The 70,951-nt window shown below is 50.4% G+C and overlaps 1 protein-coding gene across 2 annotated transcripts; it reads right to left on the reverse strand.

The window, feature by feature from the left end:
- Positions 1–389: 389 nt before the first annotated feature.
- On the reverse strand, positions 390–18,843 carry CIPC (CLOCK interacting pacemaker). Of its 2 annotated transcripts, none has more exons than XM_081098226.1 (4): positions 18,710–18,843; positions 11,949–12,134; positions 8,034–8,203; positions 390–4,066 (listed from the first exon to the last, which is right to left on the reverse strand). In XM_081098226.1, exons 2-4 carry the CDS (start codon positions 12,082–12,084, stop codon positions 3,176–3,178), a joined length of 1,197 nt encoding a protein of 398 aa, XP_080954352.1. In that variant the 5' UTR covers positions 12,085–12,134; positions 18,710–18,843; the 3' UTR covers positions 390–3,175. The 2 variants fall into 2 exon arrangements, with proteins under 2 accessions (XP_080954352.1, XP_080954353.1); XM_081098227.1 differs by lacking the exon at positions 18,710–18,843 and adding an exon at positions 16,567–16,646.
- Between the last annotated feature and the right edge of the window lie 52,108 nt (positions 18,844–70,951).

Below are 70,951 nucleotides of genomic sequence, written 5' to 3' on the forward strand. Positions count from 1 at the left end.
ACGTCTGTTGTAGAAAGAACGTCACTTAACGTGGCTTTAGTTTATCCCGTAGTGGACAACTGAAGTTTTGTCACTTAAAAATTCTCTATGTGAAAGTGTCACATCAGATGGAAGAAATAATTGGACTCCATTCTCCTCTCCTCCCAACCTACCCAAAATAAACGTCCAAGACTCTAGGGAACACTGGGCCATTCATTTGCCTCAAGATTGTTTGCACACTGGTCAAAGTCCAAACAATAAATTTCTGCAAGTTCAGTATCTAATCCCAAACTGCCCAAATGACATGAGTACATATGTTCAAAACTTAAATCAATTCAAATATTTACTCTAGGTTTCACTTAGTATTTTTAAGCAGTTATAAAGCAAAAAGGCCAAATAATTTTCAAGTATGTGTCTTTTATTTTAATCTGACATTTCACAGTCAATTTCTACAAAACTTCATACTTCTTCAAAAGAATTCACATTTGGTAAAGAAATCTCTACCCTAAAGAACTCATAACTGGAAAAACACTTCGATATATGCATGAGTTACCGTCTGCTGAAGGAATCAATAAAGTCAGACAATACTATAATCAATAAATGGTAATGAGAGCAATAAATTACAATGTCATTAAACTCCATTCCCATAACCAATTCAATCAGCAGCTTTTTCTAGTTTTTTTTTTTTTTAAATATTGCCAACAAAATCTGCCAGAAGGACTGATTTGAGCTAAGAATGGCTTCACACGTTCAGAAAACAGTAGCTCTGCCACGGGACATCATACCAGATCAAATCAGCCTTGTGCAACCAACGGAGGTCTTTCTGGTCAACTCCAAGGTTCCTCCATTTGCTGAAATGGCCCCTGGCCCCAATGTCTGCTAGCTTCAATGGACTCTCCTTCTCTACGTGGCTTCACCTACCCCAAGCTCCACAAGACAACAAGCACCCAAGCTAAGAGCTTAGAGACTTCCAGCACTAAGTCATAAGGCCAGACAAGAGCTGTGAGGATCAACGATGGCTTTCATCATCTTTTACTGTGACAGAAGGGAATGCAAACCTTAATCTGGGAAGAAGATTCCAAGAGGCTTAGAGCTCCAGAAGGTTTTCGGATGGAATAAATTTGGTTCTCAGCAATTGTGTTCAGATTTTGACACTCAGTAAGACTCATGGCTAGCGCCAGGCTGTTCCGAACGCACCTGTCTCTGTAGCTCTGCCGCCAAATGCATTCTGCCAAAAAGGAAGCTTCCTGGCATGGTGCGCAGAGCAGAGTTGCTGTGGTACCGCAGACTTGGGGAGGCAGAAGGGGGAGGCCCAGACAAAATACTCAAAGGAGCTGGGTCTGCTTAAAGACACACTGGCTCTAATCTCTGACACTCTTTCAGAAAGCAAATGGCAGATAATAGTTCTGCGTTAATCAGGTGTCTAGAGATTTTACCAAGTTATTTATTTCTACTAGTAAATCGGCCTTACCTAACTCATGCACGTTTGAGAATAAAGTGGAGGCGATCCAAAGCCTTGTAATTTTTAAACTACGTTAGAGTTACCACTACCTAGCAGATACCAGCTTTAGCTGCTTTCTGGCCTTGGTAAAACTTCAAGAACATTTTCCTGTGTAAAAGCTGGTCATCCAGAAGTTGTTAGTTAGATTTTCAAGAGGATGACATTTTTAAATGAGAGGAGGAAACGTTTAAAGCTTTACTATTAGAATCCAGCTTACCTTGACAATGAAGCTGAAAGCATGTGTGTCTGTAAATTCCCATCACAGCCTCCATTCCCAGGTGAACCTCACATACGCAACACCACACCTCTGGGCTTGCTGCCAATACCCAACACATGGCAGAAACACAGAAGACGCTGCTCCTGCTCGCTCCAGGTCGCTGTGCGTCACATGAAAGCTTTGGAGGCGAAACTGGTGAGAAGCCAACTTTGTGGGCTTATATTTCATATAATTTTATGAAATTAAAATTATTAGGATGATTTTAATCTCAAATCTATCGAGCTTAATAATCACATCCTCTTTTAGGAAAACAAAAGAAGAAAAAGTGGCAGCAGAGGGTTAATTTACACCACTCACTCACTCTCAGGCACCATGAAGCTATCTTTAAGATTTTCACACATAGCCCTAACCGGTTTGGCTCAGTGGATAGAGCGTCAGTCAGCCTGCGGACTCAAGGGTCCCAGATTCGATTCCGGTCAAGGGCATGTACCTTGGTTGCGGGCACATCCCTGGTGGGGAGTGTGCAGGAGGCAGCTGATCGATGTTTCTCTCTCATCGATGTTTCTGGCTCTCTATCCCTCTCCCTTCCTCTCTGTATACAAAAAAAAAAAAAAAAAAAAGATTTTCACACATAAAACAGGTTGCATTGTTTCAAAAGTAGAAAGAAAAAAAGCACAAATTACTGGAATCTTCCAGCTCCTGACCAAGGGATACTGACCATGTGTTTCTTCAGACTCTAACTCAGAAAAGCAATTCATCAACTGTAACTCCAGATGGTACTGCATCCGTTCCATACTTTAAAAAGCTGAAGTTATTTTGCCTACCAGTTAAAGTGAAGAGAAACCTGGTTTGTGATGAAAGTGTCAGAGTTAAATGGTACCACCCTTTTCCCTTGACTTTCAAGTTTAAAAAAAACAAAGCTTTAAGTCATTAAGTGTTTGCACCTTAGGCCCAGCCTGTGCCCAAAGCATTTTAGGTTTTGGCCAAATGGCATGATGCCTTAAGGAATGCAACCACACCTCCTCTTACTTTTCTCTAAGATATTCAAGGGAAGATCTGGAAAGGGATCCTTGTCACCTACTCCCTGGCTTGACAGGTGTCATTCAGTACGCTCATCCATGTCACTGCACCTCTGATCAGTTAGTGAGTGGGACGGTGGGAGGTGACAGCTAGAGCTCCACACACTCCTCTCTTCTGCTTTGCCCCGTGACCCACCTAAGCACCTGCAGGCTAAGGAAAGGGACTCATGGACACCCCGAATCTGAGGTCCTCAGTGGAACAGAGGCATATGTAAACTGGGCACAGATCACAGGTTAAGACAGCAGCCAGGGACTGGCATGAGGCTTCATAAGTGAACTGTTGAACAGTTTAAGAGTAGAAGGAAAAGACCTTACATAAGCTTTGGGAAACAGGAGTAAGATAACAGCAAGAGAGTTAAAAAAGAACCATTCAAGTAACAGGAAAGTCTGCCTTCTGTGCTATATGTCTGGGTGATCAGAGAATGCTTCTAGGTCACCGCCAGCATGACTAGCCCCCAGGGTTAGCGATGCCTGCAGCCTGGCCCACGCCTGAGGAGCCCTGCTCTTGGCGGCCTCTATAAACAGCTGGGTCTGCTCCTTTAGCTGGTCTAGCTCCACCTGTGTTGCCTGGTTCTGACGAATCAGCTCCTTGGTTTTCAAAGTGATCTCCAGCAAGCCGGACTTGTGCAGGACTACCAGGGTGTTCTGAAAGCGCCTGTGTTTGCTGGGCAGCTGCTCTGAGAAGAGATCCGGGCTGCGGCAGAGGTGCTCTGCGGCCCACAGAGGTGAGCTATAATTAGCTGACAGTGGTGACAGGGGGGAGGTGCTCTCTACCCCATGCAGAGTGCTGTCTGATGCGCAGACAGGACTGGCAGGGGAAGCAAAGGTCAAGCTGGGAGCTTTAGCCACATGGCTGCTGGACACGGGCTGAAGAGTCTGTGGACTTCCGCCTGCCACGAGGGAGGGCACACCCTGCAGAGCTGAGTCCTCCACCAGCTTGGCACTGGGGGGTGCTGCAGTCGGGGGACTGGATGACACAGCACCTGTCTTGGTGGGCTCACTGGCGGGCAGGCTCAGCCCAGGTCTCTCAGTACAGATTTTCTTCTGCGTTCCACGATCTTTCTCTTTTGGGCTGAGGGAGAGGCCCCTTTTGCCTGGGTGTGGGGCTATTTTGGTGTAAGAATTCAGAATGGGCAAGTAGTTCTTGGAGTCGGACCTTTTCTCGCCAGCGTGACATGGGCTGACAGGCGATGGCACAGGCGGGTGAAGGAACAGGAGCTGTGGCTGTGCCGAGATCACTTCGAAGGAGGGCTGGACGGTCCATGACTGGAGCTGGGATGAGCTGCTGCCCTGAAAGCAGATGAAAACAGCACACTCCTTGTTACCTGCTTCTGCTAAGGCGCAAAGCAGAGATTTACAACAATTTCACGTACAGAGCTTCCCTCACAAAACAGGTAGCCCTTTCTGAAGAGCGTGATTGGAAAAGTGGCTTAAAAATCCATTTGGGCCTGCCATTATAATTTTTTTTTTTCAATCCTCACCTGAGGATATTTTTCCATGGATTTTAGAGAGAGTGGAAGAAAGAGGGAAAGACAGAGGGAAATATCAATGTGAGAGAAACACATCAATTGGTTGCCTCCTGCACACGCTCTGACCAGGGCCCGGGCTGGAGAGGAGCCTGCAACCGAGGTACATGCCCTTGACCCGAATCAAACCTGGGATCCTCCGGTCCACAGGATGACACACTATCCAATGAGCCAAACCGGGTAGGGCTATAATTTCTTCCTTTCTTTCTTTTTTTACACTTTTCCTAAGGCAAAACTGAAGGAAATACCTATTTTTATTCAAGTGCTACCACTCAGGAAGAGAAACTGTAGGTAGATGAAGTAATGACATAGTTAAGGTCACAATTGAGGCAATAAAAATATGGGCAATACAATTGCTTGGCATGGTTAAAATGTGCTCATTTCAAGACTATAAATGTGACTTTACACAAGAGTCTGTCTTCATTTAGTTACATCTGGACCCTCTTTCACCTGAACACAACTTTTGATTAAAGTCACATATTGTCAGGAGTCCATGGGCCCCCTTTTTAAGGCAGTGACACCCAACAATCACAAAACCACTCAAGATAATAACAGTTATCAGGTATTGGTGCTTACTACAAGCTAGCACTGTGTGTGATGTTTTACATGGATTGTTTCCATAACAACCCTGTGAGGTAGTGATCATTTCCCTTCACAAATAGAAACTGAGGTGTAGAAAGTTGAAATAACGTGCTTTAAGTCAACAAGACACTAAGTGACAGAGCTGGCTCTAAAACCCACCCTAACCATTCTACTACATTGCCTTTGTTATAGTACTCCTCAGTTATGCATTTTCATTTTTAATTAAGTACTGATTCAGATGGAAAGCTAATAAAGAAGGGTATGGCTATCTTTTCCAATATGTAAAAGCCAGTCCAGTTCCAACCTGGTCCCAAAGATATGAGCTGGTGGGGTGGTCATTGCTGAGGAGAGCTATCTCCTACACATGCCCACCATTTTGCACACCTTTGAGCTTCCTCGATGTGTGGCTAGAACATTAGGCCAGCTATAGTTCATCTCCTATGCAAAAGTTGGGATCATCTGGGGAGTCCATTCTGAAGCCCTCTTGGTATTCAGATATATGCTGGATGTACTATGTAAGCAAGCAATGCTAGGCCTAGCACCACACTTCCCTGTCAGAGCAGATCCAAAAGCAGGGGTCTTTCGAAGCAGACATCAGCCTAGTCCAGCTCAGTCAGAAGGAAAACATCAGGCTATTCCCCCAGTCACTCATGCCCTAAGGGTGGACCTACTATGAGGCAAATGGATGCAGAAAATTTCTACTTCACTGCTTTCCTAAGCTGATTTCACTGGATTCTTCCTAATGCTGCTATGCCCATTGCTGTAGTAGATACTTAGCTTACTGGTTCTAATTATTAGATTTTACAATATATTATTTATGTTGAAAAAATCTGAGGGAATACGGGACAAGATTTTAGTCTTGGCTACAATCTCAGGGTCATTTTCCACGAAGCCTTCACACTGAAGATGAGGAAACTGAAGCCCAGGTTATTAAGTAATTGTGTGCAAGATCACACAGTCGAGTGGCAGAACTGGAATCAGACCTTCAAAAGCAAAGTATCTAAAACCAAGACATTAGCCCAGCTGGTGTGGCCCAGTGGTTGAGCATCGACCCATGAACCAGAAGGTTATGGTTTGATTCCCAGTCAAGGCACATGCCTGGGTTGTGGGCTCGATCCCCAGTGGGGGGTGTGCAGGAGGCAGCTGATCAATGATTCTCTCTCATCATTGATGTTTCTATCCTCTCTCCCTCTCTCTGAAATAATAAAAAATATCTATATATATAAAAGCCTAAGCAACCGGCCGACCAGCTGGTATCTATGACATGCACTGACCACCAGGGGGCAGACACTCAACACAGGAGAGGAAAACACCGGCAAGGAAACATGGAACAGACTGATGAATCTCAGAGGGAAGGGGGGTGGGGGGAGGGCAGGAAGAGATTAACCAAAGATCTTATATGCATACTAGAGGCCCAGTGCATGGATTCGTGCACCTGTGGGGCCCCTCGGCCTGGCCTATGTCTTCTCGCAATCTGGGACTTTTCAGGGGATGTCAGAGAGCTGGTTCCGGCCCGATCCCCACAGGCCAGGCCGAGGGGCCCCACCGGTGCATGAATCAGGCCACTAATACAGCGGTCGCCAACCTTTCGGACCTCACGGACCACCAGTGGTCTTTGGACCACGGGTTGGTGACTGCTGCTCCAAAGGTTTCCTGAAACCAGTGGTCACCAACCTTTCGGACCTCACAGACCACAGGTTGGCGACCACTGCTGTAGTATATATATAAAAAATAAAATAAAACCAAGACATTACACAAAATACACATATTTTTAAAAGTATATCACTATTTTAATGTTGGAATGTGCTGGATTCTAACGTGTGAGAAAACAAGACGAAACTCCTAGACGACTCCATCAGGTCCGCCCGCCCCAAGCTTCCCATCTGCTGATGGAGCCAGCAGCCTCCCGGCAGGCCTTTGTCCTGGAGAATGCAGCTCTGCTGGAAAAGCCTACCCACTCCTCAACTGTGGGCTGTTCTCCGCCCTGGGGAGCTGCCAGCCTGCCTACAACAAAGAAGGCATATAAACACAGACACACAGGAAGGACTGACAAACAGGGAGCCAGAGAGGAAGGCGGGGACAGAAAGAACCGGGAGAAAGGAAGCCCTGAGAAGCATCACAGCACTGATGGGGTCTGGACAAGCTCATCTGGGCTCCATTACGTGTCTTTATTCTCTCTCTTCGTTTCAATAAGCAGAGCTGTTTTTCCTGCTGAGGTGATTTGTCACGCAAAAATTTCCAAATTCTTTGTCCAAACTCACCAGGTTGGCTTGTTGAAAATCCGTTTGTGTTCCTCGGAAATAACTAGGTAATAGTTAAGACATAAGGTTTCATGTCAGGCTACAGCCGTGTATGTTCTTCTACCTGAGCTGGAAGGTCAGCAGCATAAAGCCAGTTTCAAATGTCCTAGCTTCCTGCAGCCTCATCAATGGCCCCATGGGAGAGCTGATATATTTTAGAGCAAAGCAGGGTAAGGTTAAGTGTTCTTGAACTCAGTTCATCTGATTAAGTTCTCGGTTTCAAACATGGGGGCTTAGATTTTCATCTAAATCTGTTCTTGCATATCTGGACAATAATCACATATTATGCATAGTTATGTAACCAAGCCCCCAACAGGATGTGTTTCAGCTCCACAGCAATGCCGTGCAGACTCTGCTGGGGCAGCCACACCTTAACCAAAGAGCTGCTTTTCCACTAACGGCACGTCCTTGGCTGATTACTAAGAAAAGGCTCAGAATGTGACAGGAGAAACATGGAAATTGCCTCCACTTCTCAAACAAATAAATGCATCCTACATTTCTAAATTCCCAGGGCATTTCAAGTTAAAAAGAGATTCTTTTGTTTATACCCTGAATTCTGTCATCTATTAACTGTACTATGAAAGTTATGACATTTCTGCCTGGTTCTTTTATACATGACTAAAGAATTCCGGTGCTCCTCTGGATAAACTAGGGATACAGAAATAAAATAGTCTTGCTGTCCTGGAGTCCTTTTTAAACACTGTCAGTAGTTGAAAGGAAACATCCTTTCCCCAGGACAGAGTGCTCGGCAGCTGCGTGGTTCTAGTGCTCTGTGTCTAAATCCCTCCTGGGCGGAGGGGAGCCTCTGCACACAGGAAGCCCAGGCACTTGAACTTGCACCCCCCTCACCTGTTTGACCAGCACGTTCTTCATGACGACCATGGGGGAGAGAGTGGGGAAGGCACCGCTCGCAGCCTTGGAGTTCAGTCTTGGCCGGTCTTCCCGGCTCCAGCCTAAGGCGCTCAGCATGTCCTCGGACTCCATTTGCTCCACCGAGCTCAGACACTCCGAACTCCCATCTGGTGGGCAGGAAAACGGACAGTTCACCGGGGCTCTAGGCTAGAGGCTGCTAACCAGGCCTCCTGGGGAGTGGCAGGACTCCTTGAAACTGAATGGAACATTTGTGAGATGGGTTTTTGTGCATTTTTCTGAGGAGAGGGTCTTTAGCTTTCATTGGACTCTCAAAAGGCATCCATAATTATCACCTCTGCCCCCAAAGACTAGGAATGACTGCCCGAGGACTCCTTCTAACTCTTACAGACAAAAGCCTGCATCAATTCAGGTTCCTGTGAAAGAAATCATCACCAGCCTACAGAGCTGGGTGGAAGGCTTCAAAGTTATTTCATTTCATTACTTTCACATTGACATTTCTATCTCTCTCTCCCTCTTCCTTCCTCTTGGAAATAAAAATATATTGTAAAAAATAATAATAAACACAAAACCTTAAAACTTACATCCATGCGGAAACTGAAAGAGCTTCTTCCTAATTGTAAATTCTGGGTAAGTTCATCAAAGCTGAGGTTTAAAACGTGTCTGTCGTTGTTGTTCCCTCTACCCGGTTAGACATCTCCTTTGTTGCTGTGTCTACTGGGACCCTGCACATCGGTGATAGATACTCTCCAAGGCAAAGAAAATAAGAATGCCCTCCGTGAATCCATCACAAAGGACTTATTTAGCTATCTACTGGAGCATCCCCAGAGATTGCTGAAACCCTGTTAGGAGTCTGGGGATACCCTAAACGCTCATCAGGAATCACAGAGTCAACTAGATGAGGCAGGCCCGGAATGAAACTTTAAATGAGGACAACTGTCAACACTTGCAGTTAAGTCAGAACCACACATGTAGTGCTTGATTTGGGCAAAGATCATCAATGGATGTCAAAGCCACAGGTCAAGAGTTTGTTGGGGAGCAGAATAGTCATACAATCTCAAAATACCATCTCATAAATTGCTTATAATTACAAAGAAAAAAAGGGTACTTTTACATTAAAAAAATCTGGTATATGCTACCTTAAGCAAGCGTAAACACCACCTTAACCAAGTGATCAACCAGAGCACCAGCAAGAATAAGGCAAACATAAGAGTCTCCTTACGTGTGCAATGAGGGGATATAACAGAAAAAGTGCAGTAGGCTGTAAAAAAATGTTATCCTGATTCGAGTAATGGGGAAGCTATCAGAAAAATCCAGAGTGTGGGACATTCTACAGAACAACAGGCCTAACTCATTCAAAGATGTCGATGTCATTAAAGAATAAAAAAGGAAAGGATAGGAAAGATGAGGGAGCTGCTCTAGATTAAATAAAACTAAAAAGACAGGACAACTAAATGAAATGTACAATCGTCAGTGGACCCAGGATCTAAAACGAATGGACCAAAGGACACTACTGGGGCAATGGGCAAACTCTGACTATGGACTGCAGCTAATTAAAAATCACAGATTAGCCCTAACCGGTTTGGCTCAGTGGATAGAGCATCGGCCTGCGGACTCAAGGGTCCCAGGTTCGATTCCAGTCAAGGGCATGTACCTTGCTTGCGGGCACATCCCCCGTGGGGAGTGTGCAGAAGGCAGCTGATCGATGTTTCTCTCTCATCGATGTTTCTAACTCTCTATTCCTCTCCCTTCCTCTCTGTAAAAAATCAATAAAATATATTTTTTTTAAAAAATCGCAGATTAGCTCCAGCCAGTTTGGCTCAGTGGATAGAGAGCCAGCCTGTGGACTGAAGGGTCCCGGGTTCAGTTCCAATCAAGGGCACCTGCCCATGTTTCGGGCTCAATCCCCAATAGGGGGTATGCAGGAGGCAGCCAATCGATGCTTCTGTCTCATCATTGATGTTTCTCTCTCTCTCCCCCCACCTCTCCCTTCCTCTCTGAAATCAATAAAAACGTATTTTTTTAAAAATCGCAGATTACATCATTCACCAAGTGACTGAAATAATAACTCAGGCAGTGACAAAATCACTGGCACCTGGCCCAGGTGTGGCTGAGGCATTCCCTGGGGTCACTTTCTGGAGCACAACCAGTTTGGTTGGTTTTAACACTGCCTGTGTCTGACCAGCACAACACTTCTTAAAGTGCTTCTACAGAATAAAGAAACGATCAGAAACACCATCCAGACTTTGGGACATACTACATAACAACTGCCTGAAGTTGTGGGAACGAGAAGTACCAAAATGTCCACAGTATTGAGAAAAAATAGGTAGTGGGATGATAGATAATGCTTATATTGTTCTTTCCAAGTTTCTACATTTCTAAGCTTCTACAATGAGCATGTATCACCTTTGTGATATGAAAAACAGATGAAAACAAACATGACCTTAAAAAAAGAGAGACAGTAAGCCTGCAGTGTTTCCCAAACCTGTCTGATTACACAACTCACCAGACACAAAAAATAACCCCCACATCCCAGGCCCTCCCCGAAGGCCCTCAACATCACAGCATCCAGGAGCAGGGTCTGGCAAGCAGTGTTTTTAACAAATGCCTCAGATGAGCTTATGATGAGGCAAGTTGAGGAAACAGTGCTAAGCGACAGAGAAGAAAAACCAAGGGGCTACACGTTGGCCCTCGCTTCCCGACTGTCCCTATTCTAATCCCTCCGTCAGTAGGTGCTCTGTTCTTCTCCGAGCAACAGTCTATTTATAATTTGGCTTCTCACACAGCCTCCCTACGGGGAGGAAATATAATATACCAATCTAAGGATGAGGCAGATCTAGCATTCCTAACAGCTGTATTGCTCAGTGTAAGTTAATAAATCAGGAGCACGGACTGATTAGTCTCTGTGAGGCTAGATAACATTAAGTCTTCATCTAGGAGAGGGCTCCATCCCAGGGTGCTAACCCAGCCAGAATCCCCTAGCATCACCTTTCTGCATCCCGGGCCAAAATGTTGACACTAGAGCTATGGTATGTCAAGCCACTACTCTCAGACCTGGAAATAAAGGCGCCTCAGCACAAAATTGAAAGGTTCATCGGGTATGCAGCTAGCCCTTTCAGGTAAGGTTTGGACAAACTAGTAAGGAAAACTCGTCTCCTTTCTCATCTCTAACAGATACTCAAGTCCAAATGCGAAATACATGGATATCGGGAGGACGGGCTGTAGAGGAGAAACATTTTTAAACGAAGCAAAATTACTTTCTTAGCAAAAAAGTTACTTTAACAAATTGTATACTCTTTTCGTTTTAATTTGTTACATGGTAACAACATGCAGTATTTTTTCCTGCAATGTAACTATTCCTATGAAAAAGGAGTGAAAACAACAGAATTATGAGTACTTATTTTTTCCAGTAACTACTTGCAACAGTTCTAAGATTTAAAATTGAGTTGAAAAAAGATGTCAAATCCCCTGGACAGCGTGGCTTAATGGTTGAGCATCGACCTATGAATCAAGAGGTCCTGGTCTGATTCCCAGTCAGGGCACATGCCTGGGTTGCAGGCTCGATCCTCAGTGTGGGGCGTGCAGTAGGCAGCCGATCAATGATTCTCTCTCCTCACTGATGTTTCTATCTCTCTCTCCCTCTCCCTTCCTCTCTGAAATAAATATAAATATATTTTTTAAAAAAAGATGTCAAATCACTCCTTCAGAACTAACCCCGTGGTGAGTCTGATCGGTACCCTGCCATATGGCACCAGAATTGTCATTTTAAGAGATCAGATATTTATTTATTCTGTATGTGAAAGTTTCCCATCCCTATCACACGAAGGAGTTTGGGGGAGGACCGCTTTCAGGCAAATCATTCGTGACAATGCAGAAAGAACGAGGCATTTTAACCTGAAAATCCAGAGTCCTTGTCTGACTCGGCCGCCGCCACGCCGAGCTGACGAGCCACTTTTTTCATCTCCGTGCCTTTGCCTAGTTTGGCCGAGAGTCTTCCGGGGCTCTCTCTGGACGGGGCTTTCCTCTCCATGTTCTCCGGGCTGGCAGTGAGTTCACTAGGACTCTTTCATCGGGGCTGCCCTGTGCAAAACAACAGTTACATAAGAAGCCACTGCCTAGAGAGCTGAACAGGTGACTGAGATGGTGAGCGAAGAGAGGGCAAAGATCACTGGCCTCACCCACTTCCTCTGCGTTTTCTCAGAGGTCTCAACGGAAAAGGCTTCCAGTTTTCTGAGCCGTAGGAGGGTTTCCACCCAAAAGGAGGCCCACTGTCCCCTCCCTGCCCTCCGCATCTATTACAAATTCAAGGCGCGCACACCACATGCACTGGCGGCTTTGGAACGGCTAACAAAGGCACATCTGATTAGGTTTCAGGACCGGGTAACTCTCCCTGCTCCCCGAGGGAGGAGAGCAGGGGGGATGCCCATCTGGGACAGGGCTTGCTTTCCCAGGTTACATCTGCCACTCCCCACTTACTGCCACCTCCCACAGTGCGCTTCTCAAGTTAACCTTTCACTGAACAGAGTGAAAACAACTCCTTTTATATGCATGCTACTTTTGGGCTTAAAAAGCACTTTTATGCACAAATAAGATCATATAGAATAGTGCTTTGCTTCTATAAAAGCCCACAACATTATTGCTGTTAATTTTATCTCACTCGACTCTCACGTCCTCCTCTCTGGCTATCCCATTTTATAGAGGAGGAAGTTGAGGTTCAGCTAAGTTACATTCAGTCCTTTAAAAATCTTTATCAAGTGCCCACCATGAACCAGGACTGGGGATACAGGGTAGACATGGTCTACCTTCCTGGAGTTTACATTCTAGAGGGAGACAGACATTAATCAAGTAAGCACACAATTAATTACTATTTTGATAACAGCTATGAAGGGGAGGGGCTAAGAGTCTGGGGGGACAGGTGGGGGAAGGCTTTCCTGAGGAAGTGACATGTAGCTGGGATCTGGAGGAAGACAGAGTTAGTGGGAAGGAGCAGAAGTGGGGAAGTTGGCTGGGGAAGGGGGCCGGTGGGTGTGAAGTCTGAAAGCCCTAAGGAGAAAGGAGCCTGACACATTCAAAGAGCTGAAAGGCCCAGGGGGCCAGGGCACAGTGCAGGGGGTAGAAGGCCACGTGACACGAGAAGGGTCGGTGTGGGCCAGACAGGCAGTGCCTTGTAAGCGATGTTGTGAAGACTTTGGGTATTAAGAGCAAAGAGAAGTCACAGAAGGATTTTAACCAGAAAAGTGACAAGATCAGATCTGCATTTTAAAAGCATTTGGATGCTGGAGACTAAATTTAGGGAGAGGCCGGATCAGCATTGAGACCGTCTAGATCAGCGGTTCTCAACCTGTGGGTCGCGACCCCTTTGGGGGTCGAATGACCCTTTCACAGGGGTCACCTAAGACCATCGGAAAACACATATTGAGTATATAATGACATACTGTTTTTGTAATTAATCACTATGCTTTAATTATGTTCAATTTGTACAATGAAAATACATCCTGCATATCAGATATTTACATTACGATTTGTAACAGTAGCAAAATTACAGTTATGAAGTAGCAACAAAAATAATTTTATGGTTGCGGGTCACCACAATATGAGGAACTGTATTAAAGGGTCGCGGCCTTAGGAAGGTTGAGTACCACTGATCTAGATACCACTATGTAGTCCCGGTGACTTAAGGTGGTGGCAGTGACAGGAGAGAAGTGAACAGATTGGAGACATTTATTTAGAAGGCTGACTTGATGGGGCTTGGTGACTGCATGTTGGGGGATGGACGGTGGAGCCCAGAAGACATATGGTGGTGGCGAGGCGGTTCAGTTTAGGCCGTGAGAGAGAAGCGACTGTGGGTCTTCCAAGTGGAGATGCTTGGTAGGCCGTCACATGTACATGTTGGGAGCCCAGGAAGAAGCACAGGTTTGCCCAGTGAGAGCCAGTCCATTGCAGATCCATAACTAAGCTAACAGTGCAAAGAATGAGATGAATGAGCCCTTCAAAGGGCTGATAGAAGCTGAAAGCATTCCAGATATTCTAACAAGGCCATTTGAGGCAAAGAAGAATGGCAGCAAGATAAGAACACAAGAGCTATCACAGGGCTCAAGACAACAGGAGGCCAACAAGGAAAATGACAATAATAAAACTGCCTAAGTGCTGGTCTCAATGTTTGTGTTCCCCTCAAATTCATATGTTGAAATCCTAACCCCCCAAAATTATGGTATTAGGAGGCGGGCCTTTTGGAAGGTGCTTAAATCATGAGGGTGGAGCCCTCGTAAGTAGGATTAGTGCCTCATAAAAGAGGCTCCAGACAGCTACTTAGCCCCTTCCACCACCCAACCACCCTCATCTCAGACTTCCAGCCTCTAGAATCACTAACAATAAATTCCTGTTGTTTGCAAGCCACTCCGGCTGAGATATTTTGTTATAGCAGCCCAAGTACACTAAGACAGTAGGTGTAAACAAAGCCTGGCAGCATTTTAATTCGCAGTCCACTCGCAGCTCCATCCCCTTGTCCTGAGTGCAGAGAAACACGCGCCCCCTGCCAACAGCACTGTATCTGGAACACCCTGAAAGGCCAAGGCTGAACATTTCTGCCAACCAGGACCTCATGGAGAACACCAGCTACTCCAGAAGCAGAGGAGGGATTCAAGATAAACAAAAATTAAAGAGAAGACAAGGATGCTTTACGAGCGTCCCTGAGCAGCCCTCTTGTTCATACGTTTGCACACAGTATAAGTGGGCAAAAGGGAACACACACTGATCTGAATGAGACTGAATCATAAACACAACTGCAAGTAAAAATTACTTTGTACCATACTGAGTTCATTTAAAGCAATGGTTCTCAACCTTCCTAATGCCACGACCCTTTAATACAGTTCCTCATGTTGTGGTGACCCCCAATTTCATTGTTACAAATTGAACAAAATTAAAGCATAGTGATTAATCACAAAAACAATATGTAATTATATATGTTTTCCGATGATCTTAGGCGACCCCTGTGAAAGAGTCGTTCAACCCCCAAAGGGGTCACGACCCACAGGTTGAGAACCGCTGATTTAAAGGAACTGGTCTCCCCATGTCAAACCAAGCACCCGTTCACAGGTCACAGGTTTAGTCCCCGGTGCACAGAAGATAAACAATGGCACTGTCACATCTTGTACAGCACTACGCAAAAACAACATCTCTCTATTGGATGGCCAGGAAGTTCAACAGTGCAGCCTAAAAAACAGACTAACATGTATAAGTGTATCTCTAATTACATCAGAATCCCTTTGTATGAAAACCAAGAAATGTGCATGGAAAGTGAATAGGAGGTTTCTGCAAAATGGAAGTAGATTTTGCTTGTGGGTGACCAATCAGATGTATCATTCAAGTCTGCCCCTACTGTTGATTTAGATTAGGAAAGCAGCTCATGTTAGTTGCAACTGAGTTAGAACTTGACAAAGTTTCAAATTATCTTACAAAATACGGATACTTTACGGGTATTTTAGATAAGGCATCCCAATTTAGCCTTCTACAATCCTTGTGACAGGAGGAGAAAGGTCTTGCTGGTGTTATTAAAGTGTATTCAATGGAGCTCCAAGAAGATAAACAGGAATTTATTCTGGCCAGTCAAGAACATGCAGGGCGCCGAAACCGGTTTGGCTCAGTAGATAGAGCGTCGGTCTGTGGACTGAAAGGTCCCAGGTTCGATTCCGGTCAAGGGCACGTACCTGGGTTGCGGGCACATCCCCAGTAGGAGATGTGCAGGAGGCAGCTGATCGATGTTTCTCTCTCAACGATGTTTCTAACTATCTCTCTCCCTTCCTCTCTGTAAAAAATCAATAAAATATTTTTTTTTTTAAAAAGAATATGCAGGACAACACTGAGTATGAAATAAAAAAACTGAAGCGTTGACAAATTGGTTAAAAAGAGAACAGATGCTAAAATTTTAGATCCTGGAGAACTGGCGGCAGTTGGAGGTAAATAGCACTGTAGAATAGTAAATTAACTACCTTGGATGTGAAAGTGACTAAAGTGTGAAAGTCCTGTCCTAAGTTCTCCTCATGCCACAGGAAGCCTGAGTGCCCAGAGACGTTCAAAAAAAGATGCTGAATGAAGGGCTACACCCAACCTGGACCTCTCTGCTCTGAGAGGAGCGGCGCTTCCTCCCCAGAAGCGGCACTGAGGTCATCAATCAAACAGGCCCACTCGCACACAGCACAGGGAGGCTCACTCCACAGGAGAGCAGCAGGGGATGGCATTTACTTCTGCTGCTCTCAAACCCAGGGCCACACAAACGGCAAAGTCTGAAAACCTCAAGATTTTCTTCTTTCTCAGCATTATTTTACTCATAAGCTGACTAGGGGTTAAAAATCGGTTATGGGGACTCTTTCCCCCTCCCCAGGTGGGAGTCTGTGTTGTGGGATTCTTTCCCCTTCCCCACGTGGGAATTTGTACTTGTTCTTTAATAAATTTCTACCTTTGCTATAAAAAAAGGAAGAAAAAAGAAAAAGAAAATGGGTTACCATGCTCTTACCCACTGTGCCATCTCTGCTTCCTGGCACAGACTGGAAACTGCTACCATCACCTACAAACATCTCAGATCCTCATGAGCCTGACTCTGCACGAAAAGGACTCCCACTTAAGCTCACCAAGCTGTCAGAATCGACCCTGACTGGGCCTCTTAATAAGTAACAGGTAACACAGTGTCCAAAGGTTCCCAGAGAGAACAGTTCGTACTAAAACTTATCATGGAAAGTGAACATAAACACAGAGGCTTATATAAACAGGTATAAGATAAAATTCTAGCAAGTGCTCCACAGCACTTGGCTCCTGCTTCTATTTTTGCACTTCTAACATTAGACTCTAATTATCTGTCTCTTCAACCTCAACAGTTTTTTTTTTAATCTTTGCAACCTCAGCTCCCAACAATATGTGTGAGATACTCAACAGAATAATAAATGCCTGCAAATCCCCTCCCCTGCTGAGCCTCGCTGACAGCCCTAGCAGCTTAGCTGTCACTGAAATACCTGAACAGCTTGAAGGTCAAGAGTCGGCATTTCCAAACGCCATGGTTACCTCAAGACCTAACTTCCAGCTCTGGTCTCCTGCAGGAAGATCTCTCATCCACCCCTTCATCTAAGATGAAAACTCAGGGATAAATCCATCAACCTAATTAAAGGTTGGTCTAATCCAAAAACAATCTCTATGATGATGTAGGCTTATGAATTAAAAAAAAGGACACCCAAGGTTTACAAGGAAAGAATCTGCAATGCTGCTCTCAGATCTCTCCTTTTATAGATACTTGGCAACTTTCCCGAGAGCTCAAGTTTCCTTTAAAATGTGTCACATGTCTAACAGCCACCACGGACAGAGTTGCGAAGAGAAAGCCCAAGCAGAGACCTTACAATAAAGTAACAAGGCCAGAAAAAACTAAGACCTTACAGCCCAGAAACCATGGGTAATCCCAGTTTGAATTCTGCATACATTATAGAAGTCGTTTTCTCTTGGTCTGCATGTTGGGAGATACCATTCCGGGGAAATGTCTGTGTATTTTAACAGGGAACAACCCCTTTACCTCCCGGTTATACCTAGATCTCTTCACATTCATCTTTCCCTTCACATCCATTTTCATTCTTCAACTTGGCTGCAAAGATTCATGTCAAAGATCCTAAACCCCACTCCCATACAACGTCCTGTTCGGCACCTGGTGTGGCTCACGCCATCCTCCTCTTCCAAAGCGCAGATGATTAGAGAACTTCCCTCAAGCGCTCCCCGCCGCCCCTTCCAGCAGGGTTCGCAGCAACAGTGCCCACTCCCATTCGCACCAGCCCACGCGCGTCTGTGCCAGGCAGCAGGAGCGCCCTCCAGGCCCCCCCCCCACCCCCCAGCTGCCAGCTCAGCAGGGCACCACTGGGCAGACCCTAGGACTGTGCTGTGGCTGGCATACCACCAGCCGCCCAGGGCAAACGCCCAGGCCATGCAACCTGCCAGGACTTGGGCAATGGCCGGGAGCCTCATTTCGGCCTGGATCAGAGCCCCCCCCCGCCGGCCCCCAACTCACCCACTAACTCCATTCTTGGCACTTCTTTCCCATCTCCCCAACCCCTGGCACCAGGCCTGGCCGCCTGGCCACCCAGGAGAAATAACCAGCCAAGTGAGTGGCAACACGTCTCTGGAAAGGACAGCACACCTGTGCCGGGACCCAGAACGGGGCGCCACCTCCAGCCCCCAGACCGGATCCCAGGGCCCTCACCAGGTTACCAGCTCCCTCACCCACTCACCTGCCCGTTCCCTGCCCCTCAGTTCACAGCCCGGCCGGAGGCCTCCAGCTCGCCCGCCCCGAAGCCCACAGCTGTCACCTCCAGGGCTAGACCCGGCCCCTCGCCCTCAGGGTCTCACCCCACTGGCACCCCACACCAGCCCCTCTCGGTACTCCGCCCCCTCCTCGCCCTTGACTCCCTCTCCCACCAAAGCCCGCCCCTCAAAACTAAACCCACCAACGAACTGGGGGAGGGACGCACGCCCTCTGCTCCCACCATTTGGGCCTCTGTCCCCCTGAAGTCCTGATTCTCCCTCCTGCCTACCTCGCGACCCTTCTTCTTGCCCCTACTCCCACCTCCTTTCCCACGCTCCCCGCCCAAACCCTCTCCCCGTGCGCCCCGTCCTCCCTTCCTCACCTCGGGCCGGGGTCGGGGTCGCCACTCCAAGCACAGCCGGCGGGTCAGGTGGCGCATGCGCCGGCACGGGCCCGCGGCTCCATGACAACCCAGTCGTCGCCGGGTCTGGAGCAACCCCCTCGCCCTCCCGCCCCTTTCTCCTCCCCCCGCCTCCGCGGCGGCTTCCGTCGGCCACGTGACAGGCTCGGAGGACCCGGCACCATAGAGACTGCTTGCTGTCCTCCTAGACGGGCCCTTCGAGGCGCACCCTGTCCCCGCCTCCGCCGGAACGCGAGCCCCTCCAGCCTCTCAGAGGGCGCGGACGTCCCGAAGAGGCCGGCGCTCTCTCCGCGGAGAGCGGGCGTCTCTATGGCTTCTCCCCAGGCCCCGTCGCCATTTTGTACGGGGGAGCTTGAGCCCCGAGCGGCTGGAGTGCGGTATCGGGGCAAGGTTGGGAGCCGTTTCCGGCAGACACGGCAGGAGGCACGATTCTCCTGCGGGAGCGGGTGGAGGTTAGCTCTCGTTTTGTTCGCCGGGACACCGCCAGGGTTGGGGGCCAGGACAGGCCATGCTGACTGGCACGGGCGCCCCGGGTGGCGGAGCCCCGCGTGGGAGGACATGCGGCCAGCCTCCCGCCCCCTCTGCCGGCGGAGGCGTGCCCGACCGCCCTGCGCCGCTCACGTGTTTGCCACGCCTGTCCGGGCGGTCGGTTACCTTCCCCACCACCCCGCGACCAGGCGGGGACGCAGTCCGCCTTCCTGTTGGGTGATTCCATGTCACTTGGTGTGTAAGTTACTTTTTCTCGGGACACTGTCCTCCGTCCAGCTCTCAGTGAAGCGACAGAATGCAGACACTGCACTCGCTAAAGACTAAAAGGGGTGGCCCTCGCCGGTTGGCGCAGTGGGTAGAGCATCGGCCCACAGACTGAAGGCTCCCGGTTGGTTTCCGGCCGAGGGCGCACGCCTGCGTTGCAGACTCATCCCCAGTAGGGGGCGTAAGGAGGCAGCCCATCAGTGATTTTCTCCCATCATTGATGTTTCTCTCTCTCTAACCCTCTCCCTTCCTCTCTGGATTTGCCATATCAAGACTAGTAGGAAGGGGAGAGACGTGAAAAAGGCTGGCCTGCTCCCACGCGTGGGAACTAAGATTCTGGAGGGATATCTCAGCTACGAAGGTTCCCCCTAAGAAGAGTGGGACTTCAACCCCAAGCCAGGCTCCCCAGGCCAGAGCACCAGAGCCAGGAAGAGACGCCCACATAACATCTGGCTGTGAAAAGCAGCAGGGATTCTGTCTGCCAGGGAGAGAGAGGAGTCTGCTAGACACATAGGCGCCCTATTAAAGGGCCAACAGACAAAATCTTTGTAGCCATTCACCCTGGGCTCTGGCAGAGGGCGGAACAGACTAGAATTGCATGAGGGGAGCCTGGGATTGTGGCTCTGTGGAGAGAGCTGTCAGGATCCCTGTGCTGAGTCACTCTCCCACCCCGCCTACTCCATCTTTCTTGGTGAGGCACTCCCCTCCATACAGCATCAGCCTGGGGGAATGCAGTAGCCCCACCCTCTGGACTCCCTTTGCCTCATCCTGTGGAGCTTGCTTGCGCTCTGCTGATGAGTCAGCTGCCTGGGTTAGGGTGTAGAGGCCTAGGCAGACTCAGAGGGTATCGGTGACTGGCTTGTGTGGCTTTGGGACAGGCCATTCCTCCCACTTTCCCGTGAAGCTGACTGGCACCTCCCCCTCACAAGAGATGCACTAGCCTCCACCTTCCACCTAACCTGAGATCAGGCTCCTGGCAGAATCTGGGACAGACTTGAGTTGTGTGGCTCTAGAACAGGGCCATCTTTCCCTCGCGTCCCTGACTGGTGCAGAGCCCTCCTTTCACAACTCTTGGTCTGTTTGGACCTGATACACTGCTGGCCTCACCCTGATGACTCCCTGAGACCCCCCCACCCTCACCCCACCATACCACAAAGGTGTGCAAGCACCCTGAGGGGGGCAGCTAGACTTGGCATACCCTGGGACATTTGCTGAGTGGCCTCAGACCCAGCTCTGGCACCAGGTTTGAACCTGTGTCAGTCTGTAGAAGCTGTATCAAACTTGCCCCGACCTGGTGACTCACTGGGAACATACCTCATGCAGCTTGATTACCACCAGTGACTGAGCCTAACCAGCAGCCAGCAGGCAGAGGCAGATCTTGGGGTGCCTTGGAACTTTAGCTGACCTGCTTCTGGGCCCAGTGCAGGTAAAAGCCAGCCTTGGTGCACAGCCTGGTCCTTCCCACACTCACCCAGGCCCAGCAGAGGCAGCCACAAACTGTGAATCACTTCGTAGCTCCAAACAGGTTGCCGAGAGGCAGTCACAGGCAGGATCTGACATTGGGCTGCTCCAGAGTCCCTCCCAAGAGGCCCAAGAACCAACACACCCAGTGGCCAGCTTCAGACCAGGATGCAATTAGCTTCACAAGTGGCATATCTGAAGGGAGGTCTTGGCAGGCCCCAGACCCTGCTGAGGCAAATTCCACTTCATGTGGTCAGCACCACCTGCACAGCAGCTCGTACACTGTGGGCAGGGCTTATCTTCACAGTCAGCCAGCCTGAGGGTTGACCCCACACACAAATGAGTCAAGAGCAATCAAGACTCAATTACAACAAGCGGGCCCACATAACCCACACGAGGGACATTCGTGGAGCACTCAGCCCAGGTGATCAGGAAACTACGCCATTGGGTCATACAGGACACCTACTGCATAAGGCCACCCTACCAAGACTGGGAGGCATAGCAGATCTACCTAATACATAGAAACAAACATAAAGAGGCAGCCAAAATTGACAAAAACATGTTCCAAATGAAAGAACAGAAAAAGATCTCTGGAGAAAGAGCTAAATGAAGTGGAGACAAGCAACTTATTAGATACAGAGTTAAAAAAAAATGGTCATAAGGATATTCAAGAAACTTAGAACTACAACAGCATAAAAATAGGACATAGAAATGGATCAGTCAGAAATGAAGAATATAATATTTGAAGTGAAGAATTCGCCAGAAGAAATAAAACAGTAGATTGAATGAAGCAGAGGATAGAATCAGTGATTTGGAAGACAAGGTAGCAGAAAACAATCAGAACATCAAAAAGAAAAATATAGTTTAATTCTTATCTGAGGATATGTTTTATTGATTTAGAGAGAGGAAGTGGGGGGGGGAGCAATAAATACGTTGCCTCCCGTACATGCCCCATCCAGGTATTGAACTTGCAATCTAGGTTATGTACCCTGACTGGGAATCGAACCTACAGTCTTTTGGTGTACAGGGTGATGCTCCAACCAACGGAGCCACCTGGAGAAGGTGAGAAAAAAGAATTTCAAAAAATGAGGATAGCTTAAGGGACCTTTGGGACAACGTGAGGCGTAACATATCTGCATCACAGGGTACCATAAGAAGAAGAGAGAGAGAGCAAGGGATCAAAAACCTATTTGAAGAACTAATGACTGAAACCTCCCCTAACCTGGTGAAGGAAAAAGACACACAAGTCCAGGAAGTGCTGAGTCCCAAACAAGATGAACTCAAAGAGGCTCACACCAGGACCCATCATAATTAAAATGGCAAATCCCGCTTAGAGTAATGGCAAATAGCTCAGAGTCTGATATAGGCAATAAAGACATGCTATAAAAAACACTATGAGAGAGAATGTGATAAATGACAGAGGAGGCTGAAAATCTAATTAATAAAATCAAGGGAGTAAAAAATAGCCTTCAGCTTGTTTTTTGTTGTTGGAAGATGAAGAGACCAGGAGGTAAAGCTTTAAGAAGGACAGATAAAAGTTGGATTTACAGTAACGGAAGTGGGTGAGGTCATAATTCATATCAGGCAAAAGAGAATAAATTAAGCAAAGGCACGAGGATTAGTTTAGTCCTTGAAAGGTGCAACTAAGTCAAACTCCCCTGATTTTACCTAATTCATGAGCACACAGCAGTGCTATATCAATAACTTGAATTTCAAAGATAAGTTTGGTAATGGAACCAGTTGCATCAGACCAATTTACTGGTAGGCACGATCATGACTTTATTGAGCCATTGTATAGTTCTATATGATTACACATGCAGAATAAGTTAGTCATGAAAATGGATAGCCAAACCAATGTGAAAAAGAAATCTTCCTTTGTTAATTCAGCAGGATTTGAAATCAGCTTCTTGATAGTTTCCTGGTGCCACCAGTTCTTTAATCTTTGCTGTCACACTCTTGCTCAGGCTGAGGTTCCTATGATGGAGCGTGGGTTTCGAAGCACCATTTCTTCTTGCCCTAGAGGCCTTTCCAGTTTCAGTGCTCAGTACCAGTTGTGGTTCAAGACTCATTCTACCACCACCACCGCCAGCAGGGGGAGACCTGCTCCCTCCGGTGCCACCCTTAGGGATTTCTTTTCCCTTCTCCTGTCACGGAGTGCCACAGAGCAGGACAGAAACTGCACCTGCACCCAGCCTACTTCATTCAGCTGTTACCTGCCCTGTCCCTGCCAGGGTGTGGATTTTCAGTCCTGCATAGGTTGTCATGAAAAGTTAACCTTGTGCTGAGCTTTATTCAAAGACATACACTATAGGTATACACTATAGTATATAGTTTAAAATATTTTTTAAATATTCTTTTAATATTTATGGTTGAATTTAAAACAAGTTATTTTAAAATTATTTAAAAGTAATTAAAATAGTGTAATAGCAGTGAATGTATCCAAAAGATCTCGTTTTAAATCCTCTTTATCAATATCATGTTGTAAAAGAAGGAGCATTGCAACATGTTCCCCCATATATACCCAGGAAGGAAGATAGGCCATAACCTCAATTTAAAAATGGAATAACTTCTGCTTTATGAAAAAATTCATTGCATTTTCCCCCCCTCAATTTTGCTGAGGACCAGTGGAAACATCACTACAGGGTTGGCATCAGTTCTTGGACCAGCTTCTGATAGCATCTATTTTATTTTTTCTGAACCTTTGTTTGGCCATCTATAAAATAATTATCTTCTGGCCTGCATCAAGTATTATAGTGCTAACCACATTACAGTGTTTAAAGAGGATTTGATGGCACGGTAAGTGTGTGTATGCTCCAGCGTCCCAGAACCACGAGTCAGTGGGAGAAGAGACAAGCGGTCCCGCCTGGCAGAGGCAGAGGTAGGGGACAGCAAGATGCATGACCTTTTTTTCCCCTTAGCAGTCAGGTGACTAGACCCCCACTGGCCAGATTAGTTCTTGGCTCGTATTCTTGGGGGATACCTGGAAGAGCAGGAACAGGAACGGATACCTTTCAGGTTACAGTCAGGATGTTAATATATTGGCACAGGTTTGATTTCAGGAGCAATGGACGCCCCTCCCAAAAAACGATCTCTTGCCAATACCCGGAATTCCTGTAACTAATTGCTTGTCATGCAAACTCTAAAACCCACCCTCTGTCATTGGAGGGTCATTACCTTCAGAGCATTTGCTCAAGAATGCCCTTGAATCCTCCTCCCTAACATTTGATTCAACTCCTGGCTGACTCTGGAATTCCATGAAGACCTTTATAAATAAAACCTGGTGGTCAGTAGAGATGACAGATGCAGTGGCGCGCACACACACACACACACATACATACAATCTTCACACCCATCTTGGGGTAGGCAGGGCAGACGCTGCTTCACTCCACGGGGCTGGCCATCGTCTTTAAATCAGCATCACAACAGGTTGGATAAATGGGCGCCAGATGTTGGGGTGGAAGCCTTGCCCAGTTGTTCATCAAAACTCCTTGGTTTAGCCGAAACCAGTTTGGCTCAGTGGATAGAGTGTCGGCTTGTGGACTGAAAGGTCCCAGGTTCGATTCCGGTCAAGGGCATGTACCTGGGTTGTGGACACATCCCCAGTGGGAGATGTGCAGGAGGCAGCTGATCGATGTTTCTGGCTCTCTATCTCTCTCCCTTCCTCTCTGTAAAAAATCAATAAAATATATCTTAAAAAGAAACAAACAAAAAAAACCCCCTCCTTGGTTTAGCTCTGGCCAGTGCGGCTCAGTTGGTTTAGCATCATCCCATGCACCAAGAGGTCGCCAGTTTGATTCCCAGTCAGGGCACCTGCCAGGGTAGCAGGCTCCATCCCTAGGAGGGGCATGCAGGAGGCAAGCTAATCCATGTTTCTCTCTTTCCCACTCCCTTCCTCTCTCTCTAAAATCAATTTTAAAAATATATTAAAAAAACAACATACCCCAGATAAAAAACTACCTGGTTGATTTTATCTGGATTCAGAATCTGCTTTCTCTATAACTGACTGCCTGATCCCAGAGTCCAAGATCTCAAAGTTAAATCTCAAACAAGGGACTGAAAAGCAAGCAACTTCCAAAGATGATGTTCATGGAAGTGGGGGGCGGGGGGGGGGCGGTAAATATCCTTTATTTAAAAAAAAATTCTGGGGAGATGGTCCTTTTGGAAATTCATGTGAAAAAGATGAATCCTCTTAGCCCCCCAAATTTGAAATGGCATTTAAATTTTTCTCTTTTTCTTACTTAATGTCAGAGAAGCTTAGAGACAGCCTTTATTCATTCTCCGGTGCCTTGTCGTGTTTTCAGCCTGTTTCAAAGACAACGGTGCCAATACCTAAAGTGGAGTGGAGTCTTCACAAGGCAGCTCATTTGCCTCAAATGCCTGGGGAATCACCTCCAAACAAACAAATTACAAGGAGCATTTTCTTCTGGTATAAAAAAGTGTGGTTTAGTCATCCAGAACTTTGAGATATTGAGGGTCCCCTTTAAGACTTGAAAGGCTGCTTTTATCTGGTAAAATCTCACCGCAGCTGGAGTCATGGGACACGCTGATCTGGAACTCTTATTGACAGCCATCCACACGCAAAACGACAGTGCTTTTGGTCTCCCGCTTTGCGGACAGGGATAACAGGATAACCCACAGTATTTACCCACAGGGTAAACCCAAGAATATTCTCGTGCTAATAGTTTAATGACAATTTCCCTCCAGCGCTTTCTGACAGGGTGTAGGGATTTTCTCCGGTGTCAGCACACTTCAGGAGTGATCGTGTCATCCAGGTGCAGGCGTTCTTGCCTGTCCTTCACCTGTCGTCTCTGCATGTCACACACAGCCAGGGAAGCAGATGACAGGTTCATTTCTATTACACGGGGAATTACCAAGTGGTTGCCTAGCAACCCACGCAGCGCAATCAACATGGTCTCTGTTGTGGAATGGAGAGTGCTTGGCTTGCCTTCAAGAATGACTGTATTTGCATCTTTGGGGCTTCTGGAAAAATAGGTATGCTTTCCTAGACGTGAGGGTATTAAAATGGTCTTTTTAGACAAAAAAAAAAAGCCAAGAAAAAAATAGCTAAAAAATGGCCTTTTGTATTGCTTTCTCCTAGCATTCGTTTTATAGTAGCCTATTTTCGTAAAAAAAGTAAGTTACGTGATCAAATTATTAACACAGCAATTGCTTCAATTAAATTGTGTAAGCATCTTCAATGTGGATACTGTAAGGAGGAATAAGGATAAACAAATATGGTCCCTGCCTCAAGGAACCTATAGGTTTAACAGGCGGGTATAAATCGTTTGTTTACACATGTGAAGCAGACAGCGATGATGCCTGTGTACAATCAAGGTATTTTTCTTTGGAAGATTTCCTTTGTGTTTGATCAAAGGATTTTTCACTTTTCTTCAGATTCCTTCCTTTACAGCTTACAGCAGCAATCAGTTCAAAGAGCTGCAATCAGTTCAAAATCACCTCTAAGATGTGGCTCTTATTGGAATCTCAGTAATTAGCAGCTGTTCAACGGCTCTTGCTGAAGTGTGACCCTGTGGGTGCTGCGGGTGGAGGGTGGGAGGGTGGCGCCGCAGCCTTTCTGCATAATCGCTGCGCGGTGTTCACAGCCTGCCCGCCTCCATCTTGCACGTTCCGGGGTAGAGTCCCTTGCCTTTCTTTGTCTGCTTTGCAGCAGTGCCATCCGTCTCTCCACTGGGTGAGGCACTTTGGGATGTTCTAGCTCTTCAATTAGGGAGTCTTTTGATCACTTGAGCTAAGTTTTTTCCCCACTGGGGAGCCAGTTGCTAGCCAGAGCCTGGGGTGTGACTACCCCTTGCCCTGGAGTTGCTGTGTCTGGGGGATTGGCTTGGCATCTTTTCTTCCTCAGGAAGGTGCCCAGGCACGGTGTGGAGTAACTGGTCCTCACAGCACTGGGGCACAGTGCTGCCCACCCATCTGATGCCCCTCCACAGGACTACACGAGGATCCACAAAGAAAAGAGGAAGCTGTTGTGGGTAGCTGTACCGTGGTGCCAGGATTCTTGCCACCCCCTTTTGTCAGCGCACTTTCTCTCCAGATCCCAGTGCGGGACCTGCCTCGGCTCATTTTCACCACCATCCAGTTGGCTCAGATCCTTCGTCATTCTGGGGCAATCACTCAGCCCTCTCGTCTTCACGTAGGGCCCCCCCCCCCCCCCTGTGTTTCCAGACCCAATGCCAGGCAGAAGGGGGCCAGGGGAGAAGGAGGCTGCATGAGACCAGGCACTGTGAGGTGTTCGCCCTGTGCTTCCTCATTTCACCCTCATAACGCCTCTCCGTAGCTCCACGTGGCCCATTCCACAGATGAGCTCAAAGGGGGCTCGCACGCGTTGCTCTAATGCAGTGGTTCTCCACCTTGGCTGCACATTAGAATCACCTGGGAATCCTTTTAAAATCCTGACTTCTGGGCCTCATCCTCCAGAAATTCTGTTTGTTACTAATGTTGTGGCCCCACCCCATAACAAAGAAACAGAATTTCCGGAGGATGAGGCCCAGAAATCAGGATTTTGAAAAGATTCCCAGGTGATTCTAATGTGCAGCCAAGGTTGAGAACCACTGCTCTAATGGGTCCTAACACACTCTCCTGTCTCCAAGTAGCTTTCCACTCACGACTGAACCAGCCAACATATACTGTGTACCATGGGCCGTCCAAGGGTCAAGGACACAGGAAAGAACAAGACACAGTCTCCATCCCTGATCAGTTTTGTCAAGTGCTGTGAGGAAGATGCAGGAGCAGAGACGGATCAGGGAATTCAGGTGAAGGGTGGGCGTTCAGGAGAAGACACGGAGAGAGCCTTTTAAATAGATCTGGGCAGCTGGCTGGCAGACAAGGCAGGCCTCTCACTTTATCGTTAGAAATGGGCCTAGAATAGAGAATCTATTTCCCTTTGACATTGGGAAATCCCTTACTGCTCTAATCTAAATTCTTTACCTGGCAGTTGAAATAGCAAAAATTCTTTACCTAATAACCTAGTCACAGAAACCCTTGGCAAATCATATTTGGTGTTTTGCCAAACATAGAAACAAAACTATTTATTTTCTCCTACCCCCAAGCCCTAGTTTAGGCTTCTCCAGCCGCCAGGGGACAGTTTCTGAGAGGGGCTCCCCCACAAGGGTAGGGGAGGCAGGGCAATCAATCAGTGGAGGGGGGGTCCCCCAGATAATTGCACTGGGAAGGAGTCTACACAATAGGCATCTTCACTCAAGGTAGGATTTCTGAAGCTGAATGACGTGTGGGAGATAAAGTGTGGTGTTTCACACAGCACACGACCAGACTTCACCAGCCCCGGGTGCCCACCAGGTCATATTGACATCCAGACCTAGGTTTCTGTAACTCTGAGCCCCTCTTGAAGGTCTGTAGACCTTTCTACTGGCCCTCCACCCGGCCACTCTTTCTGAGTTATTCCTAGAGGCCCCCAAGGTATGTCCCATAGGCCCCTGGGCAGACCCCATGTGCTTCTGCCCCACACCCTCCCCGTTGGTGGTTTAACTCTTCACAGCCCCCTAAAGGATGCCTCATCAGCCTGTGTGGCCTCAGTGGGAACACTGCTTCACGGTGCTCACTCCTGTGGCCGCTGGGCACAGCATTCTCTCCAGAGCCACTCTAAGCCACCGACTTGCCAACCTGGCGGGTGGATGGAGCAATGGGGAGCTCATGACCGTCCCGCTGATTGGCTGCACTTTGTTCCCTGTTCTCACCACTGTTGTCCCAAAACAAAACTGCTTGTACCTTTAGTTGCTCAAAGGCTTACATGATGATTCCTTCTCCTGTTCTCGTCCTAACTCTTCCCTCGAGAGGTCAGAGGTCAGGATGGGGCGACAGCTCATCAGGTGCTTCCATGACTCTTACCTTTCTCCCCAGGGAGCTCTGCACCCAAACAAACACGCCCACAAAACAAAACAAATGAAACAAAACCCTTCTGCGTCAATAAAAAGTCAAAGCGTGTCGATTGATGAAAGTAGATACTAATATTGGACTAGGGCAGTGGTCGGCCAACTGCGGCTCTTTGGCCCCTTGAGTGTGGCTCTTCCACAAAATACCGACTTCTGCGCATGGGCCATGAAGTTTCAATCGCACTGTACGTGCACGCCCTCATGTGGTATTTTGTGGAAGAGCCACACTCAAAGGGCCAAAGAGCCGCATGTGGCTCACGAGCCGCAGTTTGCCGACCACGGGACTAGGGGGTGGGAATGTTTCGTGAACTCCATCCCAAAATTTGTAAGACCCAAGAGTGTGAGGGTTTCTTGTATGACTTGAAAATGAGGTAAAGACTGCCCCCCCTCCCCCTTAAAGGTACCTTTTGTTTCCATGAGGAATATAATTCACAAGAGTTCCCATCTCATGGGCAATTTGTGAGAAAGCCATTTTTAAGAGAAATTACAAACGTGACATTGTTTTGTCAAACAGCATCCTTACTCATAAGAATTTTCTCTGTAAACTAAGACTCTAATCCAGCCGTGGGCAAACTACGGCCCGCGCGTTTGAAATGAATAAAACTAAAAAAATAAAAAAGACCGTACCCTTTTATGTGATGATGTTTACTTTGAATTTATATTAGTTCACACAAACACTCCATCCATGCTTTTGTTCCGGCCCTCCGGTCCAGTTTAAGAACCCATTGTGGTCCTCAAGTCAAAAAGTTTGCCCACCCCTGCAATCCATTCTCCCGCCCTGCTCCCAAGAAAAACAGCCAGCACATAACAAACTACTTAGATCCAGAGCAGGCAACAGAAAAGGTAGAAATGGGACTGCCCTAAAGGTAGATTTCAGGGTAAGGTGGGCAGAACCTAGGGCGTGGCATTGAAGGTCCCTTGCCAGGGGGGACCCTTGAGGAAGTGAGTCCCTTTATCTTTTCAAGTTGCTATTTCTGTTTTCTGAAATGGAGTGATGACAATGTCTGCCCTCCTTCCCAGGCTGTGAGGAAGGGATGAAATGGTGCAGGTGAAAGTGCTTTGCGCACGGTAAACTGTTCGCTATTAAAGGCAGCTGGACGCAAGCAATCACGGCAGCTCCATCACGTCCAAGTGGCCTCCTCGGGCGGGCGGGGTCCTTCCCAGGGTGGTTCTGTGCCTACACATCATGTCACCTTGTGTCTCTGGCACAAATGTGAGGCCTGGAGCGGCCAGGTCCCATCCTGATATACTACCTTGTCTAAGGCACCGTGCAAAACAATCCAGTCTGGTGAGGCCGGTCTTACAACCAGAGGGAATGGGGATGACCGTGAGGAGATGAATGTGTGCGTGCTCACCCCCACTGAGCATCGAATGCCCTTTCCACCAGAACCCGGCTCTTCTGAGCCACGTTTCATCTCAGAACCACTGCTGTGTTTTCCCCGACAATATCAGCCTCCGTGCCAAGAGCACTGGTGGTGCAGCGTATCTTAACCTCTCTGGGGTTTTTCCAAGCCAGGGGCACTCTTTCTTCACGTCTTAATGCTGGCACTTTCTTGAATTTACCAGAAGGATCCTGCCTGTGCAGGAAGTGCCAAACACCAGGTCTGCTGAAACCAGGAACAGCAGAGCCCCTGCCTGGAACCCACTTGCACCAGCACAAAAATGTGTTCTAATAAAAAAGGAATGGTACGTTGTGTCATATCCATGGGAAGTCCAGCTGTGTCACTTACTAGTCATGGCTTTGGTCATCACTGGCCTCTACCAAAGACTCAACCCCAGCAGCAAAGACAGCCCTAAGTCGAGGCATCCCAGACTTCAGGCCAGATCCATGAACCTCCGTTGGGGAGCCTGGAAGCTCTCAATATTGGGTGGCGATTGGAGTTACAGTAGTAGATGGATGGGCTGTTTTGTTGTGGCTGTTAAGGATTGGCCTTAAATCGATTTTGGTATAAAGGTTCCGTGGTCCCATCTCCAACTCAGAGCCTTTTCTTTCTCCTTTGCTGTTTCTGTGTAATAGTTGGTCTGTTTCTCACCCATTTGGGAATGATTTTGCCACCCAGGGACACTGGGCAATGTCTGGGGGAGTTTTGATTGTCACAGTGAGGGGGGAGCTGAGGGAAGGAATGCTACTAGCATCTTGTGGATGGAGGCCAGGCATTGTCCTCAGCATCCTACAATGCTCAGGGCCATCCCCACAACAAAGCCTCACCCGGCCCAACATGTCCTTCGTGCTGACGCTGAGAAGCCCTGCTCTAACCCCATGCAGGCGGAGCTTAGCCGCTCTGGAGTTACTCCCCTGGGGAAACTGAGGCTCACTGAAAGGGTCGTGTTCTCGCCCGGGAAAGCCTCGCCCTGAGCCTCTCCAGGCTGGTCAGCTCCAGACAACGTGACAGCAACTCGTTCAGGATTAAGCTCTTCGGGACACTGATCCCGGACACTGATCCCAGAGTGCTGTCACTGCCTGGTTGAGGTTGTGACTGCTTCTTGGCACCAAGATCTGGGAGAGAGAGAAATGGGCGGCCTGGTGACAGATTTTATTGAGGGCCTAGCGTTTTCAAAGAGTGTTGGAGCCCTCCCTCCATCAGATTCAAAACTAGGCTTGTTTAGGTCTTGAAATACCACTGTCATCATTAGCACGATAAATCCTTTCTGCTAAAACATAGAGAACCCGCGTCTGTGCTCCCTGAAGACGTGGTGCTGGGGAAGGCGGGCGACCCTAGAAGCTCTGCCTGTGGACGGAGCTTTATGTCACCGTCCAGGCTCACAGCTCCACTTGCATTCCAGCCCCTGCTCAGCGAGGTCCTGGCTAGGGGCTTCTGGGGGTCTGATCAGCAGACCGATGCTCTGGAGACCCTGCGCTCCCTGCAGAGCCCGGCTCCTGGCTGGCCCTCCAGCCTGCTCCCCAAGGTGACCCTCTTTACAAAACCTGACTCCTAAAACTAAACTGAGCTAGTCCCAAGCTTGGTCAAGGGCAGTGAGAGAGGAGAGACTCAGAGGCAGCCTCCCCCCCCCCCCCCCCCCCGCCCCCTCCAGTAGTAACAAATAAGATACTAGGAGGACTGATCAGACCACAGCTCCAACATCCCCGGGGAATGTTTTAAAAAAAGTTAGTAGAACTCTGCTTCCTGATGCTCTCTCCTGGCTTTGCCCCAGCCCCTCCCCCACTGACTTGACTGAGCACAACGATTTCGGAAAAACAGCCAGTGTTCCCAGGCGCCGTGTCCTCCCAGGACCCTCTCCTCCCGCACGGGCAGCCCGCTGACCTCATCTCGCTTCCCCTCGGGTGGACTCGGGCCGCGGCAGGGTGAGGAGGTCGGAGGGTGTGGGTGTTTTGCTTGGGTACAAGGAGTCCTTTTTGTTATTGCTGTTGTTCTTGGTGTTATTTCCAGAAATTAGAAAGGAAAAAATAGTAAACATTCAATGCTGAACAAAAGCTGAGACGGAAATGGCGGGGGTGGAGCAGGGATATAAGGCCCAGCTTCCCCTGAGAAAGCTCGTGCTCAGCGACACCGATCTGCTGAATGCGGGTGCAATCAAAAGGCAGCTTGGTCTTAGCCTCTCATTGTCCGTTTGGACCATTCAGCAAGGAGGCATTTTCCCTTCCCCCGGGGGAGGGGGGAGGGGGCAGGGGGAGCCCGGCACACCCCACGCCTCTTCCAGTTAGACTCAGGTTTGGTCACTTTATGTCACAAAATCTACCTTCGATTTAGAGGTTTAAGGCACCCAGTCATAGATATGAAATGCCACTCCTGTTCCTTCAAAGATAAACCTTCTTCCTCCTGCCCTTCCTAGGTCTGTGGTTGGGGTGTGGGCCTTCGGGGACCGGGCTGTGGTAAGGTAAGATTTTATCTGGTTTCTCACCTGACTGCCCCCACCCTGATTGGGGCAATTCTTCTCCTCCTCCTCCTCCTCCTCCTCCTCCTCCTCCTCCTTCTTCTGCATATATTTTTTATTGATTTCAGAGAGAGGAAGGGAGAGGGAGAGAGAGATACAAACATCAATGAAGAGAGAGAATCATCAATCGCCTGCCTCCTGCTGGTCCCCTACTGGGGATCGACCTTGCAACCGGGGCATGTGCCCCAGACCAGGAATCAAGCTGTGACCTCCTGGTTCATAGGTTGACACTCAACCACTGAGCCACCCCAGCCGGGCAGTGCCAATTTTTCTTTGACTGCCCAGTTGCCAGCTCTCTGGGCCAGGCAGGTGGTGAACACTGTATTGGGGGGCATCTCCTGGGTTCTCCTGACGTTCCCGGTCTGCGTTTCCTTTCCAGGTAATAACTTTTGATTCCCTCTTCAGCCCCTAGGAATCCAGGATCCCCTGCCAACTTCTTCCTGCTGAGCTCCCTTTGCCCCTCTAGGGGGCGCTACAGGACTTAGCCCTATTTTGGACCACTCTGCTCTCTGGACTGCATCTGGTCCATAGGGGGCACTCACATGGCTCCTGCCCCAATCCCAGTGCACAGGTGTGGGGGCCCACAGCTCTAAATGGCTTCACAGACGCCCATATCACAAGGCTTGAGATGGAGGTGGCAGGGCCTCCAGTCCTACTGGAGGTGGAGCTCAGAGCATAGCTTTACTCTCTCTGAAGTGTTTTCTCTTTCCAAACCCTCCTGTCCTCCACACTCTGACCCTTTCTATATGCTTGATAGGTTGAAGGGCCCAACTGTGGTGCAACTGGTTCTTTCTTCATTGCTTCCTTTGTAAATACTGCCTATGAGGCCTCCCACCTACTAATATTTGCACCATGGTGGCGTCCACTCCCACCCTGAACAGGGCTGATCCTTGTAAAATAAACACTTGCTATTGCAGAAAAGATAGTCTGCAACTTCTGAGGCTAGGTCATGGCCGTGGGTTCCAATGTGTACCACAAGAAGATATGTCGAAGTTCCAGCCCCCAGTATTTGTGAATGTGACCTTATTTGGGAATAAAGTCTGTGCAGATGTAATCAAAGGTCATATTGAATTAGGATAGGTCCTAAATCCAATGACTAGTGTCCTTTAAACGGAGAGAGGGACGCAGAACAGACGCACACAGAGAAGGTGAAGACGGACACAGAGTTTGGAGTTAGGCTGCCACAAACCAAGGAACATCTGCGGCCACCAGAAACTGGGACTGGCAAGGAAGCTTTCTCCCCTACACCCTATGGAGAGAGTGTGGCCCTGCTCACACCTTGATTTCTACTTCTGGCCTCCAGAACAGTGACAGAGTAAATATCTGTTCTTTCAAGCCTTTGTTATGGCTGCCCTAAGAAGCTAATCTAGATATAAGAGACATTGTGAATTCTCCTTGCTCCCTCTTGACTCACGTCCTGGAGAAAGCTGGCTGCCATATCATGAGGCCACCCAAGCAGGTTTAAGGAGAGGTCCACAAAGCAAGGAACAGAGCGGGGCCTCCTGTCAACAGCTTGTCACCATGTGAATGAGCAGATCCCACAGCCCCAGTCGAGCCGTCAGATGACTGCGGCCCCCGTTGGCATTTGACTGCCACCTCCTGAGAAATCATGAGCCAGAGCACCTGGTTAAGCCATTGCCCAGTTCCTGACCCACAGAAACTGTGAGACAATAAATGTTTATTATTTTTCTAAGCTATGAAGTATGAAAGTAATGTGTTGTGTGGCAAGAGATTACTAATACCGATATCGGTGATATTGGGGGCTCAGTATAACCCGAAGCAGGAGGAGTTGCATTTTGTAATTCTCATATGGCTCTTAGAATGGTCAGGGGCCCCAGTGCCTTTCTCTCTGGGGACATTTCCAGCAGTGTGCTTCACAGCCATTGTAGTGAGGTGTCTTACTCATTCACCCAGCCATGAGCACCTTCCACCTGCCAGATGCTATTCATGGTGGCCATTATGGCTGTTTCTCAGCTAGTGACAGATATGAACAAGAAGGGCGACATTCATTTGCAGATGCAGGAGGAGGAGGGGCCGTAGAGACACCGAGAAGAGAAGCCTCCATCTGTGTGATCATGAGGAGATGGGAAGAGAACCAAGTTCAAGGGTCCACATGAACCAAGCTCAAGGGTCCAAGTGGGAGGTGAAGCTAGAACTAGGATCCAGACCCTTTACTCTGGCCTTGGATTTTTGCTTCCTGAACTACATGAGGCTGGTTCATGGTACCAGGGTCTCTGCAGATCCCTGGAAGCATGGCCTTGAATCCTGCTGGGACACTGTCCTTTAGATAATAGTGTCTGTGTGGGAAAATGGAGGCTCAGAGTCCTGGGATCTTGTGTCTGCTTTGCCACCCTGACCAAGTCACACTTGCAGATCCTTTGAACAGCCAAGGACACATCAGCAGCTCCTTCTGAAACAGCACAAGCCGGTGGGTGAGAAGGCTGGCCCTCCCTCCATCGGAGTCCCAGCCCTTCTTAGCGGTGGTGCTTTTTAAAGAGGCTGGATCAGAATTTGTCACTCCCAAAGGTCGGTTTGGGGTAAGATAAGAATGCTGTCATTTCTGGAGGGCTTACTCAGCAGCAAATGTTGTCTCTAATCTTCACAGCACCCTCCAAGGTAAGGGGTTATGCACCATATCTGGCAATTCAGGAAGATGGGCTTAAGGACCAAACCCAAGGTCACACAGCTAATGAGGCACAGAACTGGGGCTCTAACCTGGGCCTGTCAAACCCTATAGTCCCTCATGTCCACCTGCCTCTGGCTGTCACAGAGGGTGACCCAGGGCATTCAGTCTAGGGATTAAACCAGTGCCCCAGGAATTGAGACTTTCTCCAGGCTCAGGAATTACAGTGGGCGGGGTGGTGTGGGGAGACACTGGGGGCAGGGAGGTTGCCCAGAGTGGTGGTTAAAGAGAGAGGGTTGTGATGCCAGGTTGTGCAGGTTTGAAACCAGCTTCCCCTCATGCTCCAAGTCTCAGGTTCCTCATCTGAAAACTGCAGATGAGAGCAGGCACCTCATTTGGGTTGTTGGAAAGATGAAAGGAGATAATGCATGAAATTCATGGCAAGGATAGACAGTCAATTACATTTTATTAATATTATTATTGACATTATTCTCCCTCTATGGCCATTAGACTCTTCTATCAGGTCAATATTTGAAATGGGACAACATTAAGTGAACCAGGTATATCGATGGAGACAGACGGACATTTGAGGCCGGAAGTTTGTTTCCTGTTTTTTGGAGGTTTTCTTTTCCAGCTTTAAGACAGCTCCCCGTGTCAGGTGATGAGTGTGATTAACTGCAATGAGCTCCTCTCCACATAAATGAGGAAAGTTGGCTGTCACTGTGGCTTCCATCCAGGCGGGTGCAGTTACCCATTGTGTCCGCGAGATGTCGCTATTAATCACACTTCAACTACAGGCAGCCAACCCGAGATCCTCAGGGCATGGAACTCATTACCAGACTCCCCCTCAGGAAGGAAACTCCCGTTCAGCGAGGGCTGAGCCTCCTTCAACCTCACCCTTTGAAACTTTTCATGACGCCACCACAGTGTGTAATAGGAGGAGGGTGTGGTGGTGAGGAGTGTCGCGCCTCTGTGCCCCAGATTAGGCACAGAGCTGGTAGAATACCAGCCTCTCCGGCCTCCCAGTTAGGTGCCCCAACCCCACATCTGTCCTGCATGTGTGTAAGAGGTTTGCTGGGGACTGGAACCTGGTTTCCAGGTCTCTAGGGGCGGCCAGTTCAGGGGATGCGATTTGAAGATGAGGGCTCAGGGCGACTCCCTGGAACCCTGCTACTGCCGGGTTGCAGGCCAGCTCTCCGGGCTGCCTTTCTGATGACTGCTGTTTCCATGGCAGGAGAGCGACCTTCCTCCTTAACCTGAGAGGTGCTCCGAAAGCCAGCCCCCAGCGGAGAATGCTAGGTCCTAGTCCCTACTCCTGAGCAGAGGGGTCTCTATGGCTCTTGGGGAGCCTGGGCCGTGCCTAACGCAGGGGAGGAGAAGACGCTGCCAGTCCATACAGATTTCTCCATCCAGACTCAATTTCAGGGGCTTACTCTGATGTTAGATGAAGCACCAGAAATGCAAGAAGCTAAGGGCAAGGTACCTCCTGACCTCAGCTGCCCCACCCGCCTGTACAAAGGAAGGGTGTTCTGGGAGGAGGGACGTGTCTGTAGAGTCCACTGTTTGGACATAGTAGAGGCTCAGGAAGCTCCATTCCCATTTCCTTCCTCGTTTCCATGGAGCTTCTGGAAGGGGCCAGCCTAGCCCCATCCTGAGGCTCTGCTCTTTCTTCTCTGATGAGGAGGCGCTTCTGCGATTTCTTTCCCCTCGCTCTTCATTTTGCAACAATCACCTCTCAGCCGTGGAGCCATTGACCTGGGCTCCAGTCCAGTGACCAGGAGGGCCTTGCCCCTGAGCTTCTCGGCCTCAGGGCAGGCGGCCTCAGCCTGCAGGAGCAAAGGATGCCTGGAAAGCTGGGCACGTCCTCCCACGAAAGGGCAGCCAGGGCCTCCCACCTGGTGCATTTGACAGAGGCAGGTCAGCGAGGAAAGGCCAAGGGTGCAGCCTTCACCTCTTGTTAGTCGGGCGAAGGCTTGCTGGAGCAGGTAGGAGCCCCCACCCACCACAAGACGTGCACATGGCAAGAGGGAAGGCCCAGGAATACAAAATTGTGATGGGGGGGGGGGGGGAAGGGAGGAACTGCTGGGGGTAGGCACAAGGGCAGAGACAGGTACAATCAGTCTGGGATTGGTTTATTTTTATTCTTAAAATCATGAGAATAATCAATGTTCATTGAAAATAAATAGAAAACACAGCCAAGAGAAAATAAACAAAACTCATTGGTTAACATCTTGGCAAATATCCTTTTTCTATACTTAGATACGTAGAAAATAATTTTGTCTCATTAATAAAATCTTTTCTTTCTGTCCTCAGCTTTAAAACATGGTTTCTTTTCTTTTCTTTTCTTTTCTTTTCTTTTCTTTTCTTTTCTTTTCTTTTCTTTCCTTTTCTTTTCTTTTCTATTCACCAAGCAATGCACTAGGACATATTTTCAGGCCAATGGATCAGTCTGTCACTTTTATTGGCTCTGCCATGTTAGCTGGTGGTTGGGAATTTCCTGGTCTTTCTGCCTCCGTCTCTTCAGCAGCAAAAATGACCTGGGCCCTGTGCGTGGCTTGGTGCCGAACGTCAGTCCTTGGGCAGCAGGGAGGCTGGAGACCCGAGGCACAAACAAGGCCACACCATCCCAGAAGACCTCCTGGTGATGGTGATCCTGACCACGTGGGCCCCCAGCAGGGTACAGCGCCAGGGAACAGGGGTGATGGACAGAGGAAAAAGCCACGGGGGGGGGGGCACAGTGCCCAAAGCCACACGGGGGGTCGGGGGGGGCGGGCGCAGTGCCCAGAGGCTCGCCATCTTTGTGCCCCCCTGAGTGGGAGGAGCAGCTGGAGGCTGGAGCAGTGAGGTGGTGAGGATGGCTCTGTCCTTTGCCAGCTGAGACATTTGAACAAATGACCAAGCCTTGGATGATCATAAGCAGCTACTCGTCACATTGTTGTAAATGTAAGGATTAAATGAGAAAATGTGTAAGTGGTAAAATGTTCTACGTGCTAGCTGCCTTTCAATTATTATTATTAGTTTTGTTATTGTTGTTGCCATTCTCCAGGTGCTGCAGAAGGCTCCGTCCTTCCCCAATACCCACCCACCTTTCTTTCTTTTTTTAAAAAACATATTTTTATTAATTTCCGAGAGAAAGGAGAGGGAGAGATAGAAACATCAATGATGAGAGAGAATCAGTAATCGGCTGCCTCCTGCATGCCCCACACTGGGGATCAAGCCTGTAACCCGGGCATGTACCCTGACTGGAAATCGAACCCTGACCTCCTGGTTCATAGGTTGGATGCCCAACCACTGAGCTATGCTGGGTGGGCCACCCCTCTTTCTGCACTTCTTTTCTCTCACCTTCCCACTTCCACATTTCTCTTCCCTGCCCTCTCCCCGCTGGAGCCCAGGCCTAGCAGCGACAGCAGGAGGAGGGAGTTGTGGCAGCCATGGCACCAGGCCACAGGAGGGCAGCAAGCCCCTCTGGAATGGGCCTACCTCCCTCTCCCAGCCTGCAGACCTGGGCAGCCTGGGGAAAAGAAACCAGCCCCGCCCTGGGCCCAGGCAGGGAGGTGCTGCCGGAGAGGGTCCCTGGGTCTCAGGCTGCGCTGCCTCCCTGCAAGCAGAGGGAGTGACTTACAAGAGTCCCCGGCAGGCAGGGTGGCCTGTCAGGTCTGGCTGGCCTGGAGCGGGGCTGGATCTGTAGGAGAAAGTTGGAGAATCTGGAGAAGAAGGGGAGGGGCATGTAAGAGTCTCTTCTCTGCCAGGAACCCCTACCACACAGCCCCACGGACCAGATGAGGCAGCCCCACCCCGCCAGGGGGCAGCCCTGGGAAATTGGCCAGCTCAGCCTGGTCTTCAGGACAACCCAGAAGAGGGAATGAAGGGAAGCCAGTGGGAGCCAGGGTAGCACAGTGGTGAAGCCCATAAACCCTGGAGTCTGATTGGGACCTGGGTTCCAGTCCTGGCTCTGGCACTTACAGTTGTGTGACCTGGATCCAGCCACGTAACCCCTCTGAGCCCCCCTTTCCCACCTGTAAATCCCAGCGTACGTACCTACCTCGCAGAGAGTGTGAGAAGTAGCGCCCCATCCCTGGCAGCTGCAGTTATCTTTATCGTGATCAGTAGGTTGGCTTGGAGGGCGGGGAGACTGCTGGGGGTAGAAGATGAAGGCATGTTCCCCCAAGTTCATAGCCATGGCTGGGTTTTCTGTGCAAGGCCAGCTGTGGGCGGGGATGGTTAGAGGGTGAGGCTTCTAAACCTGCTGCCTTTGAAACCAGGCCAAGGCCCCAGTCACCCTGGCAGTTAAGGAGCATGGATTTGTCCACACCAAGCCCCCCCACCCCACACACACACCGCCCTCGAGAGGCCCGCCTCCTCCCAGGGGTGCGGGACCAGTGTCTTGAGCTGGATAATAAGGACTAAGGGGTGCCTGCACCCGTGTGTGCAGGGTGGGGCGGGCGGAGGGTTGTACTCAGCTGGAGGAACCCTTGGCCTGGGGAGTAGGTGGAGAGGGGTCAGAGGAGGGTTGCCAACTGGCTGCCAGGCGGCCTCTTAAGCAGGTGGCAGAAGGGGGCAGGTATTGGAGAAAGGGGCTCCGTGACCCTGAGCAGCTAAGGACCTGATGGTCAGCTGGGGGCACCTGCTCCTCCGGAAGGTGGCGGAGCAGGTGCCCCCTCTGGCCTCCCTGCCTGCGCACCTGTAGCCCTGGACCAGGCCTCCTCCTCCCCTCCAGGCTGCTAATGAGGGGCGGCGTCTCCCAGGGCAGAGGGCTGGGCTCAGGCAGGTGGACTGTGGTGGGCGATGGGAGTGAGAGTGTGTCTACCTTTGTTCTCTTCACTTCTCCAGAGAGGTCACCGAGGAGTCTCCGTTATGAGTGGTCTCGGGCCCAGTACGATTTTTCTCCTACAATTTAATCTACTCCCTGGATGGCCTCCAGGGCGCAAGCACTGACGACCGCCAGTCTTTGCGATTGATTTCCTGGAAGCAGCCAGCCCAGCCAACTGCCACTTGATGGATGTGGGCTAGGGGGACTGATGCGGCCGAGCGGGTGCAGGAGGCCCCAAGCCGCCCTCCCACACCATGGCAGGGTCCCTGCCCACCTGCACCACCTCGGGGCATCCACGCCTAGAGAGTGACTCACGCGTGTGCACCGGGAGGCTGGGCGAGGGCGCTGGCTTCAGGATTGTTTGCAAGGACGGATCAGAAAGCTCGGCGTGAGGAGAAGGCACTGCCACTGTCTGAATGTGGACAGCATCCCGCTGGAACTGTCAGAGCCAGGGATGCCACCCACATTCAGAAGCCTTTTGGCCCACGCTCCTGGGATTGGGTGGGTAACGGGGACCCTGTTACACCCACATGAGCAGTATTATATGGAAGATTAAAAAATCAAAAGCTAACAGGGGTGCTCCTGTATGTCATTGGTATGTCCGGAATGTGCATTTCCAGAGAAAACATTGCAGAGTCATATGGTCAGCTCAATCCCATTTATGTAAGAGCAAAGACAAGCAGAGATCCTGGCATCACACACGTGAGTGCGTGTGTGTGTGCATGTATGTGTGTGCGCGCGTGTGTGTAAATGCCCAGAAAAAGTCAGGGTGATATACGATACACAGCCAACTACTAATATAGGTCACTGCTGGGGAAGCAGTGACATGGGTCACACCTAGGAATAAAAGGACCTTTTCACTTTTTCTCTAGCTCTGTGTTCACATTTTTTTATGGAGAGAAAAAAACGAGTGTTAAAAAGAAGAAAGAAAAGGAAGCTGCCCTCTTTCCTTCTGCCGCGCTCACAGCCGCCCCAAACCCCGCTCCGTGCCCTACTTCTTGGGACAATGGGTCCCTCCCGAGTCCCTTAGTTTCTTCTCTTGAAGGGGAAACCCTGAGTGGAGGTCACTGCCTGCACCCACATCAAAGGCTCCTGTGACAGTGGAGGGGCCAGGAACAGCCCACACTCCATCCTGGACTTGTGACCTGAGTCCTGCGCCGCGGTGGTGAGCGGTGGTGAGCTGTCAGGGAGACACGGTGGACACAGCCTGCGGGGAGCGGCCCCTCCCACGTGGGTCTGCAGCGGGGAGATGGCCGGAAGGACCCAGCAAGGCCCAGGGACTGGAGGGCGGGGCTGTGTGGAGTAAAGCTCCTTTATCTAGGGGACCCCCCCACTGCCAGCTGACTCCCCTCTCCCCAGGGGATGGTGGCCAGGGGGAGGAACAGCTTTGCCTCTGGCTGCTGCCCACACAGGGATGCTGGGGAGTTCTCTGCCTGCCAGGCTAGGGCACAGCCCTCACACTGGCCTCTGGATCGAAGCAACTTGCTGCCCAGGGAGTCAGGGCCCCTCCATTCTCTGCCTGGCCTGGCACTGCCCACCTGCTCCTAGCAGCCTGGGCCGGGGCTGTGGCCCTCGGGGCTCTGCTCTGAGGAGGAAGCCCTGTGTCCTAGAGGCGTGGGTGGCTGCCTGGCCCCTTTAGGCCCAGCCCCAGTCGCCGTGGGAGCCTTCGCTTCCTCCTTCCTTGTTCTGGAAGGAAGAACAAGGATTGAGGGCAGGACACCTGGGCCACACAACTCTTCTGTGCCAGGAGCCTACCTGGGTCTTTTTTTTTTTTTTTTTTGGTTTGGTTTGTTTTTCCTTTTTAACATGTTCCTAATCTAAAATTTTTTTCAATTACATTTTACATGTAACATTATTGGTTGCGGGCGTACAGTATAATGGCTAGACCAAGCATGTCCAACTCAAAGGCTAACACAGGCCAAATAAACAAGTTTAAGTTTACGTGGGCCGCAACAAACCAAAAGCTTCAATTTTTATAGAAACGTAGGTTTACTTCGATAGAGACGTGCTGAATACAAAGGGCTGGAATAAATGAGTCATCGTTAACACAAAATAATAGAACATTTTAGTAAAAGTTAATATGGTTTTCTTGAACATTATCTTCCAGACACTGGATAACTGCACAAATTAATAAGCGTAACGCACATAAGCCTATTTTTCTTGTTCTCCAAAAGCGAAATATTTCCTGCTGTGCACACCAAACAAGTCAGGCCAAGACCAATGACGCAGCAACCGGCCGCTAAAATATTCGCTGCTAGTATTAGTGGAGAGAGATGGTGCGCCTGCCCGTAAGGCTCGTAAGGGAAATGAATGCTACACGATGATAGTAATCAGTCATTAGTTAACATTGTAGTTCGTTATTAATAATTATGTGTCACAGGATATTGTAAAAATTAAGTTATGAAATTTTTATTAAAACGTTTCTTACATACGGTTATATTGGCTGGGCCGCAAAAATATTCGTTGTGGGCCGAGAGTTTGACATGCTTGGGCTAGACAATCACATACACTACACGTGGGTTCTTGATACCAAGCTCATTCACATTTCTTAACATGAGGGGAGCAGCCCTATAGATGAGAACACAGACATGGGGTGGGGGGTGACTTGGCCTCAGCACACAGAGCTGCAATTCGTGCCCAGGTCCCTCTGCTCCAAAGGAGGCTCCCTCCCACCACCGTGGGCGCAGCCTCACCTATCACTCAGAGAACACAGTCAGGGAGGGGCCAGCGGTGAGGACCTGAGCTGGGCAAGGAACCAGGGAGGACTGTCTCCAGGTCTCCTGCAGGCTCCCAGAGGCTCCCTGGCCAGCTCCCCGAGGGGGCTCCTGGCTTTCCAGTCCTGGGGGGCTCCCTGGCTCTGCTGTTCACCGAGCTCAGAGCCTGGTCAGCCAGGTCTGCCCCTCCTCGTGGATTTATTGGCCTTTTCTCTGGCATCCCTCTCTCCCGGCCAGGTGGGCGAGATCCCTTTTTCTAAACTCTCTTCCCCTGCTTCCCACATCTTTTAGCCAAGATTGGGTTTTCCATGTACGAATCAGCGGAGTCTGATGCTTCCTGTGGCTCAGGTCCCAGTCTGCCATCACCAGCCACGTGCGCATGAGAATGTCTCTGATCGTCTCCACATGTCAGTTCCTCCCTCTGTAAAAGCGGGGTGGTGATAGCGGTCCACCCCGCCCCCCCCCCCCCCGGGGCTGTTGCAAGCATCCGGACACCTGCAGAACCAGAACCAGAAGCTCTCTGGGCCAGCGGCGAGCGCTCTGCACGTCTCTACCATTACTGTTGCCTCTCTCCTTCTGCATGTGCCCCGCGAAAGCTGGATCGCTCTGCAGACCTGGGGCTGGGAGGAAAGCAGAGTGGGCTGGGTGGAAACGGGCCATGGGCCTGATGAAACTGCCAGATGGTGCTTTTTCTCAGAGTCTTAGAAAGGAAGAACAAGTTCATATGCCAGCTGGGGGTGGAGGGGTGGGGGAGATCAGCGAGGGAAACAACAGGGACATGTTTTTAAAAAGCTCCCCACCTTTCCCCAGAGCCCGTGGCCTCCAATCCTCGTTGTCAGGTTTGCAGGACGCCACGCCAGGAGGGAAGACAGCAGGTGTCTCTTGGCAGATGCAGGAAGTCCCTGAGCCTCTTGTGAAAAAGCCCCACGGAGAGGGGGCAGCCGGGGCTGGGGAGACAGAGGACACTGGCCAGCCAGTCCTTAAGGAGATGCAAAGGGCCTGGGGCACTGATGAGCTCAACCACTACCAGGTCCTACGGTGATGTTTAATAGTAACTGTGGGCAACGCCAGTGTGAGCAGCTCTGGCAGACTGTCTTTTCTCTTGGTTTCTTTCTCCCTGCTAAGGACTCTTAAAGAAATAGTGTTTCTTAATAAACATAACACCCCAAATCCTCGTGGTTGGCCCTAAAATCACCTTTTCTGGATCATTTGTATTTGCCCGTTTCCCCACCATGCTGCTCTGAGGGTGGGACCATATATGTCCTGCTCAGCACCGTGTCCCGATGCCCAGGCCAGAACAAACAATCTCTATGTATTTGTGGACGGAATGGCAGAAGGAGCCCTCAGACCTGGGAGCCCTCCTTGAGAGCTAGCAGACGCAACAGGGCCCGGACAGTGTCCAGCACACAGTGAGGACTCCATAAATGTCACTTGACGCTGAGTCCGGGGGTGGCGGGTGTTTGATCTATTTCTGGGCTAACACCTCCTGCAAACAGGTGCGACCACATCCGGCTCATCCGGGCTCAGCTGCCCGGGGTCCTCCAGGTATGAGTGTGTGCAGGGTTGTTTCCTGACGAGGGTAGCCGTGCAGTCTCCTTTGCTCACAGGGGCCCCAGGGCCTCCTGAGGGCCACAAGGAGGGGCTTTCCTCCTAAGTTCTTTCCCACGTTGAGGACTAAGGCACTTGCCCAGCAGCAGGACTCATCGTCTGACCGGTGCTTCCTGCAGCTCACACATTGGCAAGATCGGGTGACCAGGGGCCTCTGGAAGCCATCCGACGTGGCCACCCCCCTCCTCTCGCTTCGGCCAACCTGGACACTCTGGTGACCTGCTACTCCTCCAGGGTCCCCAGGGCAGAGGAGCCCTCCGGCTGGGCTCCCTGGTGATGGGCAGTGATGCAGGGCTGAAATGCTTAGGACGCCTCCAAGGCCAAGGTAAGCCAACCCCTGTCCAGCTCATCGAGGCCGCGCTGTTTCCCCCTCTCCCACCCCACCTGCAGGCCTCCCTCCAGTTGCTCCAACGTGCCTGCTCCTGCCCACCTCGGGGCCTTTGCACAGGCCAGTGGTTCCCAAACACGAGCATGGTCAGGACCCCCTGGAAAGCATGTTCACACACAGATTTCTCAGCCTCACCCCCAGAGTTCCTGATTCCCAGGTGTGGGGTGAGGCCCATGACTTGGCATTTCTAACAAGTTCCTGGTGACGCTCATGCTGTGGGGCCAGGGCCCACGCTCTGAGAGCCGCTGGTGCAAGCTCTGCCCTCATCTGCTCACAGGTGTGCCTGCCGCGTGTTCAGCACTAAGGTTCTGTCTTATTGTTATCAAAGCGCCTGGCAAAGAGGCTGCTCTTTAGCCAGACTCTACCAAGGGACTGACTTCCGGAGAGTTCTCTCTGGTAGCCGTGGGGAGGACTTAGATCTGAGGACATGGGCCAGCGTTTGCACTTGGACGGCTCTCAGAATTTGCCATCTCCACCTGCCTGGGACTCAGCGATGGTCAGGGTCTCGGGCAGCGTGTGTTTCGGGGGTCAGGGCTGGCTCCTGCCCCTCTGGCTGCTCCCCACACGCGTGGAGCTGGCGTTTCTGGCCTTCCCTCCCTGCCCGCCTGGCACGGAGCTGACTCACCGCCAGCAGGGCTGGTGATTAGTATGCAGGGCAGGTACCGGGAGGAAAGCTGTCTCCACACAACAGCTCTTGATGTGTTTTTCTGATTAATGTGGCAGAGAGAACATTGCAGCTTTTTCCTGAATGGTCGCCACGTGCAGCCAGTCATTAGCATTGCGTCTCCCGCTTGCCATGACCTGCTGACCACCCTAAGTAGATAAAAATGAAAATGGCCAAGACAGCTGCAAGGCTCACCAACAAACGACCTGGTGGCTCTGCAGCCACGGGAGTCCTTTATGGGGCAGGTTTCCAGAACAGCCCTGCTTCCCCCATTTTCTCACTCCCCCCCTCCCTCTGTAAAGCCAGCCCTAAAGTTTGTGCTTCTGTGACGGCTGGTCCCGGCTGAGGACAGACCCCTTTCTCAGGAATTGATCCCCAGTATGAGCACAAGTGTTACTGCCTCCCCCCAGGTTGTGTGCCCCAGGAGAAAGACAATGGGAGGAGGGAATGGGGTCCCAGGCAGAGGGACCCGACTGGACCAAGGAAGGGAGGTGTCTGTGTGGGGTAGAGAGGGCGGGTGGGTGGAGCAAGAAAAGAGACTGGGGACCCAAACTTTATCCTGAGGGTCACCTCGAGTGACACGGTGCAGAGGGAGTAAGCCTGTGTCTGTTTGGTTTCCTATTGTGCCTAACACAGTGCCTTATGAACAGAACAGCAGGTGCTCAACAAATAGTTCCTGTGTGAACAAATGAGTGAGTGAGGACATGCAAAAGACACTCAGAGGCTTTGCTGGGAGTGAAACAGGGCGTGATAAGGACCCTCTGTCTCGGTGTGACAGACCCTGGGGGCTCCGGGTGCAGCGGGAAGCACAGGTAGGCGGCTGTGGCCCTGATGCAGGGGGTGGGGCTGCTGCCTTGAGCTAACACGGATGTCCTGCAGTGCTGGTCCTCCTGACCTGGGGAGCCGGGTGTATGGAGCTGTCATCTCTGCAGGACAAAAGCCTGTGTTGCTCAGGGAAACGGAGACCCCCCAGCGGTGACAGGAACAGCCCCCCAGGATGGGAGTGATGGGGTAGGGACTCCCACGTCTTTGCTCCTTCCTGGCTCTGAGGGGTTGGACTTACGTGGCCATGCTGTTCTGAATTGTTTTTGGATTTTTTTTCTTGATTTGCCACTTTCCTTCCCCGGGTCTCAGTTTCCCCATCCATGCAGTGAGGGGGGGGGGGGGGCAGGAGGTTGGAGAATAGCTCGGGGGCTTGCTGGGAGGAATAATGGTAAGACGGTCACGGGCAGCACCAGTTCTCGGCGAGCGGGAGCGCCTGCCGGCTCCACGCCCCGCCGCCGAGCCTCTCCCGCCACCCCACATGCCGCTGCCGCTGCCCCATGTTGGGGGGGGGGGCTTCAAAGCCAGCCCCACGGCACCCGCTTGCCAGAAAGCAGGTCTCTGAGCTCAGCCCGGGCCGGGAGGGAATGAGCCATGGCGCTAATTGCAGAGCCGCAGGAGAGGCTGGGAGGAGGCGGCCGAGAGGGAGAGATCAGCTTGTGATGCGCCAATTACGGATCAGCTGGGACATAATTGCGGGGCTGCCATCCCGGCTGCTGGAGCTACCAGATCTCCCTCTCGTTAATCAACGATGATCCAGAATTACGGCCCTTAATGATTTGCAAAGACACTTACGCACACACGCACACATGCTCTCATACAGACACAAGTAATTGATAATCAACCATGTAATTTGAGGCAATAATTCTGTCCGGGCCAGATGACAGGCTCCACCCTGCAGCAGAGCACAGCCCAGTCCACCGCCGAGCCTGCCCTGGGCAGCTTCTCTGGGGGCGGGGGCAGGGGGGCTCCTTCCTGCTCCAGAGCGTGTGCCCAGAGGGGCCCCTGATGCTCTCTAGGCAGGAGGAGTATGGAGGTTTGTTTGCTTCCCTTCATTTTCTCATTTAGAAGCATCATTGCCATTGTCATTGCTTATTCAGGGTCCTGAACTCCACAGTCTCTAACTTCAGTGCAGTTTAAATCACCTCGAGAGAAGGTTAAAAAATGTGGGTCCCGGGCCCCAGCCCAGGAGATGTAGACTCAGTACGGTGTGTGGTCCAGGATTCTGCGCCTTTAATCCATGCCCCCAAGTGTTGTGGTTCCGATGGCCCACAGACTGCACTGTACAAGCTAAAACAATGAGCTGGCGGCTCCCAACCCGCTGCACGGGGAACCCACCCGAGGAGCTTTTAAGATCCTGATCCCGGGCCCGACTGCCAGAGACCTGGATCTAATTGATCTGGGCGCACACAGGGCCTCGGGATGTTTTAAAAGCACCACAGGTGATTGTAACCATCAGCCAGGGTTGAGACCCACCCACGCCTTATCTTCCCAGGGGACTCACTGGCACCTGTCTTCCCACCCTGCTCCTGTTTCTTGACCTTGGGGACCTCCGTTGTCTTGCATGAGAATCACCTGGGTATTTGTGAACATACAAATTCTGGCCCTGGCCGGTTTACTCGGTGGATGGATCATCGGCCCATGGACTGAAGGGTCCTGGGTTTGATTCCGGTCAAGGGCACATACCTCGGTTTCAGGCTCCATCCCCAGCCCTGGGCCCTGGTCAGGATGCAGAGGGGGGGTGGGGGGTGGGGGTCCGTATTCCTAACCATATTCCCAGGTGATGAGGCTGCTGGTCCTGGAGAAGTAAGACTCTTCCTTTGTTCAAGGCCCAAGCCTGTGAACTCAGGTGCCAGCAGGCCCTGTTTACCAAGCTTTTCTAGAAGACCCGGTACTGATGCCGGGCCTGCGAAGGTGAATCCAATACGGTCTCGTTCAGGTGGCTGACTACCTGTGAGCTATGTACCGGGTTCTTTCAGGGTCCTGAGGACAAGACATGTCAGGCTAACTCAGGTGATGCAGCCACAGGAAGCTGGAAAAAATGGTGCCTGCCCTGGAAGAAACCAGGGAAGATGAATTCTTGTGAAGCCAGGCACAGAGCATGAAGAAGTCCTTGGGCAGGAGGACCAGGTAAGACAACGCATAGGCACACCCCTCTGGTGGGGGCCTAGGCAGCTTTAGTGAGTCCCCGGAGATGAGGGCTTCCTGGGGTTAGGCCCAGGGTCTGGGAGAGAGGCTGGCACAGAGGAGGCTGGGATGGTAGTCAGTCTCCCACTGTGGATGGCCATGAACATCACGCATCCCAGTATGAGCAGCTGCACCCACCAAGAGGAGAGATCTATTCCCTCCTCCTCGGCATGTGACTTCCTTGACCAGTAGAATTCGGTGGAGGTGACACTGTGCCAACTCCACAGCGAGCTCCACAGAAGCCTGGTAGCTCTGCTTTTATTCCTTCAAACGCCAGCTGCCAGGTAAGACACTCAGCTCCCTGAAGCCACCATCCTGGCCCCAGGAGGCCATGCAGAGGGACCCTGGGGCGCCAGGCCTGGGAACAGAGCCTTCTTGGCCCTTCCCTTCCAATCCAGCCACCAGCTCCGTGCAGCCAAGCGAATGACCCCAGCTAATGCCACATGGAGCGGAAAAACCAACCAGCTGAGCCATGCCCAAATGCCCGACTCACAGAATCATGAGAAATAATAAGTTGTAGTTTTAAGCCACTAACGTTTCCAGTTCATCGTTATCCAACAATAAATGACTGGAACCCTTGGGTTCTTGTCTCAGTTCTGACACTCACAGGCGAGAATAGTAACCTTGTCAGGCCTCAGTTTCCTGATCTGCAAAATGAAGGTTAAATGAAATGGTGCATCTAAAACTCTGGGCGCAGGGCTTGGCACACCTCGCTCCTCACACTGAGAATCTGTGATTATTGGCAAGGCAGTGCCAAGGTTCCGGTGCCTGTGCTCCACCCTGACCGAGTGACGGCCATTCAGATCATCTTGTCCCAGGCGCTCCCATGAATGGCCATCATTCTCCTCTAATGGGAAAGGCCGGTCACCATGGCAGCACCCTGGCTAAGAGCAGTAGCTTCTGAGCCAAACCAGCGTTGACACAAGCGCTTCTCTGCCAGTTTCTCGCTTTGTGACCTCAGGCAAGTTATTTAATGTCACTGAGCCTTGGTTTCACCTGAAAAGAGAGGAGGTCAGTCAAACTCCTCCTCCAGGAAGCCTACCCTGATTACACTCTTCCCACCACATTTCTCTAAACAGGACAGGGCTTTGCCATGTCCTGTTTACAAGACAGGTGCGAATTGCTGAACTTTCAGAAGAGGGTTAAAATGATATGTCTTGGTTGAAAAAAAGGGCATGGGGGACCCTTGACCATATTTCATGAATAAAAGTAGCTTCTTGCCTAGCTGGCATGGCTCAGTGGTTGAACGTCAACCTATGAACAGGAGGTCACAGTTCGATTCCTGGTCAGGGCATATGCCCGGGTTGCAGGCTCCATCCCCAGTGTGGGGCGTGCAGGAGGCAGCCAATCACTGATTCTCTCTCTTCATTGATGTGTCTATCTCCCTCTCCCTCTCCCTTCCTCTCTGAAATCAATAAAAATATATATTTTTAAAAATAATGAAAGTAGCTTCTTTTTATCTAGTCCACAGAGTTCGCATATTGTCCTCACACCATTCCCACTGTGGAGCTGGGTGGGGCCTTGCGGTGGGCACTCTAGTTCCTTGCTGTGTCCACAGTGCTGGGCGTGTGGACACTAGTCCTTTCCCTATGTACCTTAGGGGCTCATAATAAAATATGCAAGAGAAATATTTATAGAAATCAGAATGGATGATTTCTCATGCAGCTCACCCCAGCTGCCCTCCCTTCAGAGCACATTGAGAAGTGGGTCCCTTCTCACTAACTTGGCCACCACCACCCTGGTCCCTTTGCCTGCATCCCTCCAATAGCCCTGTCTCCCTGCTCTCTAACCCTTAATCCCCAACAGAATGAACCTGTTCAAATGCAGGACAGATGACATCACTCATCTGCTCACAACCTGCCATGGCTCCGGCCTCACTCAGAATCAACACACACCAGTGTCCTCCCAATGGCCTGAGGCCCGACACCGCCTGCCCCGCCCCATGCCCTCTCTAACAACACGTCCTGTTCCTCTCCCTTGTTTTCTCCAGGACAGCCTCTCTGTCACCAGATATGTTCCTGCCTCAGAGGCCCTGGCATCTGTCATTTCCTCTGCCTGGAACCCACCTCCTACCAGGTAACTCCATGACTCACTTTCTCACCTTCTCTAGGAGTAGGAAGGCCTGAGCCCGGGTCTGCAGGGTATCTGGTGGGTGGGGGAACCTGGGGAGCCTGGCAAGCCACAGGAGCATGACAGGGACTCTTCCAAAGAGCCAACCAGTGACAGCCCGGCGCAAAGTGATAAGGTTTCTCTTGTGACAACACGGCTGTTGGTGGTGGCTTTCAACTCCTCCCAAGTGACAGAGTCCTGAAGGCCCCACACCCAGGGTTTCTACCCTCTGGTTTGAGGGGTGGGGTAGAGAAGACTTCCCTATTACAGACGAGAAAGCTGAAGCTCAGAGGCATCCCGTGCGCTGCCCAAGGTCACTCCACACACTACAAGTCCAAGACGCAAGGACCTTTGCTTCTGTAACAGACACGGTTTCTGGGTGTGGTCTCTGAGCTTGAACTGATGCCTGGTTGACTCTAAAGCTAATTGGCCCCCAAACCTAGCTGACCTGTCACTCATTTTGCATCCCTCCCAGAGCCTGGCACGTTGCTAAGTGGGTGGCACCTGGTGGGCACCATGTGACTATTGGGTCAGGCTATCAGGCCACAGCAGGTTGTGCTAACAAGGATGCCCTGCATCCCCCCAGGGTCCTCCAACTCCCAGCCGGCAGGCCTGCACCTTTTCTCCCAGCCAGCAGGGGGCGCGCGCACATTTTTCGAGTGGCCTTCTCACCAACCTCCCCAGCCGCGGTTCCCCGTTCTCCCCTCTTGTGATTGAGCCTGTGTTAGGCGTACAGGGGCCCTACTCAAACCAGCCTATTTAATGTCAGGAGCCTTCAAATTGTGCGGTCTTCCCCAGCAGGCAGCCCTCTGGCAATGCATGTGATCTCGTATGTACTGAGTGGTTCTACACCAGGCACGTGCTAGGCACCTGACAAGCATTATCTCATTTCATCATCTGAGATGCTAAAATGATCCATTTCACAACGGAGGACACTAAGGTACTGTTTTTACCTCATTTTAAAAATGAGAGTGCTGAGGTTTGGAGCTATTAAGTGGCTTGTCACCCCCACCCTCAAGACCTCCCCTTCCTGCCCCCTCGTGGTGGGCCTGGGTAGAGCAGAACTGGCTGAGGCCTGGGCTGGACTGGAATGAACCCTTCTGAGAAGAGGAATGGCTCCTGCCCCAGTTCTGGCCGGGTTCCTGCCTCCTCGTGCTTTGTCGCTGCTCCCCAAACTCTGGGCAGGCCCCTTGAGCTGCCAGCTTTGTACTGTGCCAGGGACACTTCCTTCTGATGTCAATGCCAGCCCCCTGGAAAGTGTCCTGGGTGGTGCCGGTGGGGAGGTGAAGGGCAGCCCTATGGGAGGGAGAAGCATCATAGAAGAACATTAGAACATTACAGCCCACGTAGAACATTCTAGCCCACCCTTCTGCCATTTTACGGGTAAGGACACAAACCCACTCAGGGTGACCACTGGCCCAAGGTCACTCCTTGTGATGGCAGAGCCAGGGCTGGAACCCAGGACTCTGAGTTGACGGTCTTTCCTCAGTCTGTAGCAGATCTTTTCCCCCCCTAATATGTTTTTATTGGTTTCAGAGAGAGGGAGAGAGAGGGAGAGAGGGAGAGAAACATCAATGATGAGAGAGAATCATTGATCAGCTGCTTCCTGCACACCCCCTCTGGTTTGAGGGGATGGGGTAGGGAAGACTTCCCTATTACAGATTTACAAATGAGAAAACTGTAATATAGGTCGAGCCCGCAACCTGGGCATGTGCCCTGACCGGGAATCGAACAGTGACTTCCTGGTTCATAGGTTGACATTCAACCATTGAGCCATGCTGGCTGGGCTTTAGCAGATCATTCTCTCCAGGGCCTGAATTATCTCCTCCCCCCAACTCCCCCCCACTCCCTGGCCATGCTCCTTGTCAAATCCTGCCCCTCCTGCCCCCGGCCCAGCCCTGTGCCTCTTCCACAGAGGGATGTTTCTCTCCTGCGTCAGACCATTGGCTCTCTTTAACTGGTCTGTAGCACATGGATTCTATTCCTGGTCTACTTCCCTCTACTCCCCTGCTGATCTCTGAAACAGTGCCCAGGCGTAGGCCCTGCAATGGATAAGGCACTGGGCCAGGTGCTCGGACACTTGAATTTGAACCTGGCTGGGGTGTGCCTCATGGAGGTCACTTCACTTCTCTGGGCCTCAGTTTCTCCTCTGGTCTAGACCACGGCTTTTCATACTCTGTCCATGGAGGCTGTCTCTGGCCAGAGGAGACAGAGCCCTGCCCCTGCCCTGGATTCAACTGCCCTGGATTCACATTTTTATTTATTTCTTAAATACTTGGGCCTTGCGGTGGGGGTGGGGAGTAGCTATAGAGGCTGAAAGAAATTTGAGGTCCTTTCTGCTCTCATCTTGTTTTTCTTCGTGTCTCTCTCACTCCCAGTCGCTGGCAGGAATATGCCACCTTGCATAGAGTATTCTCAATAAATATTTGGTGGACAGAATTGAATATGGATGTTGAACCTGGCTGGGCAGGGGCGAGACATACAGGAAGTGCACGGCCTGGAGCAGGCTTCTAATGTGAAGAGGGCCTTGGAAATGGGGCTAAAGCTGCCTTGGGTCTGCAGCTTCTGCTCCTTACCTCCTCCAGCTTCCCTCCTGGCTTGCCTGGAAGTGAGACCGCCTCTCTCACAACCCTGCTACGGGGGCCACAATGTCCTCGCACAAACCCTGTTCCATCCCCTGCTGCCAGGGCCGCCCACGCACTGGGCGGACATGAGTCTGGCAGACGCTGGTGTGGCTGAGCTCTCCTGGAACAGGGTCAGAAGGGCCGTGGGGCTGGCATGGAGGGGAGCTCTGTGGCCTGGTCAGCAGGCCCCAAAGCCAGGCGGGCCGCCAGGGCCCAGGGCCCCCAAATGCAGGCCTTCCCAAGCTGTAGACGTCTGCGGGGGCTGGTCTGGGAAGGGACAGGCTTTGTGCTTTTTCGTCAGTTGCAGCCCCTGTTTTACTTTGTGTGGGTATGTTAGTTCTACTTCCAAATCTTGGCTCCTCCTGGAGCTACAAATTACACTCCAGCCTTCACCCTGTAGCAGGGCTTCCATGCCCCAGGGAAGCCAGGGACCACCCCGCTTGTGCAAGTGTGGCTGCCCACAATTAGAAAAGGCTGTGTCTAGCAGTGTTTCACTCTGACCCGGGGAAGAAAAGGCCCGAGAAGAACAAAGGAGAACCATTGTCACGGCCTCCAGAAGTTCCATCAGACACTTATTAGCGCAGTGTTTGAGCTTTATTGTCATCGTCATCTTTGTTGTCATTCCAGCACCCGCCCACCTCTGAACGGCTCTAAATTTGACTTTATGACTATCTGTCACATTCTTTGGGTCACTCATCAAGAGTTAGTCATGCATTCACCTCAGATTGTCCCAGCAGGAAAGTCTTTAATCTTGAAGAGCCTGCTGTGTTCCAGGCACTGTTAGGGACTTTGCAAACTTTGTTTTATTTAGTCATCACAACAACCCTGTCAGGTTCATCTGTCAGGATGCTTTTGGCTGCAAGTAACAGCAGCAACCTCAGCTCCATTGGATTGAGCCCGTGGTCCCTCACTGAACAATGAAGGAATTGAGGATTGCAGGAAATAGTCCAGAAGTGGGTGGCTCCAAAGCAGGATAATCCAGCTGCTGAACTAAGCTACCAGGACCCAGGTTCTTGCCATGTTTCCATTCTATCATCTGTAGGGTGTTGGCTTGGTTCTCTGAGTCGTTGTCCTCATCACAGCAAAATGGCTGCTGTGGCCCCCGCCATCACTTCAGACATCACATCCAGCTGCTGAAGGACAATTGTTTCTCTCATGTTTTAAGAGCAGGAGACTATTTCCTAGAACAACTCTCTACATACACGCCATAAACAACCCTCTCTGCATCTCATTGACCAGAACGGAGTCACAGATCTATCCCAGAATGAATCACTAGCAAGGGAAACTTATCAAGCTAAGTTTACACTGATCAGGATTTCTCCCACCCCACTCCAGGCACATGGACTTCTGGAAAAATAATTCAGAGCACTAAGGAAGAAAGCAGTAGTGACAATTGGATAGCAATCAACAAAGTCTCCCACTGAGGTAATTATTGTTATCTCCATTTTACAGATGGGGAAACTGAGGCCAAGAGAAGTGAAGTAATGCCTTAAAGTCACAGTCAGATGCCAAGTTAGGATTTGAACCCAGAACTCTTTGACTCCAAAGCCGTGGCTCTTTCTACTATGGGATGTACCACGCACTATTCTCTATCTGCTTATGAGTAAGAAAGGTTCTTTTTTTTAAAAAATATATATTTTATTGATTTTTCACAGAGGGGAATGGAGAGGGATAGAGAGCTAGAAACATCGATGAGAGAGAAATATTGATCAGCTGCATCCCGCACCCCCCCCACTGGGGATGTGCCCACAACCAAGGTACATGCCCCTGACCGGAATTGAACCCGGGACCCTTCAGTCTGCAGGCCAACGCTCTATCCACTGAGCCAAACTGGTTACGGCAGACAGATTCTTATATTCACATCTACCTCAAATTCTTGCTGGAACAGGGAAGGTATAAATAATATACATACGGACTCAATCCTATTTTATTGCCAATAAAATTATATTGCACAAATCTATATTCAGGCGCCTTCTTTTGACTAACATTTACTTAAGGCCTTCTAGGTGAGGTGGGGGATAGAAGGTAAGCCCTAGCCTTGAACCACATCAAGTTACCAGTAGGGAAGGTGTGTAGTTACAACTCTTCGTGACATATGCAGATTGCCATGGAGCATAGAGATAGAAATGCTGGAGGCCAGTTTCATGGGAAAGGTAAAAACAGAGTTGGGTTTTGAAAGATGTATACAAGTTTGCTCAAAGGAGAAGAGGGAAACATCCCTCCTAGGCGGAGAGGAGAGCCTGCGAAGGCCTGGGCTTGACGGTTTACATGGCAGCCCAGGAACAAAGAGCAGTTTCATGTGGCCAGCACGTAATCCAGGGGCAGGAAGAGGCGGAGAGAGGGGTTGGAGGCAGTTCCCAAGGGTCTTGTGTCCCAGTGAAGGGGTTGTTTTGATTCTGCTCTGCGTCTGGAAGACTGTTTAAGCAGGACTGGGAAGTGATCAGATTTGAATGATTTTGAAAACCTGGAACCCCTAATGAACCCAAGTGAATGAGAGTGGGCAATGCCAAAGGGAGGAATGGGTGGCTCGGATACAGATGTGTGCTCCAGATGTGTAGATTCCAGCACAAATTAAGTCACCAAGAAAGGATTAGAAGTTATTTCTCCCGGCATCAGCAATGTGGCGACTTGGGACTGATGTGCCCATATGGGGATGAGAGGGGTCTTTCAAGGGTTCAAGGGGACTCACAGAGACCATGAATAATGATGAATGATTCTGAACAAACACACTGACGCTGAGATGATTATGAAAAGCTAGCATCTTCTGGGTGCTTACTACATTCTAAACACTCAGCGAAGTACTCTGCATGCATTATCTTATTTCAGTCTTACATCTTGTGTAAGATTTAGGCTACGTTATAGGGAATTGCCAATATGTGATGTATTTATCTTAGGAAAACAGATCAAGAAGCCTGGAGGCTGGCAAGGGTCACATAGTCACACGAAGCTGACCTAGAGTTCAAACCCAGGCCTGTCGGATGAGGACTCTAGTAAGGCACCCCTGAATTCTAATTCCAGCCATCACTTACCAGCTGTGTATCCTGGGACCAGCTTCTTAACCTCTCTGAGCTTCGTTTCTTCATCTGTGAAATGGGGACAATCACTGAACCTGGTTCATTAGGTGTGGGTTAGAGGAGAGGCCGCATTAAGACACTTAGCACAATGCCAGATGCAGAAGGGGTGTCCAATGAATGTTAGCTGTGCTTGTCATCGTTGCATCAGTATTCCAAAGCCTGGGCTGTTAAGCAACTTCCCAGCCTGCTGTGGGGGAGGTGCCTTCTGGAGTCAATGTGTGTTCCCTAGGAAAAGAGATTTTACATGACCAGTTCCAGTGTTCCTGGCAAATAGTCTTCAAACGCACGCACGGTGGGAGGAGAGCCAGGCGCCGTGTCCTCTGGTTTCCAGCACTGCAGGCCCCTGCTCGGTCCTTCCTCTCTGGAGGTCTTGGGTCCTCAAGATACTGAACAAACACCCTGACTCTGAGATGATTCCTAAACGTTAGCATCTACTGGGTGCTACTACACTCCACAGGGGACGGGCCCAGGAGGAAGCAGGCTGCCCACTGGAGAGTGGCTGGGGCAGCTCTGTGCTCACTCAGGGCAGCCTTCCTAGTAGCTTTTTCTGCCTCCTTTTCCCATGAACCAGCCTGAAGAAGAGGGTATTTCCGGGAAACCCCAGCTGCCTTTGCTTTGGAGAGCCACTTCCATCGGCGAGGGGTCCTGCGAGTCCCGCTGCCCTCAGGCCTCATGTATGCGCTTTCTGGTTTTGTGTCCAGATGTTTCTGATACATGCGTGCATGCAGCTGTGTGTGTGTGTTTCTGGGCCCAAGTGGAGCAGCGCTGGCATGGGCCGGGAGTTGGCAGCAACATCTCCAGGACACCTTTTACCCATTACATTCCTCGCCTGGGCGGGGCGCCTTCCTGCTGGGTGAGTATTGACTCCCTGCACTTCATCTACATCAGAGAGTGTTCTTCAGGCAGAAATTACAAGCACCGCTAACTTGAGAATAAAGGTCAAACCCTGGCCCCCAGCTGTTCTCAGTATATCTCTTGGAGGGGGTGGGGGTGCTTCCACTCTCAGACTGCCATTGAGGTAGCCCCATGAATAAAAGGCTGAAAGAGGCTGAGAACAGGCGGGCCAACTAAACCACACCTTCAGTTCAGCGTTTTTTTGGATGCACACAGATCTTTCCGGCAGCGTCTGCCCTTTTGCTTGGCTGGACTCTTGCACAAGACCTGGCTGCCCTTAGCTCAGTCTCTCTGAAAAACATGTCCAGCCCCCTCCAGAGAAACTCAAAACACAGACACTCCTTATGCATTTTCCTGGAAACATTCTATAGCTCCAGCCTGGGAAAGCTTCCAAAAGTTCTGCCGAAGCAAAGATAACGAGAGAGAGAGAGAGAGAGAGAGAGAGAGAGAGAGAGAGAGAGAGAGGCGATGGGGGAGGAGAGAAGCTTGGACAAACTCTCCTGTTGGTTAATGTTCAAGGGAACAGGCTTGGATTGTAGGGAAAGGAAAAAGCAAGCATTTCCCAGGTCAATTTAAACATTTGTGCTGTTTGTTTTAAAGGCAATTTCAAAATAGTTGGCCTCCCCTCCACCCCACCGAGTGAATGTTTGGAATCTACGCAGTGGGCAAAAACTTATCCTTCCTTCCCCCACCTGGAAGGTTTTCACACCAGAGGCCCCACTCATTTCTGGCTTTTAGAAAGGACTTTCCCAGCCCTCCAAGATTCCCTGCCCTCCCTCACCCTGCCGACCGTAAGGAGTTATTTTTGCTCCACCCTGAAGCAGCTGCATTCCAGCTGTGGCGCTATTATGAAACATTTAGGAATCCTCTGGCCGGAAAGGTAAATGAGGAATGTGTCCTAATGACACCTGGATGCTGGCAGAAAAATCTGTTGACAGAGAAGCACAAGGAACAAGTTCTCGACTTAGGGTTCCTTTTATCATTCTGTGCAGAAGAGCCAGCGGTTAGCTTACTGAAAATGCTCATAATGATCTTACAGACAAATGTGCTGACCAACCTGAGCCCCCTTACTGTGAAACGCAAGAAAAGAAATTCAAACGTATTTGTGAAGAGTCAAAAATATTTTCACCTACTCATGAGCTCTCATCTTTTGTTTTGAATTTTTATTTATTGATTGATTTGAGAGAGAGAGAGAGAGAGAGAGAGAGAGAGAGAGAGAGAGAGGAATTTGTTGTTCCACCTAGTTATGCACTCATTGGTTGATTCCCGTATGTGTTCTGACCAGGGATCAAACTCACAACCCTGGCACACTGGACAATGCTCCAACCAACTGAGTTACCTGACCTGGGCAGCTCTCATCTTTTTCATTAAAGGCATCAACTTGCTCAAAACAAGCCTTTGGGACAATCAAATAAACAGACCCTGTAAACAGGTTATAGCAGAGGGTGGGAGAGTCTCTTGGGAGGTTCCCATCCCTTCCAACGGTGGGGCCTTCGCCTGAGGATTCAGGTGGAGAGGGGACCTCAAAGACCAACGCAAGTCCTTTAATACACAGAGGTTGGCCAGACAGGGCAGGCCGCAGCAATTGGCTTTTTAGGCGGCTGAAGTCCTCAGCAGCTGTCAGAACAACTGCCCCCAAGCCCTCTGGACTGCGGAGTGCTGCAGCATTAACGGGGCCTTTCCCTCAGTCTCCCTGCCATCATATTGCCTTCTGGGACTGCACAGTAGACCTCAGGCTAATGATAGCCCATCTCACTACCTGATTTTAGACCAGCTGGCAGCAGCTGCCGGGCTACACGCTAGCTTATCCAACCCACTTAATTTCCTGGGTCTTGAGATTCTATACCTTTTCACCGGGCATCATGGGCCACCAAGCCAGACAGCAACAATTAACTGCCATGGGAATGCTTTGAGAAGCCAGTATCCAGGGGGAGGCACTCCACGGAGGCCTCCACTTACTTCCTAGTGTTGAAAGCGGATATGGAAATTTAGTAGGAAAGCTGGTGGCCTCTGTCCCAGGGGGCCACTCACTCAGCTATTGTGAAAGCTTTCCTCTCCCCACTTCTTCCTGCTCCTGCTGTCCCACTTCAAACACTCCCCTCCATCCACCTTTTAACACCTCCCAGGCCACCACTGCCTCAGTCACCCCCCCCCCACCACCACCACCACCATCATTGAATCAACAACCCAATTCTCACCCAGGTCCTTTCGGAGTGAAGCACACAGGGTTGCCATAGAGAGTGCCTGTATCTGGTCCCCCACCCCCACCCCCCTCCGCATCCCCTACCTTTTGGGGTTTTGAGACCCTACAAGGAAAGTACCAGGAAAGCCTGAAGCATTATCCCTCCCCAAAACAATGGCTTCCAGGGTCTGTGCCAGACACACTCACAGCACCCGAAATAGCCCCATTGTCTTCTTGTGTAACATCCAGGAATTTGGTGAAACTCATCATTTTTCAGGTTACCGATAATGCAAGTCTGGAAACTGAAACAGGAAGGAACACAAGCTGAAAGGCTTTTCTCCAGCCCACAGCATTTCTCTCTCCAGATGCAATAGTTTTTTTTGTTTTGTTTTGTGTGTGTGTGTTTTTTTCTGCCATACTTTGGTGGGGTTAAAATTAGCTGGCAGCATTCTGGTCACATGCTAGACAGCAAAACAAAAGGGAGTTGTTCCGCCACAGCTCCTGAAGCAGCCCCAGCAGACCTTCCTAATCCATGGGCTTCTGGGACGCTGCCTCTTCAGGCCCCGGTGCAGAGGAGCCGCCCCACCGTCGCCCCTTTGTTGTCCACCCACTGTAAAGGGGCAGAGCATGGGCAGTGCCAATGCTGTTTGCAATCTCGGGGCTTGCCTCCATCTGGGAAGGCACTCGAGAGCCCCAGAATGGCTTTTGCAAATCTTCCCATTTGGAAGAGGAAGGCTGGGGGGGGGGGGGGGAGAAAAAGGAAGAACTGTTGAAGCCAACAAATAAGCAAATACCACAAGGACATGGAGAGAGAGAGAGAGAGAGAAAGAGAGAGAGAGAGAGAGAGGAAGGGTAGTGTCTGAAATGTGAACGCAGGCATCGCCTTCTGGGGGAATGGGCTGCTCTTGGCATGGTTAACACGGGAAATCACATATCCGCACTATGTGCGGCCAGCTCCGAGGACAGATGATCTCTGGACCCTGATAGTAAAGGGTTCCTCAGGATCTGCTTTGTTCTTCCAGCTCAAAAACTGTCACCAGAAACCCTGGATGAAAAATACAGCTTCTGATTCATGCGCACAGTCAGGAAGCATCCCTTGCTCAGTACAGAAACTTGTCGGTCAACCTGGGGAAGGAATCACCACCACGAAATGTGCTTTGGCTTGCCAAAGCTCAGGAGCTTCCAGAGCCAAAACCCCAGCTGCCTGGATTGTCTGGAGAAGGTGGGGGCTGGGGTGAGGGTGGGATGAGGGGTGGGGAGAAAGCAGGGCTCTCTGAATCACCTGATTTCTACCCCCCAATTCCGTCCTGTTTAATTCCAAGCTAAACCCACCTCCAAATATCTAATGGGCCAATTGATCCTAAAAACCGTGTTGAACACTGCCCCTTCCAGCTCTGTGCCTGCTGGCAAGGTGAAGCAGATGGCTTCTATTGATAAATGTATTTACTTGGAAGGGGCTGCTTGAAGTCAGGAAATGCCAGTGAGACGAGTGTGCGTGGCTCTGGCCAGAATTGCCGAGACAATCATAAGCAGACACCCAGACAGTGTCAGGTTGAAAGAAATCGCAGCTAAGCCCCAGGAACCTGGGGCATTTTCCATCCTTCTCCCGTCTGGCCTCCATGTCAGCCTCATTTGGTTCAACATTCTGTGGTATTCAAAGGTTTGTATGAGCCATGGAGGGCCCGCTTTCTCAAAAGGGGTTCATAAACCAAACAGGCCTCTCACTTGGACCTCATCCTGAGGCCCTCATTATCTAGACAGACCCAAACAGAAACTCCCACTGCCTTGGAGCCCAGCACATAAAATCCTCTTTAATACACACACACCATTTTTTTTTCCCAGTGGAATGGCCTCAAGGTGTTAAAAGTACATAAAGGTCTGAAAGCTGAAACCTTAGATAAACAGTGTGCCGAAATATATTTAGCAGAAAATATTGAAAGCCACAGGAAAAATATGTTCTCTTCCCGGGATGTTAACAAAGGTTTAGGTTCAGGAAACCTTCAGGAAATAGCGCGTTGGGTTGAGGAGGACTACTGCTCAATGTAAATAAATCACTAAACCTCTTTGGCCTCCGTAAGCCTTGGCTGGAATGGAGTATTTCATTTTTTCCCCATTAAACAGGCCACCCGGAGCGTTGGCATTATAGACCTGAACATGGACCAAATCTGAATGTGCTATTTTGTTTCTGTGCATTGAATCAGTCTGTGTTTCAAATAGCAGCTTGCGCAAAATGGGGGGCCGGCCATCCAGACTGGCGCACCCTCCCACTCAGCATAAATGATAGACCTGTTTCACCTCAGATCACCCAGTGTCTTGTCTCCGACAGAAACATACCCTCTGTTGTTGTTGCCCAGGGTGATGTCATGCTCATTCTAAACCCCGAGGTTCTAAAAGGACTCGGTTGCCTCTACAGCAATAAGATGCCTTCAGATTTCCTGCAGATTTCCTGCCGTCTCCGGCTAGGGACAGAGAGAGAACTGGAAGGAAAGGCCAGGCAGCCACTCTCCCCTAAGATGGATGCTGCATGAGGTAAACGGCTGGCTAACGTAGCTGGCATCTTTGCAGTTCCCAGTTGCCAGCAAAATATTATTAAAAAGATAAAATACACGCAAACTGTGCAGAATGTAGGGCTGCTGTGTTTACATCCGGGTTTTGATGACTCAAAGACTTACACTTGGACTTGCTGAAAAGCTCTATTAAAAACACAGCTTTGTGCAAGCCCCCAGGGAGCAGGAAGCAGGGCGGGTGTGTGTGTGTGTGTGTGTGTGTGTGTGTGTGTGTGTGTGATTGTTTGGGTGGGGGTGGAGGTGCGGGTGGAGGGGGTGGTGACCTGCCCAGGAGGGTGCTTAGTCCTGTGGTCGCGGCTGGCACTTAAGACCCGGGAAACGCCTAGAGGTTAATCTCCTCTCCGCTTCGGAACCAGGGAGAGGAGGGTTAACCTCTTTCCAGAACATTTATTTCACCATCTCACTGACGAGAAGGAGGAGGGGCGGAGGGAGGGAGAGCGAGAGCCTGCCGCGCCGAGAGGCTGAGGATCACAAGGCCATTCTGATAGCCTCCTGTCCCCATGGCAACTGCAACGGCATTTATCAGTTCCTTCTGCGCACAGGCACAGCAAATCTGCATTGCACATGGCAGGCTTCCAGCATTTCAAATGAAAGAGCACTTTGAACGGCTGCCAAGTTTGGAAGGAGCAGAACTGTCAGGGCTGCTTAAAGCTGGCAGTTTAGACTGGGGAGGCTTTCGCTTCCCAGAATCCTCCGGGCCTGGCGCGCTGCCAAGTACTTAGCGGAAGCTAAAAAGTAACTCGCTCCCCTCCCTCCCCCTCCCCCCGCTCACGCTACCCGCCCTCCCCACGCCATTCACCGCAGCGCTCTCAAAAATTTCCACATGTCCTGTGTCACCAGTGCAGACTGTACAATGAAAACCAGAACATGGGCTGCCCGCAACCGGGCGGTTATTAATAGGGGGTGGGGTGGGGGGCCGGCTGGGATCTGACACTGACAGCCAGGGCAACGGGTCTCCGCTGGACCAGCCATAACCACTGGGTGTCACAGCCCGAGTGTGTGTGTGTGTGTGTGTGTGTGTGTGTGTGTGTGTGTGTGTGTTGCAGCCTTAAAAATAAAAGTGAAAAGCTTCCGAACTGTAGACACCCTGAGTACCATGGGCTGGGCGTTTTGCAGCTCCATGGAGGGAGGGGAATGGAGGTCATGCAGGCAGCATGGTTCAGATCCAGCCTTTCCAAGAGCCTTGGGAAAGAGGGTTACTGAGGACCCGACCCGTTTCTGGAGTCTTTCTTGAATCTCGCCGTGTTGTGGTGAAAGCTCTGAGGCCACAGATGGGGAGGGAGGGAGCCTGAAGATGGTTTTCAGTGGAAAGTTTACCAGATAACTTCTGGTTGTCACACTGTCACGCACAGCCCAGAGCACAAGAGCTTCTACTAGCAGAAACTGGAAATTGGCAGTGTTCACTGTGCTGAATTTAAAAAAAAAAAAAAAATTAGAATCTACACTGAGATCAAGGGCCCGGGCTTTATTTTCCAGCACAAATAGAACAAAAATTGTCTGCCGCTTAGGCAGTTGGATAGAGTTCAGGAAAACTATGTCTGGCATTAATTCCAAAGTGGAGGTTTTGGTTCAGGCGAGGCCCATTAATTTCAGTAAACTGTTTTCACTAGTCCAGACCCTGCTGTGCAAGGACTATTTATTACCTTTTGCTAACCTGATGTCTGCAGAGTTGTAAAGCAAAGGGAAAAAACAATCCAGGGTGGAGATATCTATATCTTGGATCAAATGGGTTTTGCACCTTCCCTTTGGGGGCCATGTTTTATGGGGCATTTTCTATCCCTGGTTTTTCTTTATCAGCCGTGTGTGTGTGTGTGTGTGTGTGTGTGTGTGTGTGTGTTTTAACAGGCATCTTGCAATGAATCTCAGAAAAAAAAAAAAATCCTGATGGAGAGGAAACTGGCGAGAGCAAATACCTATCTCCTGCCGCCTTCAGAAGGGCACCTCCCAGACACAGGGATGTTTTGTATGCCTGTCCCTAAGCCTCCAGGCTGCGGGTCCAATGCAAAGCCCTGACATGATTCACCCTGATGATCGGGTCTAAAATACACCAAGACAGTCCATTTTGGCATTTGTTCTCCCTTAGGAATTTTACTAGCTGCCTTAGAAAAGCACATAAATTGCTTCCCCCTCCCTCTCTTTTTTCCATGCCTCCTCTCTTCATCCCCACCCCCCCCCTTCCATCTTGATGTCATTTCAAAGGGAAGGATGAAAAGGGGGGATTTGTCAGGCAGTCAGGTTTGTGAATGTGTCTTTCTAGCCCTCAACACACACACACTCATACACACACACACACACACACACACACACACACACACACACACCCCTCAGTTGAGAATGAGAATGTTAATCAGAATTAAAAGCCAGTCAGTACTGTTAAAGCATCAAGACGAAGACTTAGAGAGGGGAGGGTGGGGTGCAGGGGCAGAGGGAGTGGGAATGAAATATAATTCAGTCCTCTGCCTGACTTGCTAAAAGAAAGGAGGGGAAAGGTAACACCAATTTGGTCAGCTTGTCAAATGTCAGAATTATTGGTCTTTCCTTTTAACCACCCTTCCACCCGCCCTCCTCCGCCCCGCCCCAACACAGCAAGTTGTGTGCCTTTCCCAACTGTGATTAATCTGGCAGAGGCTAGAAACAGGAGTAGGCTTCTTGGCTGCCCGTTCTGATAAACAATCTGTTCTTGGGAAGAGTAGGTGAAGGGGGCGTCAGGGTGGGGGGGGGGGTGGTGGTAATCGGTGGGTCTGGTGGGGGAGGGGAAACGAAGTGGGGTGCCGGAGGCCAGCCCAGCTAACCCTAGCAGAGGCCCGCCCTCCCGGAAAATGCAAGTGCCCTTCCTTTGAAGCGCGTGGTTTGGGGTGGGTCAGGTTTCCTGCCCTTAAGAATGTGAGCAGAGACAGTGCGTCCATTCTTGCTGCCAGTTCCCAACGTCCAGGAAACGTCAGAGGGACAAGGAGGGCTGGGGGAGGGAGAGGCGACGGGAGGGGAGGGGAGGCCGCGCGCCCCGCGATTTAGGACCCGTTTTGAGCGCTCTGGGCGCTGCAGACCACAGGCTCGTGTGCACAGAGACGTGTTTGCCCTGGGAAACCGAGGCAGCCGCGGGGAAGGCGGGGCGGGGTGGAAATATTGGAAAGCGGAACTGGGAAAGCCAGAAGATGTTCAAAACAAAAGGAGGGACTACTTTGCGGCTGCGGCGGAGGTCGCTGGTATCCAAACGCTGTAGGCCAGCAAGCTGGCTGTGGATTTTGCAGCGAGTTTATTGTGTGGGCAGCCAGGCAGAAAGCGGCGGCATGAAAAAGTGGGGAGAGGGAGAGTCCGCGGTTGAAGGGAAATCAGTGCCGCGAAGGCTGCGCATGGCTGGGAAATGTCACCAAGGAGAGTGCAGTGGCATCGAATAAAAGATGAATAATTGGCTACCTTTTGGGAAAAGAATGGAAAGATATTAATAAAGGCGAGAACCCCGCTTCTTCTCAGCCTGAAAAGCAAATCCATCTCTCTCCTCCTGCCTCTTCTGCCCATCCCAGCGCGCAAACACACACACACACACACACACACACACACACACACACACACACACGCCCCTCTTGTCTACCTTACATCCAAGAAGCCTAGGCCAGGCTCTCGCTTTCCTTTGGATTTAATTACATGAAAATGCTGAACAAAAACCTGTAATTACACCCTTAGTCCCTGCCACTCAGGCGAAGCACACTTCCTGCCTGGTTTTGTTTTTTAAGGAAGAGGTCATTGCCTCTTTTCTCTCTTAAATTGACCAAAACAAAAAAGTAAAAGCCCCAAATAGATCCAGCGGTTCCAGTCTTCAGCACCACCAGAGATTTGGGGACACTCGGTCCTGGCCCCCTAGGAGAGAAATGAGAAGGAGACAGCCTAGCCTTACTATTGTCTCTCTCTAGTGCTTAGGTACCAGGTAGTCACTGCTTCTTTGTCCTTCAGCCTAGAAGGACAGAGATGCCAGGCTGGCCACCTCAGGAAGAAACACACCAAGAGCAAGATGAAGGGTGTGGACAGGCCTCAGCACCAGCCTCACTTTCCAGCTATTTCTTTTTTACAAAGAAGGGCTTAGTGCTGGAAGAGATTCTTGACAAGGGCCACCTTTCTAAAGCCCTAGGCATTAGCATACAGAATTTTCACATGCGCCCCTGAAGGAAGGAGGATAGGTTTTAATATCAACACTTGACAGGGAAGGAAGTTGAGGCCCAGAGAGAATAAGTAGATGGCTCTAAATCAGTCATGTGGCTGGTGGGAGTGTTGAATAAGTACCTCTAGTGACTTTTGGGCTATTGCATCAGGAAACTAGGACACCTAGAAGGAAATGGAAGCTTCTAGATTTGGGGCTGGAGCTAATTTGGCTTGGTTGGTCATTAAGTCCCCAGGACTGAGAAAGTGCTCTCTAACTAAATACTTGAATAACTGGATGGATGGCAAATGGGAAAGCTCAAGGTAAGGAGTTGGGAATGGAAACCTACCAGGCCATCTGGCAGCCAAGTTTTAGCTTTGAAACAAAATGTAAGTGGTGAGGGTAGTTTCACACCCACTAAGGACACATCAGACTTAAATCCTCTGGATCTGGCCAGAGAGGGAAATTCAGGTTAAAGCATGTTGGTCCTCTAGATGAGTCAGGGTTGGGGGCCACCTGCTCCCTCAATTTCTAGCTCCAGTGATAGGTAAGCCAGGTTTTTTGTTTGTTTGTTTTTAATTATTTATTGATTTGAGAAAGATAAAGGGGGGGGGGGAGAAACACCGATTTGTTGTTCCACTCATTTATGCATTCATTGGTTTATTCTTTTATTTTTTTAAATATATTTTATTGATTTTTTACAGAGAGAAAGGGAGAGAGATAGAGAGTTAGAAACATCGATGAGAGAGAAACATCGATCAGCTGCCTCCTGCACATCTCCCACTGGGGATATGCCCGCAACCCAGGTACATGCCCTTGACCGGAATCGAACCTGGGACCCTTCAGTTCGCAGGCCGACGCTCTATCCGCTGAGCCAAACCGGTTTCGGCCATTGGTTTATTCTTGTATGTGCCCCGACCAGGATCTAACCTGCGACCTTGGCCTATCAAGATGATGCTCTAACCAACTGAGCTACCAGGTAGGCCAGGTTTGTCAGGGTTATAGGCTTCCCCTGGGCTAGAAATGCTTTGAGGGCAGCAGCCTGCCATAGTCATCAAGTGGTCTCCAGCTCATGTGTAGGACGGTGGGTGTTCGCACAGTAGGTATGACCTGAATTCGGTGAGAACAAAGGGTTGTTACTTGTGTTATATGACCTCCGGGTCTGGAAGAGGCTCCTTCCATCATAAATGCACCCTGTCCACGTTCCTCCTACCCTTCATCATTTAGCCTGGGTCCTCCTTAGGTGTGGACATCTAAAATGCAGTCATCATCCCACCCTGGAAGGTATGGCTCAGTTGGTTAGGTACCCTCCTGTGCACCAAAAGGTTGCCAGTTTGATTCCAGTCAGGGCACATGCATGCCCAGGTTGCTAGCGCCATTCCCAATAGAGGGTGTGCAGGAGGCAGCCTATCAATGTTTCTCTCTCCTCCCTTCCTCTCTCTCTAAAATTCAATAAAAATATTTTAAAAAATAAAGTACGATGCAGTCATCCCCAATAAGAGCAATTCACTGAAGTTCCTAAATACTTCAGTGGGTTCTAAGGCTTCAGATTTTTCTCCATCACTCTACTTAGGGAGAGAGAAGTCTCAGGGGATGCCAGGGAAGCATGGCTACACAATTTTACTCAAAGCTACATGATAATTGATTTTAACTCCAAAATAACTGGTGCTAGTTTGTGCATAACCTTGTATCTGTTGGGACAGCACTGGCATTCTTCATCTGTATACTCCTGTAGAGAGAGGCATTTCACTTTCTTGCCATTTCATAGCCGCATCTGGGATCTTTCCGCTCACCATCACCACCACCAAAAAAAAAAAATAAGCTAGCAACCGGTGAGGTAGAAGAAAGAATGCTGGGTTTAGAGCCAGAGAACCTGGTTTCCAGTCATTGTTGACCAGCTCTGGACCTGCTTTCCTCACCTGTGCTGGAGAGTGAGGAAAGTAACACCTACCTCACAGGGCTGCTGTGGGGATTGGTGAGATAATGTCTGGGAATGCACTTCAGAGCTCTAGACAAATGTTGGTCATTACATTGTTCATAATAATCTCTTACATTTGATTAAGTAAGTGCATTATAATATTGTCTTTTTCACACAGACCAATGAGTCAGGCAAAGGAGGCAGTGTAATGATTCCCATTTTACAGACTGAGAAACCGACGAAAGTTCAAGTCATTTGCTCAAGGTCAAACAGCCGTTAGGGTCAGCCAGCTCCAAGTGGAACAGGCCATGTAAATATGTACTCAGTCCTAGGTGTCCTCCCTTCCTCCTGAGTTTCGGGTTGAACCGCCCAGCTCAGGCAAGTCAAAATATTTGGAGGTCCTGGTCCATTACCCGAACCAGGGACTGCAGCGATCCCTGCCCGCCACTAACAGACTTGACCTAGGGACCTTGAGGCCGCTGGGAGGGCTTCCCGTTCTGAGGCCCCGCCTTCTGGCGGCCCCAGCAGGAAAGCGCCGGCGGCGATGGGTCTCCGAAGCTGGCGGGTGGAAATCCCCAACTCTGGCGCGGGCTGCTGGGAACCCACTGGCACTCCTGCACCCAGCCGAGGCCCATGAGCCTGCGGGGTGGGGTGGAGGGTCCCTGGGTCTGTGCACCTGTGGCCTTGACAGTCCCAGCCAGGCTCTCCACCCACTCTGGCCCTCCAAGCCCTCCTTCCCAGCTACCCCCCTTCTTGGAGTGTGGGTGTTTGTTTTAACCCAACCGGGTCAGTGAATGGCACCCTTGTCTGGAGCTTCCTCTAGGCCTGGTCCCTGGGAGGCTCATTCCAGGCCTTCTTTATTTTTGGACCTAAAAAAAAATAAAAAATCAGCTTTTGCTGAGGACAGCGCTGGGCTCCCCCGGGCCCTGGCACGCTGGCAAGGAAGGGAAGCGGGGAGGAAGCAGGAACCAGACGCGACTCCCCCTGATCCCTCCCCCTCCTCACCCCCATCCGCCCCGCGTCTCTTCACTTCCCTGCTCTGCTTCCCGCCCCTTCAGGAAGAGAGCAGTCAGAGATCTGATCGCTCGCCGCGGCCGCTGCGCCAGCACCAACCACTACGTCCTCCTTTCCTTCCACCCAGTTTTGAAGGGAGCGCCCGGCGGCCGGCGCGCCCCAGGCTGGGCAGGTCTTAGCGGGTGGCGCGGTCTCCCCTCCCCGGAGGTTCTCAGCGAATCACGTTGTTCCTGGGATTTCACGGTCGAGTGGCTCTTGCGTAATCCTACGTCCTGGCCTAAGCTAATACTTTTTAAAAATTTTAATACCAGAATTAATCCTTTAGGAAACGGCAAATACTTCCGCCCCGAACCCGCCCCGGAGGAAATGTGTAAATTACCATGCTGACTCGATTCCCTCACCCCACAGCCTCGGGCGTTCCTGGCAACCGGGATGGGGGCCCTTAGAGAGACCGGAGGAGCGCCCAACCCAGACGTTTGTTTTCTTCTACTCCGAGGCCGCTGAGCGGGAGGCGGCTCTAGCTCTAGCGGGCAGAAGAACCGGGTCCTACTTAGGGCAGGGCTGAGCGTTACCAAAAAAGGGCTTTCTCTTGCCCGAGCGCTTGGCAGCGCGCGCTGCAGCGGGGGTGACGCGAGGTTCAGCCCGGGCCTCCTGGAAGACCCAGCCAGCTGGCTGCAGGGATGCCAGGCCTGAGTCCCCCGCCAGATCCATCTCGGCCACAAACGGGCGGGGGCAGGAGGAGGAGAGAGATTGCAGGGAGCTCAGAAGTGCCTGGGTGCGCTGCGACCTTCTCACCCCTAATGTCGGGTTGTGGCCTCCGGAAAGGCCAAGTGGAGAGCTGACCTTGTGTTCCAGTTAAGAGCGGGGTTCTCTGAGGGTGCCAGCTCAGATCGAAAGCCGGGGGTGGGGGTGGGGGTGAGGGGGGTAGCAGTCACCACAGAAAAGACCTTCAGGGAGGGCTGCAGGCCTTTCCTCTTGCTCCTGGTTGAGTCTGGGCTCTGCTGGCCTCTCAGGCCCCAGCGCCAGAGTAGTCCCTCCCGCTCCATCTGATGTCTTAAGTTGAGCAGCGCCTCTGGTTCTCCCACTGGCCCGTTCCTTCCCACTGCGGACACAGTACTGTCATGTGGGATTCAGGGAAAATCTATTCCAAAACCTCCGTGTTCTTCCCTCTCACAATCCCTGGCACACCCCTAAACAGGGCCATCTCAGACAAGCAATGGAGACAAAATTTATCTCCATAAATGATGCTTATTTTTTGAGGGCGGGAAGGGTATCAAGAGAGCTATGCTTTTTAAATTAAAGAGTTAGGAGACTTTAATGGAAGTTTGTTTAAAAGCATGTTTATTTATAACTTGGTAAGTTGGTGTGTGTGTGTGTATCCTTTAGTAACAGGGAAGAGGAAGACAGACAAGGAGATGGAGACGTGTTTGCGCATATCAAACATAACACTATGAGAGAATCCAACTTGCTTTCTCTAGCAGCCTGGCTAGAGGGTTGGGGCTAAGTTGCTGATCCTCAGTATTTTTGGTTTAATAAAGGGATGGGTTGTACAAATATTAATGTAAAGAAATGGGGAGACCAGTCTAGCCAAAGCAAAGAGCCCTGAGTTTTGGGCTGACGGGGCTGTCACTCCATTTCCCAGCCCTATGTTTTGACTCACTCCAGGGTAGCTGTGGTGTGGGGAGGGCTGAAGTCTGGGAGGGTGAGGCAAGGTTCCTGGAGTGGCTCTTTGCAGAGGAACCACTGCCCAGAGCCAGCCAGGCCAGGGAAAGTTTATTATTGTTGGGGAGTGCACAGTGAGCTCACTGTTTTGCAAAAACAGAAATCTGGCTGCTTTGAGATAAAAGAGGGGCTCCCT

Source organism: Myotis nattereri (genome assembly GCF_964212035.1).
Source record: "Myotis nattereri genome assembly, chromosome: 1".
Taxonomy (NCBI): domain Eukaryota; kingdom Metazoa; phylum Chordata; class Mammalia; order Chiroptera; family Vespertilionidae; genus Myotis; species Myotis nattereri.

What these genes read in the sequence shown, in the direction of transcription:
- CIPC (XM_081098226.1), bottom strand. Translation starts at nt 12,084, where the DNA reads ATGGAGAGGAAAGCCCCGTCCAGAGAGAGCCCCGGAAGACTCTCGGCC. An exon ending in CAAGGACTCTGGATTTTCAG is followed by an intron (nt 8,204 to 11,948) that starts GTTAAAATGCCT and finishes CCTGCCCACCAG; the next exon opens with ATGGGAGTTCGGAGTGTCTG. An exon ending in AGAACGTGCTGGTCAAACAG is followed by an intron (nt 4,067 to 8,033) that starts GTGAGGGGGGTG and finishes ATCTGCTTTCAG; the next exon opens with GGCAGCAGCTCATCCCAGCT.